Genomic DNA, 72,089 nt, shown 5'->3' on the forward strand with positions numbered 1-72,089 from the left:
GCGGAGAATCTCATCTGGAAGTTCGGTAGGATTGTCTGAAAGAATCACAAAAGAAATCTCGGGAGAAATTACTGCATAAATGCCAGGAGAATTTCGGAGAGAAATCTCTGAAAAAGTCCCGAGAAGAATCTTTCAAGGAATACCAGCAGGAATATCGACAAGTATGCCTGAAAGAATTCCACTGAACATATATATCATCAAAAAAGTATGAAAGAACTTTTGGACGAATCTGTGAATTAATCCCAACAGGAACCCCTGATGGAGCGGACCTGATGTGATGGTTAGAACACTTGACTATCACGCCATGGACCTGGGATCGAATCCCACTCCCGACAATCTCGCAAAATGTGAGCTCTTCCTTCGGAAGGGAAGTAAAGCGTGGGTCCCAAGATGAACTAGCCCAGGGCAAAACATTTCGTTAACACAGATAAAAAAAGGAACCCCTGATGGAATGCCGGCTAGAACTTCAAAAATAATCCTCTAAGGATTGCTTTTCTAGAGCAGGGATTGCTTTATTCCTGATAAAATCCCGATAATACCTGATGGAATTCTTAGAAGAATCATGGCTGGAATCCAGGCTGGAATCTCAGTACACGCCTCCAATGTGGAGCTCCATCGTCGCGTCGATGTCATCAAAAGCCGATAGCGACAGAGATTCGGGAGCCACACTATAGGCAGGGGCGGCAACGAAATCTGCAAGCAAGCGTTGCAGCAGGACACCGCAGCAGAGGCAGACCCAGAGGCTCATGGCGGCGGAGCCTCAACAACGAAATAAAGCAAGTCGACAGAAATTTGACCTGGCCACAGGTCAAGGCGATGACTGGCAATCGCCCAGGATGGAAATCTTTCAGTTCGGCCTTCCGCACCACCGTGGAGGCCCAGGACTGAAAGAATTGAGAGCGATTAAGTGAGGTTTTCAGGGGTTCCAAGGGGCTTCAGTTGGGTCCATGGATATTTCAAAAGCATTTCAAAAAGCATTTCAAAAGCAGCTTTGAAAAAGTTCCATGCCGCGAACGCTTAGTATTTAGACTAAGTGCGATCTTGCGGAAAAAGGACTTACTCGAAATCGGAAGAAAGCAGCTACGATTCGAATTTTGTGGCATACAGTTGTTGACTCAATATTTTCTGTAACGTTTTTGAACTAAATAAATATGCGGCTAGTCCAAGCATCTGACAAGGTGGCCCACATTCAATTCGTCTGACATGGGATTAATGCCAGTCCCCAGAGCATATGTGTCCTTAATTCTGTTAACTCTCGTCACGAATGTCCTAATGACACAATCCTTTATAGCACTTCAAACAATAAAAAAAAATCCCCACTTCAAAACTGACCATTTGCGACTTTGCCTAACAAGGCCATTCCTCTCAATTATTGAAGCAACTGACATCTGTCCATTTTATACCTTTAGACACCACTTCAGTCACTAGTTATAGGTACGGTCAACCTGACATCCAAATGGCACAATGTAGCGTGCCGAGCAGAGCCTCACCACAATCCATCCAAGCATCATCATCAACGTAATTTCCGAACGGCGCGCGGTATACCGGGACGGAAGTGTGCGACAAGAACAGTTACGGACCTAACCACTCCCGAGAGGTCTGGCTGGACCCCTTTATACTTATGTTCCAAATAACCACATCAAATCACACTTGTCCCCTTGTTACAAACTCACTTCATCGTCGAGAGGAACACCGAGCGGAGGCCATCATAATTTCGACAATTAAAATGTTCTACATCTTTTCCGAACTGAAATACAGACTCACACACACTCGGAATCGGACTCGATTGACCGGTCGGATTTCGATCCTGCCCCCTCCCGGTTGCCTGAATGGTCTGTCTGTGGTCCACTCACGCGTGTTCGTCTTTTTGTGGTAACAATTGTGGTTTTACATTGAGTCATTGGAATCACAGCAGCTGGGTCGAGAATGATTGCCATTTTGCACAGTGGTTGGTGCGCTTACAAAAAATACACCAAAAGGATTGCGGATATTGTGTTAAAGTTTTTCTTTCAACGCGTGACTTTCGCGCTGCACAGTTACGCGCAACTTCATTCTAGTTTAGCGCAGCCAATTAGAAGCAAGGAAGCAATATATGTAGAAGCGCACTACTTCCGAAATGATTCAGAAAACATCGCGAGTTGGGTTGCCCCACGACTTAGTTGTGCGACAGCCAGTTTAGTGGCGAAGCGACAATATATGATGGAATTGCCCATGATTCTATTGAAACTGCTCGTAGTAGCTTTTAGTTATGGCGCGCAGTCTTTGCCGATCGTACGCAATATTTTCCGTCTGTGTCGATAACATAAGATCCACCCTGTCGCACAACTGAACTGACGGATGGGTAAAATGTTTCAGTCCTGAGCGTCCGTAGTGGTGCAGAGGGCCGAATTGAAAGATCTACATCCTGGGCAATTGCCCACCATCGCCTTGACCTGCGGCTAGATCAAATTTCTGCCGATTTCCTTGAGGCTGAGCCGCTATGAGTCTCTGGGTCTGCCTCCATAGGTGTAGCCGGAGGTAGGTAGGGAGGTGTGACCCGCGCCTGACCTCCAGATATTTTTTAATTCGAGCCATTATCAATAAATCAGAGTTCTAGAAAAAAATATCTCAAGAAATAATCTATTCAAATAATTAAGGTTTTTTTCCCATAATTTTCAAACCTTTTTTACTCGATAATCACAAGAAATTTCGCCAAGTATTTCTCCAAGAAAACCGCAGAATTTCTCCTTTGTGAATTCTTCCATGGGCATTCTGCAGGGTTCCGATAGTGATTGTATCAGGGTTTGTTCCAAGAAATGCTTCAGGAATGCCTCCTACAATTCCTTCGGTTTTTATTTTCAGATACTTCTGCAAGGATGCATCAACGGATTCCTCCAGGATTTTTTACATGACTTCCTTGAGCAATTCCATCATGGATTGCTCCAGAGATTTTTTCAAGAATTCCTCTAGATGTTTCACCAAACATCCCTCCGGGAATTTCTCTTGGGATATCTTTAAAGGTTCCTCCAGTGATTGTTCTAGTGCTTTTTTCGAGGATTCCCCCAGGAATTTCTCCAGGGATTCCCAAAGAATGTCAACAGAGGTTTCTGCAAGTGTTCCTTCAGAGATTTCTTCGGGATTTATCCATTCCATCAAGAATTGCACAAGAGATTGCTCCAATAACTTAATCTGGAATAATTCGAAGTATGTCAGCAGGAATATCTTCCAGAAACCCTTTCTGAAAATTTTACCACAGATTATCTAAAATTTGATCCACGAGTTCATTAAGAAATATTGTACAAAACATAGTTTTGGTAGTCCATCCAAATATTCCTACAATCATTCGTCCTAAAATTATTGCAGACATGGATTTTTTTCTAGGCATTCCTACAGAAATTCTTTCAAGAATTTGTTAAGAAATCTTTCTTGGGATTTCCGGAAGAATTCCTCATGGGATTTCTTCAGGAATTCCTTCAGGTTTTCCTCCTAGAATTCCTCCAGGGATCCCTGGATTCTTTCAGGAACAATTCCAGGGATTTTTTTTAGAAATTCCTCCAAGGATTCCTTATGGAACTCTTTTTAGAATTCCTACAGGAATTCTTTAAGGAACACCTCCAGGAATTAATCCAGTACTTCCTGCACGAAATGTTGAGGGATTCCCTTAGGAATTCCTTTTAGTATTGCTTCCGGGATTCCTTCTGGGGTTTCTACAGGAATTCCTCCAGGGATTCCTTCAAGAACTGCTACAGGGATTCTTCAAAGAGTTCCTCCACGAACTCTTATTAAAATTCCTTCAAGATTTCTCCAAGAATTCCATCTGTGATTTCTTCGGGAATTTATCCTGGAACTCCTCTAAGAAATCCTTCAGAGATACGGGAATTTCTTCAGTTTTTTTTATCAGGAACAGCTCCAGGGAATATTTTATAATTCCTTCAAGGATTCCCCCAGAAAATCGTTTTAGAATTCCTTCAGGAGTTACCCTTGGGGTTCTTTCAGGAACTCATCCAGAAAATAATCCATACTTCCTCCAGAGACTATTTAGGAATTCCCTTAGGAATGTCTCTTGGTATTGCTTCCGGGGTTCCTTCTGGGGTTTCTCTACGAACTCCTGCAGGGATTCCTTCAGGAATTGCTACAGGGATTCCTCAAGGAGTTCCTTCGCGATTTCTTCAGAAACTCTTCCTGGGATTCCACCACGAATTCTTCCTGGAATTCCTCCAGGGATTCCTCCAAAAAATTCTTCAGGGCTTCGCTCGAGAATTCCTCCTGTGATTTTTTCATGAACAACTTATTTTATAAATTCCTCCGAAGATTCTCGCAGGAACTCTTTTTAGGGTTCCGTCAGGAATTCCTCCTTGTATTCTTTAAGGAACTCTTCCAGGAATTAATCCAGTAATTCTTCCAGGAGCTGTTTAGGGATTCCCTTAGGAATTCCTCTTGAAATTGCTTCCGCGATTCCTTCTGGAGTTTCTTCAGAAATTCCTCTAGGGATTTCTTCAGGAACTGCTACAGGGATTTCTCCACAAATACTTCTAAGGATTCCTTCAGGATTTCTCCAAAAAATCCATCTACGATTTCCTTAGGAATTATTCCTCTGTGAATTTAAGAGATTCCTCCAGAAATTTCTTCAGGAAGACTACCACGAATTCTTCCAAGGATTCCTCTGGGAATTCCTGCAGCGATTTCTCTAAAAATTGCCTCAGGAATTCCACTGGAGATTCCTCTAGAAATTCCGCCAGAAATTTCTCTAGGAATTCCTCTAGAGATATCTCCAGGAGTTCCTCTGGCTATTTCTTTAGGAGTTCCTACAGGAGCTCCTGTAGTTCCTACAGGCATTCCTCTAGGATATCCTTTAGGGATTCTTCCAAGAAATCCACCAGGAATTCTTTCAGGGATTCCTCCAGAGATTCTTCCAGGAATTACTGCAGGGATTTCTTTAAGAATTCAACCAGGAATTGCTTCAGGGAGTTCTCCAGGAATTCCCCAGGATTTCATCTAGAAATTTTTGTCTCCTCGTGCAATTCCTTCAAAAATGACCCCAGGACCTTATTGAAGGAATCCTCCGGGAATTTCGCTAGGAATTTATCTTTCCTTCAGAAATTCTTCCAGGATTTTCTCTAGGAATATCTTCTGAAATTTTTGCAGGGATTCCTCCAGAAATTCTTACAGATTTTCCTCTAGGAATTATTGCAGGGATTCCTCCTGGAATTCCACCAAGAATTCCGCTAAGAATTTCACCAGGAACTTCTTCAGGGATTTCTCGACAAATTTCTTCAAGAATTCTCTCAGGGATTCTTTCAGGAATTCCTTCGAGGATTTTTCCAGGAACTCCTCCATAAATTCCTATAGAAAATCCGCCACAAATTACACAAGGGATTTTTTTCATAAATTTCTCCCAGAGTTCCTCTAAAGATTCCTTCAAAAAATCATCCAGTTATTCTTTCAAGGATTCCTCTAGAGATTCCTCCAGGAATTCCTGCAGAGATTCCTCCAGCAATCCCACAGGAATACATCCAGGAATTCCTCCAGGCATTCCTCTAGGAGTTTCTCCAGAAACTCCTTCAGTATTTTATCCAGGAATTCCTCCAATAATTGCTCCTGGACATTCTTCAGAAATTATGTCAGCAATTCCTCAAGGAATTAAGCCATGAAACCCTCTACGGATTTCTTCAGATTTTTTTTTTAATACCTTCAGAAAATTTTCGGGAATTTTTCCACGAATTTCTCCAGAGACTTCTACAGGATATCCTTCGAAGATTCCTCCAGGAAGTCCTTCAGAAATGTCTCCAAAGATTTTTCCAGGTATTCCTCCAGAGATTTCTCCAGGAATTGCTTCAGGGATTCCTCCAGAGATTTCTCCACAAATTTCTCCAAGGATTGCCCCTGCGATTCCTGCAGGAGTTCCTTCGAGGATATATCTAGAAATTCGTCCAGAAATTTCTCTAGAAATTCTTTTAGAAATTCCTCTCTCAAGAGTTTTTTGCAGAAATAGAAGAATAATATAAATAAAAATAGAAAGCTCTCAGAATTCCTCTAGAGATTCCTCCAAAAATTTATCCAGTAATTCTTTCAAGAATTACTCTGACGATTCCCCCAGAAATACCTCTAGAAATTCATCCTGACATTCCTCCAGGATTTTATCTGGGAGTTTGTCAAGGAACTCTTCCAGGAATTCCTCCAGGAATTACCCCAGGAATTTCGTCAGGAATCCCTCCAGGAATTGCCCCTGGACATCCTTCATAAATTTTGTCAGCAATTCTTCCAGGATTTTCTACAGGAAAACCTCTATGCATTTCCTCAGAGATTCTTCCAGGAATACCTTCAGCATTTTTTTGGGATTTCTCCAGGTATTCCTATACAGATTCCTCCAGGAATTACTTCATGGATTTCTCCACGAATTTCTCTCGGGATTTTCCCAGAGAATCCTCCTGGAAATCCTCCATATATTCCTCCAAGGATTCTTCCAGGAAACTGCAATTTCTCAAGAGTTTTTTTTAGAATTTCCCCAGGAAATCCTACCTGGAAATTTCACCAGGAATTCCTTCTGGGATTTCTCCAGGAGTTCCTGATGGGTCTCATCCCAGAATTCCTGCAGGGATCACGCCAGGAATTTGTCCAGAAGTTCCTCCAGGATTCTTTCTGGTGATTTTTCCACGAATTGCTTCAGGGTTTCTTCCAGGAATTCCTGCAGGGATTTTTTCATAATTCCTCCAAGGATTATTTCAGAAATTTCTTTAAGATTTGCTCTACAAATTCCTCAAGAGATTTCTTCAGAAATTTTCCTAGGGATTCCTCCCAGAATTTCTCCAGGAATTCCTCCAATTATTCTTTCAGAAATTCCTCCAGGGATACCTCCAGGAATTTTACAGAATTTCCTCCAGGCATTCCTGTAGCAATGCCTCCAGAGATTCGTCTAGGTGTTTCTTCAGGAATTTATCCAGGAAGTCTACCAGCGATTTCTGCGTCTAGGTATTTCTTCAGGAATTTATCCTGCTGATTTTTTCAGAAATTTCTCTCAGGTTCTCTTCAAAAATTCATTCAGGAGTTCCATCAGATATTTCAGAAATCCTTCAATCATCTTTTCCGGGGATGTGTCCAAGAGTTTCCTCAGGATTACCTGATGATTTTTTCGAATAACTTCAAGAATTTCTGGATGAACTCCTCCAGCGAATGGTATTGGAAAATTTAAAAAGGATGCAAACAGGAACAAGAAATTATCCAGATATTCTTTCAGGAATCCTCCCAGCAGTTTCTTCGGAAGTTTACTCAGAGATTCCATTAGAAATTCTTACAATAGGCGAGACAATAAGTCCTCCATTTTCAAAAAATCTTCAGACGGGTTTCCATTATGTTCTACTGGAAAAAAAAATGTTGCAGGGAATCATGAAGAAAATTCTGGGTTAGTCCTCAAAAGAGTTCATAATTTCCAAAAGAGTTCAGCTATGATTTCTTACGAATGTTTTGAAAAATCTGAGCTCCAGAAGAAATAAAGCACGAGTAAATGAAAATCCTAAATCTTCCAGAAATTGTCACCGCTTCCAGCACCACGTCGATTTATGTAGAACAGGCGATTTTTTTTCAACGTATTGTACTAAATACAACAGCGTGAGTTCTGAAGGATTAAATGTTATTATATTCAACTTCATCGTGTTGCGTTTAGCTAGCAGGTACAAATTTTCTAAGGGTACTTTCCGAAAAGCTGGCTACACCCTTGTCTACACCGGCGACCCACCTCTACTTTCGCTCCCGAATTGCTGTCGCTATCGGTTATCGATGACATCGAAGATGGAGATCCACGTAAGAGATCCAACTGTGAGGCCACATGCACGAATTATAGACTGCAGGCATCTTCTATTGATGAAGACTTGCAGCCGTTGAGTGATCTCCACTGATACACACCAAGTTTCACTGGCAGCTGTACAGATTTCACGTTGGTGTTGAAAATTCGGATTTTGAAGCGTCGAATTCGATTGTTTTTCTATACATTTCTTAAACTATAGGTAAAAGTATGAAACTACACTTTTTTCATGCAAAGCGCATGTTTTCCCTGGTTTTGAACCACTGTGAAGCTAGTGTGCCCCAATATTCATTGTCGTTCAACCATGTTCGGGGTTCGGGTTGAATTTTATTGCTCCTTCCTGTTGGTACCAATACGGGACTCATATTCATACACACACACACACACACACACACACACAATCATTTCATTAGGTTCCGGTAAATGACCATTTGGCATGCATCACTGGAAGCGAAATGGTTTCCCGGACTCTGTTTAGAATGAAGAATATCAATCCTGGTGAAATCCATTTGGACAGGACAGACAAGCACAGGGCCTCTCTAGCAGGGGCATCATATGTTTCCAATTAGTTTCCTTTTTCTCTCATTGCATATGTGACTCCATCCTATATTTGGTCATCATCATCAACAGGGCGCACTATTCCCAACGAGCCAATAAAACTTGGATTGTATAGAAACGACTTTTCGTTCATTGGAACGCTCCCACATGTCAACCAGACCATATCGTGTACCAGCTGGGCTTGTTGCTGGAAACCCATGGAATCTGAAGAAAAGGTAGGAGTAAAGTAGTTCGAACGATGTCGAATAGAAAATTTACATGCCAAAACATGGAATATGAGGTGGCTCAAAACAGATGAAGGTCAAGGTATCACATGGGAGACATTTGGGTTCTTCTGAGGAATCTTGGTGCGATTGAAATGGATAGGACGTATGCCACGCAACTAGTAGATTCATCACATGCAACAACACACTGAAGAAAAATTTCACGACCATCATCAACTTGTATTAACAATATTTCTAAGTTATGAGTACAAAGGTCATGCTCTTACAGCCCCCAACCATCTGTGTTCCATCATGCGGTGAGTTCAATGACTGTTAAGGTTCGCTGTTTAATATGAGTTCATGAATCTACCAGCGTAACAAGTGATTTCTCGCCGTATTATGAACTCCCTAAATTCCAACTATTTCTCTCAAACATCCCTGCCTGAGATCCCCAGAAACCCCTCTAACCCCTGCAAAACTTACTGAAACCCCTTTGAAACACATATGGATCTAGCCATTTCACCCACCCCCTCGCTGTCGCTCGAAGTCTGTCTAAAGTTTCCTGAAACCGTTTGCAGCATCACTAAACCCCGAAATCCTCAGAAATATCCTGAAAATCAAGTAACAAATTGATTATGCAAGCTTTCCCTAGGTTGAAAATTAAAAAATATTAAAATTAGTATTATAATGTCCACTCACGGTAGAGTATTAAACGCATGTGAGTGTAAAAGTGAATAATCATTCGAGGATAATCCCAATTCAACAAATGAGTTAGAACCATTAACAATGAACTAAGTGTTTTAGACTGATGATTTTGATAGGAAATATTTCTAATTTTGCTTGAAAAAAATGTACTCAAATTACATATAATAAGTAGACTTGTCGAACACCGAGAAGCTAAATTAAATTATATATTTCTGATAGGACCCTCGAAGAAGCATTCCACGAGCTTCCTGAAGTTGCACAACTTTCTGGTTAAATTAGTGGAAATATTTCCTCGATTTTTGAAAGAATATCTTGCGGAGGGTTACGTACAAAAGGCTGAATTACGAAAGGCTGAAATAACTAAAGGCTAAAGGCATCCATCGAAAGGCTGAAATAACCTGAGGCTGAAATAGTGGTTCAAGTAGTGGTTTGACTAGTTTTCAAACGCATTTGCTTGTTGGTCGATTACCCAGCCGCGGCACTCGCATTGGTTTTGCTTGAGCTTGACGATTGACTGTTTTTTAGTTCATGGTTGGCCAAACTAAGTCATTTTGGGGGAACATTAGTTACGATGTTCTGAATCAGAAAGTTTTACGACTAGCCATAATGCTATGGATTATTGAACGCCTACATTGCTGAGATAGTATCTTCCAAAAGAATAGCATATACATATTTCAAAGAATCATCTCTGATGATATTGTTAGTAACCTTAATGACAACAATCTTCAAAACAACTTGACTCGAAAGAATAGCTCATGTTTAAAGAAGGAAAAATTAACGAAATGAGTATTATCTGTTCCTTTTTGTGTTCGTTTGTATGCACCACTAGAGCCTCATCACTAAGCTCAGTTTCGACACTAATACCCATGCTGAGGGTTACGCGTTCGATTCGCGTTCGGACTAAGAACTTTATGAAAATTTTGTTGACGTCCTTTGGCATTGAGTATCTTTGTACCTGTTGCACGATATGCCAAAAGCTGAGAAGCAGGCTTGATCTCAATTCGGACGTTACTCCAAGAAAAGGAAGAAGTGTATAACTTATATACGCATTTTCGTATTTTCAGCCTTATGTTACACTTTCTTGATTTCAGCCTTTCGTATTCAGCCTTTTGTGCATTCAGCCTTTCGAAATTCAGCCTTATGTTACCTTCCCCTTACGGAGAAAATTGTATCTCTTAGCAGCTCTTGAACCAATTTTGCACGGAGACAAATTTCGTTCGTTTGAAACAAAAATATTCATGTTTATTCGGTAAACTGATAAAATATTTAAAACTGAAATATTAATTTTTAAAACAAACTTAATTACATATTGATTTCTACAATACCCATTGAAGAGCTCCCCGTTCCGCCGTCGAGAACATAAACAAAACTCTCAAGTTCCAGCTGCATCACCAAACAAGATTTCCTCTTGCAAAAAAGGCAAGTTTCACCAAAAGTTTCCACGAAATCCCATTGATTTCGGGAGCGTATTTTATCTACATGATGTTGGCATTGAAAGTGCCACGCGGGAAGTGGATTTTCCTAGAGAAGGAAATAATTTTGTAAATTTAATTGGAAAACAAATATTTCCGTAGGGCCGACCTGCCACAAAAAACAAAAATTTTTACATTTGTTTCTAACATAACCAGTCAGAAGATACATGTTTGTTTCAAAAATGGATTGAATTTACTTCAAATGTGACGTTCGATTTGCTCCAAACAGTTTTATTTTTGTTGCCAGAACAAATTGACAATTTATTTGAGTTTACCTGAAATATTTTTTGATTTTACCATGCTTTTTTCTGCGTGTGAAATGCAGATGTATTTTTTATAAATGTCGAACAGAATTCATATTACACTGGAACCTCTTTTTATACACATGGCTTGGACTGCATAAATTAAAAATGTGCATAAATTAAAAATAGGGAAATTTATGCATAAATTAAGTTCGGGCTTCAACAAGAGAATCTAGTTCGCGAGAACAGGTCTTGCTCCTGTGCAGTTGAGGTGGGGCTAAGGGGGTTTCCAGAAAGACCCAAGAGGGCTCAAAAAGGGGGTTCCAAGGGGCTTCAGGGGCGTTTTAAGGGGTTGTTTCGGGGGATTTGAGGAGCCTTTAAAGCGTGTTCTGACAAGATTTTTTGGTGTTTTCATGGGAATACGGGGAATTCTGGGGTATTTCAAAAGTATTAAGTGGGTTTCAGGGGCGTTCCAAAGGGCTTTAGGGGTAATTCAAGGGATCACAGGAGCCTTTAAAGGGCGTAGCAAAAGGTTTGAGGAGCATTTTAAGGTTTTTCAGAGTCTGCTCTGAAACGTCCTGAAATGCCTCAAATATCCCCCTTAAACCCCCCGGGGGCCCCATGTAACGCACCTGAGAGGCTTCGCAAACCCTAAGAACTCCTCCGTAACGCTTCTGTAATGCCTCTGAATTCCACCGAAGAGACTCTGAAACGTCCTGAAATGTATCCAAAATCCCCCTTAGACCCCCTCAGATCCCATGTAACGCACCTCAGAAGCTCCAAACCCCTTGAAAACTCCTACGTATCGCTTTCGTAACGCCTCTGAATCCCACCGAAAATGCTCTGAAACGTCCTGCAATGCCTCCAAAATCCCCCGTAGACCCCCTTGGACTCCATGTAACACACCTGAGAGGCTCCAAACCCCCTAAAACTGCTCCGTAACGCTTTCGTAACGCCTCTTAATCACGCCGAAAATGGTCTGAAACATTCTGAAATGTCTCCAAAATCCCCCTTAAACCCCCTCGGACTCCATGTAACGCACTCGAGAGGTTCCAAAACCCCCGAAACTTCTCCGTAACGCTTCCATAACGCCTCTTAATTCCGCAGAAAATGCTCTAAAACGTCCTGAAACGCCTTCAAAATTCCCCTTAAACCCCCTCGGACCCCGTGTAACGCACCTGAGGAATTCCGAACCCCCCGAAAACTCCTCGGAACGCTTAAGTAACGCCTCTGAATCCCGCCGAAAATGCTCTGAAACGTCTTGAAATGCCTCCAAAATCCCCATTAAACCCCCTCGGACCACATGTAACGCACCTGAGAAGCTCCGAACACCCCGAAAACTCCTCCGTAACACTTTCATAACGCCTCTTGATTTCGCAGAAAATGCTCTAAAACGTCCTGAAACGCCTTCAAAATCCCCCTTAAACCCCCTCGGATCCCATGTAACGAACCTGAGAGGCTCCGAACCCCCCGAAAACTCCTCGTAACGCTTAAGTAACGCCACTGAATCCCGCCGTAACTGCTCTGAAACGTCTTGAAATGCCTCCAAAATCACCCTTAAACCCCCTCGGCAGGGATTGGCGGCATGCACCGTGCGGTGCGAAAAAAGGGTGTGCTTCACACAATCGCAAGTGCTCGTCTCCCGTTTTGCCGAGAGACAAGAGACGTATGAGTGAGAGCTTTCGTAATTGTGCGAGAGACAATCGCAGCACTAGCTCTACGGCGCAGGGAGTAATGCACGGTGCTTGGGACTGCGCTTGTCTCCAAACAGAAAAAATCAATTAATAAATTAATTGAAGAGTTTGTGTTTTCGGCAAAGTTGTTAAGCTTGTCAAGGGTTGACAAGTGATGGGTCGTTTGATTCGAAATTTTTGCAATCATGCGTAGTATCAAGCCAAGTGCAAAGTACGGAGACAAGCACCGAGAGAGTGCAGCGTGAGAGACAGGAGAGCTCCAGCGCGCGGCAAAGCAAGCGAGCAACACACAACCGATTGCGCGTACTCGTCTCCTTCTAGTTTGTTGTGCTGTCTCGTAGCAGAGTGTGCAGCACGCAAAGAGTTTTGAGTCGCACCCTATCCCTGCCCCTCGGACCCCATGTAACGCACCTGAGAAGCTCCGAACACCCCGAAAACTCCTCCGTAACACTTTCATAACGCCTCTGAATCACGCTGAAAATGGTCTGAAACATCCTGAAATGCCACAAAAAATCCTGCTAAACCAAAACCTCTAAAAACGGCTCCGTAATGCCTCTGAAACCAGCCTAAAATGCTTTGAGACTTCCTGAAATGATTCAGAAACTCCCTTAAGACCCACTCGGGCCCCATGTAACGCACATGAGACGTTCGGAAACACCCAAAAACGAACCAGTAACCTACCTTTGCTCTCCTCTGTAAACACCCCTTCGCCGCCGTTGCAATAGTTCCCATCATAATTAAATATTCCTATGTACAATATTGGTTCTGAGTAGCTTTCTCTCTTTTTATGCAGGGCATAAAAAAGGTGCATAAATTAAATGTGCATAAAAATAGCATGCATAAAAAGAGGTTTCAGTGTATGTGTAGAATTAGAATTTAATTGGAATACTTCCAGCACAGAGAATGTTTCATGATAATTAACGACTCCTGTAAACTATTTCGTTTTACAGAATCGAATTCGATAGTTTTAAGCGATTTATGTTAGGTACGATATTTCGCATACAAGTCACCCTCCAGAAGTTGCCTGCACATTTACATACCAACATAAAATGTTTAAATCTATTAAATTTGATTTGGTAAAATGAAATATTTTGTATGAGTCATCAATTTTGATGTTAATTGACTAATTTACCCTTTGATTGCCTAAAAAAATATTTCCATGTTTAATTATGTGCAATCAAAAAAATCCCTTATTTTGCCCTATAAATTGAGGTGTATTTCGAAATTGTGAGATGCTGGAGCAAAGTCCGGATTCGGATTCAGCGGCCCAAAATCTGTCACATAAATTTGAGACAAAAAAAATGTTCTGCTGTGATTTTTTTTTTTTTCAAGTTCCACATGTTTGCACTATACATTTCTCTGTAGTTTTTTTCATCAGATAATTTTCCTAAATTTTCACTACCAGTTCGCATACATTTTATGTTAGTCCTTATGAAAAAGATGCCTGAATTCCAAGTAACCCTGTTCGAAATGCTGCCAGACAATTCTTCAAGAAATTCCTCTGGACTACAAAACAATATGGTAAGAGATCCAACAGTTAGAATTCAGAGAGTTCCACTAAGAAAGTCGCCTCATTCCTCCCACCAACTGTTACAAATGTCTGCTTGAATTCCAGTTATAAGAAATTCTTCATTTTCCTACACTTTCACGCACAAGTAAATGTAGGCCAATACGCCACAGTTTCGTGTGGTTATGTTGCAATACATAGATTCCAATGTAGATGAAGGCTGAAATTTTGCTAATAAAATAGGGTAATTCGTAAATTGTTGAACACCCACTACCCAAATGTTGAACAGTTTTTGAAAATGTTATTGTAAATTTAACATAAGTTATTTTCCATCAACGTAAACGTATGATGTAGATGCGTATACATGTGTGTCATGATATTGCTCCAATAAAGTTACAAAATTATATATATTTTACGTAAAAAATATCGATTGCAAATTTTGTACCGCTGATGACACGAAAACTGCACAATTGCTGTTATGAAATAATCTTTGCTGGCAAATCGACCACAAATATCAAAGTCACACCATAGTTACAAGAACTGGAAGGATGTCCTTAACAGTTTAACATTGTTTGAAATCACATTTTCATTGTAATTTTGTTCGATAAAAATATTTTTCTTATCACACTATCATTATGCATCTAAGATCCAATTGTTGAACACTGACATAACCTACGATGTTAGCATGACTGCCAGATTTTTTTTTCACTTTACTTTTTTGAGGTGCGATCCACGGGTTTTCAAAGCATTTCACGGTCACTCCAGGGGTGTTCTAGGGGATAGAGTGGGTCCCATGGGTTTCCAGGAGTGTTTCAGGGGCTTTCAAAGGCGGTTTTTTCTTCAGTCGTTTTTGCTTCTAGTCTAATCTTTTCAGCTATTTTTGCACTTAGTCATGCTTAAAACGATTTCAGTCCACTAGAGCTCTCTTCAAATGGGAAGCGATTCCTTGGGAACGTCAATAAATTACGTCACGGTTTGAGGAGGGAGGAGAGGGGGTTCAGCAAAATGTGACGACCCATACAAAAACTTCAGAGGTCTCATGCAAAAAGTGTGACCTAGGGGGGAGGAGGGTTTAAAATTGACAATTTTTGCATGACGTAATTTATGGACGCTCCCTCATTTGAATGAATTGTCACTCAAATGACTAAATGGGCACAAAATTCGAAAAACCTGGAAAAACTCCGCCAGAGTGAAAAATTATTGGATGTCGGGTCAAATTTTATCAAATGTTGGACCACTGTTGGACCCACATCGAATAACTGTTGGGTCTATGTTGGGTTTGGTGGCGAAAATAAAAACTGGTCAATGATAGGTTTATGTCGGGTTATACGTCATCAATTTGGGTTACAGACTTCCCATACAAATGTTCCATTTTCTCTTAGAAAATGGAATTTAAGGAAATATAAATTAAATGGGAAGTATATGGAATGAGTGGATCTAGACGTTCACTGGATATTTTCCAACTAAAGTGGAATTATGCACGGAAAAACGAACGAAATAAAAAATGCCAGTACTATCCGTTCAACAATTGGCGAATTACCCTACAGCTAAAGTAAATACTAATAAATAAATTACACTAGTTTACAAAATTAAACGAAAGTCGTGAACTTCTGTCAACGACCAAAATTTAAGCATAATTTAGCGCTGATTTCGAAACCGTGCTTCAAAAAATTTAAAGTAGAACAGTTTTTGAGTTTTAGCTCAATATCGAGTTTAACAACTTTTTAAAATATAGAATTTAATTAAATTCAAATATTTTGCGTTTTGGTCAACCAATTTTGAATCTTTTTCCATAAATTAAAAGCTGAATATAATACCATTCGATCATCTGAATACAGGTTTTGCGTCAGATTGATGAAATTCAAGATATTGGCGAGTTTTGGGGACGATCTCCTTAAATTTTAGCAAAATTTCCAAAATTATATAAAGAAATGTATTTTTTTCAATAACAAAAAAATAATTTAAAAATTCTTTCTCAACGTTTATTTGACATATAATATGTAGGCGAGTTACAGTTAGCTCAATCGGAGCATTGATTGCGGAGAATGAGATGTGTGAAGTGGGCGACTTTGCTTAAAAATACAACAAAAATCGATTTCAAATCATCAACCTTGTATGGAAAGTCGAAAAAAAATCCGCTCTATTGTATTTTTTTTTCCTTCGCGTTTTCAAACTCAGGGCATGATTCTACACCAAAAACAATCATCAGCTTACCGAGTTCAAAAATGCTGTAAACTAGTGTTACCAGTAGATTCCTGGAAACTGTTCAAGATGTTCAAAGTAGACGTAAAAACGGGAGATTGGCATCTAAGAGCCGAAAGAGAGATAAAGTTGTGAAAGACGGACCCGGTTTGGGTGGTGCTTCGAATCCAGTTTGACTTTCTATTCTGCAGAGTTGTAACTTGTTCTGTAGCTTAGTTGGTTAAAGCGCCGGACTAGCGATAACGGAGTCGTGGGTTCGAATCCCACCAAAACAAGTGGTAATTTTTTCACAAATTTATCTCTCAATATGCCAATTAAACGTATTTTGCCTAAAAATACTTCAAGTTTTTACGTCTATTTCAGACAAACTAGCTGACTGGTATAGCCGGAAAAGGGCAATAAAATCTTTGTCATGTTCAAAGTAGTCTCACAAGAATTTTCTCAAAATGATTTGCCTTAAATTACCTTGATATTTTTTTGCTTTCAACCGTATTATATAAAAAAATCTTATCGAAATTTCGATATGACTACATGAGAATAGTTTTCAATTCAATAGCACTTTCACATATATTTTCTTCAGACACCTATTTTTTAAAGTACCTACAGGGGATAGACAAAATGATCGCGACAGACAAAATTTTCATTTTTGAAAAAATGGTCAACTAGCTGTAACCTGTAACTTTTCGAAAAGTGCATCAAAAAATCTAAAATTTTCACTGTGAGTTGGTCAACTAGTTGTCTTTTTATGTTGTATATATAGAAAAGATAAAGCTATTCTACAGGAAATTAGAATGATTTTAGAAAAAGGCGTAATTATCCAAAAGCCAAATTTGAGCTATTAGTCACCGGATTTAATGAACCAAATGTAATGAAATTTTGAGCTTTTACGACTTATATAATGAACTTCGAAACACTTTTGACTTTTTCTGATAAAACGCCAAATTAGCCAAAACTTCAGCATCGCTTCAAAATTCGAGATAGTAATTATAGTTCAGTTATATTCTTTCAAATTGACTTGGATATAGATATGTTTTGAAAGTAAGTAACACAATATCCGATAATAAAGACTGCCCCAGAAAGCATGGACGCAGTTGTCTGGGCTTGATCGATGGTTCTTATTTCGGGCTCCGTTTTATTTGTTTCTGCTTACTATAGGATCAAAAATTCAAACGTTCGTTGCCACGATTAACATTGGAATTCAAAATGGTAACTTTTTTGGTAATACCCCGCTCTGTGTTAGTTAGAAGGTTTTTTGTTGTGCTCAAACACCTTCATTATTTGTTTATCCAAACGAGGGAAAGCAGGATCTGTATTTTTTACCCAATTTTTGCCTATGCTTTAACGTGTTATTCCCATCGTGGTTGCTAATTGCTGGTTGCACAATTTTCTAACTTACTCCCACCATATTTTGTTCTTTTCCTAAGTGATCTTTCAAACTCTGTACATCGTTTGTGCACATTTTTTCCATGGTGTTCCGTTGAAAGTTCATGTATTTAGAAATACACTGTTGGAACCGCAAAAACCGTCATACAAATGCTGAGAAAATAGGTTGACCAACAGGATTCTTCAAAAAGAACTAGTCATCAATAGTTATTAAATGCCAGTATTTTCTTACTGCGTCCATACTTTCTGGACCGGTCTTTAAATTGAAACAAGTTACAGGATGCATGTAATACCAATTTACTAAAAAAAACATTTAATAAATTAAAGCGCTATAACTTTTTTTCTTATAAACCATTTTCTGTTAAGTCAATCGTTTTTCAAAGCTCTTTATATAAGTCTTACAATTTTTTAGGTGACCCATCGTGCCCCGCTCCAGCCTATATAAAATATCTTGAGATTCAAAAGACGACTTCCATTTATATTCATGTTCATATTTTAATCCGACCCCTATGCAACCTTTAAACCATACCGATAAAGGCCCCCCTGGGATCCCGAATATCGATGAATGTTAAGCGTCTCCAAGAACTCCCTTAAATATGGGTTATTGTATCTATAAACGTACCTAGTGATCTGGTTGTATTACGAATACCCTCTGAATCTCTAAAATAATTCCTGAAATACCTTGAAACCTCTCTAAAAACCTTCACAAAATTCCCTAAAACCTTTCTGAAACTCCTGGGGAATCCTCAATAAGCCCTATTTGTGAGTTCGATGAATATCTAATAATCACCAATAATTCCCTTGAATATATACACTATGTTTTATAACTATAGATCCAAACAATATTTTTAGATACTCGGATATGTAGAATGAATTCGAATCAGAGTAGACATAAGAAAAACAATAGATCGATATTACATGTGTTCTCTGAATCTGATAAATAATCTTATATAAATTCCATTGTTTCATAACAATAAATCCAAGCGAGAATTCATTCTAGTTAATTTAAAACATTCAACATATCAACATTGAGTAGTCTCTCTTTTGTTCTGAATAAGCTCAAACAGCCTATCCAGGATACTTTTAATTAACTTTTAATGGATTTTATTCCACGTTCAAACAACTACACGGTTTAGGTTAGAAAACATCTGTACGGCTTATTTTATTTACACACTGCATGCTTTTATAATCAACCCTACAAATTCTCAATTGGGTTCTGTTCAGGGTAAGAAGCTGACCATTCTTTAACTTTAACTCCCAAAGTGTCAAATATGTCTTGAGAAGCCAATCAAATAAATATTTAAAAAAAATAACAATCCTATCTCGATATATCGAGATGGGTAGAATGAACTGTAATTTTTTGAAGAACCAATTTTTAAACTTTCGCAACTAGGAAACACCTTCATCAAACAGATATAATTTGCACCTTGGAAACCAAGAACAGTAACCTGTAAAAATAGTATATTGACAAATCGAGAGAAAATCTAGAACAAAAACCATCGGGATTGAAGATCGAAGACAGGGAGATAAAGTGATATTTACCTTCAAAGAACTGTAATCCGTTTTGTACCTTTTAATTCCGCCCTATAGAGGGCAGAATTAAAAGATATAAAAATTGAATACACTCATTCGAAGAGGGTATTCTGCATAGAGCGTTAGAAAAGTCTTGATGAGTTCTTATTTCAACTTCAGATAGGGTGGGGCGGGGCAAGATGGGTCACCTAAGGATGGATCACCATAACTTTGTAAATTCAAATCGTATTGGTTTGCATTCGTCCGCTACTCTTTAATACACTAGTTAGCTATGCTAAAAGTCGATAAAAAGTTCATTAAATACAAAATATGATGTTAAACAAGCAGTTTTAAAAAGTGATCGATTTTACGCCGTGAAAAAAGTGCGGGGCAAGATGGGTCACCTTTTAAGTAATTCACATTTTCTCAACGAAAAACGTTAAGGTTGAAGAATTCGTCATTGATATAATCGTCATCATTGAAAATGCAAAAGCAGTTTTCTCGTTCAAAACTGAAATTTTCGCAGTGAAAATGTATTCAATGTGTTGCCGGTGGAGAACAGAGTACAGTGAATACATTTTCGATGCAAACGGTTCAGTTTTGAGCGAGAAAACTGCTTTCGCATTTTCAATGATGACGATTATATCAATGACGAATCCTTCAACCTTAAAATATGAGATTTGTTCCGCATTCATATATGCTCCATATCCATACTGAGTAAACAAGAGCTACTAGTAAACATTTTATAAATTTATTTGAAATATAAAAAACTTTACGATTTGAGTGATCCTAAGACGACTTGAAAATCGATGTTTTCACTAAAAAATTATCATAATTTTATGTTATAATTTTAGGCGTTCATTCCGCCTGATTGAAGTGAGTTATGAGATAGTCTTGTAATAAAAAATAAATAACTTTTAAATGATCCAAGAATACGCTCAATATTGGAGGTGACCCATCTTGCCCCGCGGTGGTTTATATGGAGAATATATGGGATGTATCGCATAAGAAAAATGGCTAAAAACCATTTTATTTTTTATTTCCAATGAGAGTGAATAATTTTTCAATCAATACCCTAATCTTTTGTATATTCATGCTGGTCACCTAACAAAATTATTAACATAATCAAAACATGAGTAATTCGCTCGAAAATGGCACTGACCCATCTTGCCCCGCGACCCATCTTGCCCCGCCCCACCCTATATATTTTGCACATGGCATATTATAAATTGAAGTTTACACGTAACAATACGTCAAACGCCGAAATAAACCTGAGTACAGAACCTAAAACAACGCGTTAATTAGGCACAACAAAGGGATTTCAGTTGTTTTTGCTTATCTGTATACACACATGTGCATGAATAAAATTACATGGTAGTATGTGTAAGGCGTAGTGCATGAAATAATCAGTTGCACTTTAAATAAAAAGTAAATAAATATTAGATGGATCTATAGTTATGGAACAGAGTGTATATCATCAAACCTATCGGGGAAACTAGTGTTTTTTTTTATTTTTTGTGTAAAATAACTTATCACTTTAACCATTCACCTGGTGTTACTTTGGAGAAGGTCTCATGCAACTATGATCTCACGAGTCAAAGAGTCAAGCTGTTCGAGGTATACAATAACTACCCTAGCTATACTACCCCCATTCGCACAACAGTCCCAGGTGAATAGGAAACCCAGCAAACATGGGACTGTTATGTGAATAGGGGCAGTATAGGTCATAGAAATCACCATTGCGATTTACTAGTGACCTCTCGCTGTCTTATGGATAACCTCCTGAATTCTCCCCAAACCTCTCAAACTCCCTGAAATGCACCTGGCACACCCTGATTGAAGACCTTTGGGACCTCCCTGACATCACCCCTCAAATCTCTATGAGCCACTTTGGAATACTCCCTCGTTAAATGCAGTGTTTACGGAATCTTCGGATTGGGAACATAACCATATTTTTATAATTTTTTTTATAACAACATATTTGCTCAGAACAATCCTACATTGAATATTACACTATATTTATTTACATTATTGTATGGAACATATCCAAATATGAATCACATTGTCGTAAAATTCCCTAACTTGGGTATACTAGCTACTAGCTGCACCTACATACGTTACGTTTATCAATAAAATCAACGATTATTTTTATTGTCCTAGCTGCTCGAACAAATGCATTTTCACTGACATGTCTGATGACTGAATGTTTATTGAGTAGGACTTTCCCCAAGTAGAAAATCATATTAGCCAAACTAATCAATTCTATAAAAGCATTGACAATTTGTGACATATTTTTTGCATACGCTTTTTGGTCGCTTTCTTTTTTAAGCAAGATAATAACGAATATAAATGGAGTTAAATACCGTTCCGTTGAATTCCAATTATGTGTTTGCATTCTATAACAGATACGTATTTCAACATCAACTGTAACAAGATTGTGTTTAGGACTCGTACTTGACTGAACTATAGTTAAATACAAAGTTGAAATTAAGCGGAAAGTATTTAACTCGATTTTTTTATTACTTACAGTTATTCCACTAACACGCCCAGAGCTACCATTCTCAAACTTCTCTGCTGTAATATGAAATTCCTACATCTATTTGATATTAATTTTCCGTTTTAATAGGAGCACACGAAAAAAGGTTTGGATTTGGAATAGCATTTGCAACCATTCGTAATTATATGTGAGAACGAGAACCACGAGAGAGTCAATAAATTACGATGAAGAACCGACTAATTACACTACCGGTGAAATCTTAAGGTCAACATTATCTCTTCTCGTAGCGCATAGATATATGCCCCATACATTTGACTTCACAGGCAATAATGCTAGCTATAATCCACCTTCTCCCCTTTTTCGGTACTCCCATCGAAACGGGTGAGCCGTGCTGAAACCGAGCTCATCCGGCAGCTTTTATTATCATTGCAAATGATGCTTCTCAAAACTGATTCTAGTACAAACTCAATTAGCATTTCGACATGCAAATCAGAATTCTCGAGAAGAAGCATCATTTGCAATGTGGAACGATGAATCCTTACTTGCGAAGGCCACACAACTGGTAGGGTTATTCCCCACTGGTTCCTGGTTACACCAAGTTAAGCCTATATCTCTTGAGGATATAGTCCTCCAGACCCTAGGAATCTTTCTGTTTACTGGCTATCCTCTGTTCGTAGATTTCTCTCCGTAGTCGATCAATTTGTGCCCGTTTCAGTGTTCCCGGCAGTTTGAAGATACTTTTCACGAACTTATGGCAATCCATGAGAATGGGGTTCTTCTCCAGCGCTCGAAACAGGCCTATCAACGTGGAAATATCATCCGTTGCCAATATTTCCTGTCGAAGTTGCATCACGATGCTGACACCCGCCCGCAGCAGGATTTTATTGCCCTCGAGAAACACACAGTCCCATATCCGGAGGGCAGTCTCCGTCGGCACCACTTCCGCGTAAAGGCAAATCAGCCACTTGGTGGCTATCACAGGCCATGGCAGTCCTGAAAACAAATGAGTTAACGGGGAAAATAAGCGCGTTTCAAACGAAGCATAGTGGATCTCTGTCTCTCTCACCTAAATCGGCTATATGTTTGTGCACATCGGGTACCCGTAATCGAACCAATTCGCTGAGAACATCGATATCCGTGATGAGGTTTTCCATCTTTTTGGTGTGGTACAGGGGAACGACGTTTTCCACTAACACTTTGAGCAGCCAGAACGTCGATTCTTCATTCTTCGTCACAATCAAGATCAGGCCTGGGAAAGAGAGGGGGAGAAATCAATGTTAATATAGTTATTCATGTAACGAGTTGCAAAAAGTTGATTTTTTCAACACGAGTCGTACATTTATCCAACGAGGCTTGTCGAGTTCCATATAAAATTTTATGCAATGATTTTTTCATTATACAACTCATTTCAGTTGCATAATGTTCATAGTGCAACTCAAATGAGTTGCATAATGAACATTACGCAACTATTTTTCATTATGTAACTCATTTCAGATGCATCCCAACTAACAATCGCCAGCCGCAAACAGGCATGCATGCTGAACAGTTACTCTATAATAGTAATTATAGCTGAACTAAAATTATGCTGTACACATTACTGTACAAATGCTATTTCAATTGAAAAAGTAGCCAATGTTCAAATTTTCGTATTGGTATTAATAATGATAATTTAAAACACTTATTTAGCGTTTAATAAGATTTTCATTCGACTCGCAGTAATTCCTTTACAACATAGTTTAAAAAGATTTTTTTCTGCTTCTTGTTAAGTTCATGTAAAAATTAGGACATGTATCTGTATAATGTGTTTTTCACAAGTCAAATAAGCGCTTTCGTTTCATCATGCTTCGACTCAGAGTACATGATGAAAAACAAGTGTTTTGTACTGAACAACAGCTGAATTAATCTGTTGTTCAGTCGTTAACCATAATGTTGTGCTTGTATAGGAGTCAAAATCTGATCATTATTGAACCACGGAAAGTTTATGTTTTGATTTGAGCGCTGCAATTCATCATCTCTAGGATGGCGCAGATAGGAAGGCATGCGGCTGGCAAACGACGGGTCTCGAGTTCGAATCTGGATTTAGGTAAATTTATTTGTAGTTATTACTTCACAATACTTGTTCACATCATTAAGTTCCAATCATAAACTGTCGTGGAAATTGAAAAATTTTGCAATTTTTTATTTTTGATCTTTTTTGCAAAAGCTGAATAACAGCATTACTTTATATTTGTAAAACGATCTAACAACAACCATTTCACTTGGTACACAACACTATGCTTTAAAGTTTCTCCAAATGTGTGTGAACAAAACCCGAACAAAGGTTGTACCTGAAAATTTACCAAATGTTATTCAGCATCATGCTGAATCAATTCGTCGTAAAGGTGCTTGTAAAATGAGTGATTGTTAGTTGGGTAATGAACTGGTATGGAAAAGTTGGTAATTATGATACTCAAATGAGTAGTATAAAATAGAAATTATGATACTGAGTTGCATAAAGGTCATTTAGGCACTTAATTACAATTCGTAGCTAAGCAGAAGTAGTTGTCTTTACTCACCGGCAATGTAATTCAGCCCCTGGCAGTAGCCGACCGCTTTGTTGTGATGTGCATACGTTATGAGCACGTTGTACAGGCCGAGCTTGTACTGATCGAAGTGGATGTTGTCCGGGAAGGTTCGAGGAAGATCGATTTTGATTTGGTCCGCTGGCCAACATAATTAAACACAAATGAGTCTCAATCACTCCCAAGCTATACATATTCTATGAAGTAATTACTTACAGATTTCCTGATCATACTCGTACCGCAGCAGTGTCTGGTATAGACTTGGTTCTTTCTGCTGCATCCGATACGCGCCGGAGGATTTCATCCATACTTCCTCCCGTAGCGGTCCGGGTACACCTTTGCGGACGAAGCGTTTCAACTTTCGAGGCTTGGACAAGATGTCTGCATCTTTCGAAAAATGTTGCCACTTGATACTCCGCGTCGTTAGGACCGTGTAGTAGCTGGACATGATGTTCTCGTACGATTGGTAATCGAAGTCTGGCTCCCGCTTGAAGCCATACTCATCGACGTCGCTGAAATTTGAAACGAGCCTTTTTTTTTATTGTTTTTATAGAGTAGTGTTGGTACAAACAAAACTTGTAAGAATTGAATTAATGGCCAAATTTTCACACACCTCCCATTTCCTCACTAGGGGAAAGAGGGGCATAACGCCCCGGCTAAGCATATGTGGTCATAAACCTCAAATGATGCTTATTTTAAGGTCGTATTCTGCCTTGGAGAGCAGTTTACTCCTTTACCTAAGAGACTTCAACTTTTGGCCCGCGTTCCCACAAAATTTCCCATTCAAATAAACAATTCAAAAAAGTGTTATTTTTTAGGTGCCGGAAAACTGCAAGAGGCAAAACGCCTTTTTGGGTGAGGCAAAACGCCCGCTGGCATTTCCCGCTTTGACTTGTTGTGAAATACCAAGGGGCTCCATCGAACTCTTCCCAGTAGCAAATGGAGGAGTAGGAGGCGCGTGGTAGTTTCATGGGTTGATTCTATATAATCAGCGCGCAATGTCTTAATTTCTGTGCGCTGCAAATCAGGGAATCTTTCCAAATGTGGAAAATCGTCGCTTCTCACGCTTTTCTTTCGACAATAAATGGCACACTCATTTTCTGTTTTCTGCATCACAAAAGTACTTAATGCGGTACGCCAAAATGTAGGCAATTTCTTTCAAAATCGTCTCACCTTCGTGAAACACATGATTTTTTATACAAAAACAGTATGTTTATCTTCAAGTTTTACTTATAGTCATGTTCAATATGCTTAAGACCCAGCTTAGGACAAAAAAATCTACTTCTTGCGTGCCTTAAAAACTTTTACAATCGCATAGAAATTAGAGTCAAACTTGAAAATATTTTGGAGGCCTTGAAAAAGTTTTACACTACTTACATACTTCTTAACCCTCTGGCCTGACGTAATATACAATAATGCATGGAACTACCCACTTTTCAGATGAATTCATTTGAATTCCAACTAATGGGGCCTTGCTAAAAGCAAGGTTATGCAATTTGTACCCATCCTGACCCAAACGTCCACCGGAATAAAACTGTCCTCGGGACTCCAATTTTTTATTTGAAACTACAACTAATAATGAAGTGAACCTCAAAATTTCATTGAAAAATATTGATGTTTGCGTCTTTGGCAGCGGTTTGAAATTTTGTTGTAAGCCCCGTAGCCTACGTAGCCAATTTAAATCAATAGCATGACCATTACCCAGAATCAGCTAAATATAAATTTTGTGTCAATATAAGTACAATACTTAGGAAAATTTAACAAATATTTAGTGAATATAATTTATATTTATATAATAAAGCATCCCGGGTAGAGCGAAATGGTAAATGAAGGGCAAGTTTTGCCATTAAAATAGAATGTTTGAATGACAACATTATCCATTAGTTTGTTTGAAATAAGAGTTAAAATAACAAAAATAATAACTAAATTTCTATGGTATAACAAATGATTTTGCCATTGCAATAACAAAATAATAGCAAAAATAATGTCAAAATAATAACAAATTTTAGTATGATGGTAAATTATGTTACTGTTCTGATATTATGGCTGATAGTATGATAGTTATATGTATTTGTTATTATTATGTTATTATAATATTCAATATAATTCGCCAATGACAAGTTTTACAATGATAGCATGTTTTGTTATTTATGTGCCCTTTTGAGCTTGTTTATGTGTCCTTTTGAGCTAGTTTGTTGTTCACCTCTACCCGGGATGTTAAACCTATTTTGGATTTTTGAAATCAAATCTTGCTATTATGGAGTTTTTGAAATGATAACAAAATGATATTTAACAAAAGAACAATTTGATATTACATAAATAAAAACAATTCGGAACGGAAACTTGTTTTGATTTCATTTTGTTATCAATAACAAAATGAGTTATCAATTTATTATAGATTTGTTCTCATTCCCTGTTCGGGTAGGGCACATTTATGTTTATGTCAAAGCTTATTCCGTCAGTTTTGTCAGTTGTGTCACTATTAAAATTGAGAATTTCTTAGTTGGATGATTTAAAAAAACTGTGTTTATAGTTCAGATATGTTTTGCCCTTGGTTTGATCTTATAATAACAAAATCAGTTATTATTCACTTATTTTCTGGAACAAACTATAGTTCATCTCGAGACCCATTGCTTCTCTAAACTTAGCTTGGGGAAATGAAATCAGAGGAATGGATAATGCATAGAACTTTAAATTGTATCCTATCTAGTGTTCCTAAAATTGCAAAAATAACGTACTTTTGATACACTCTATAACAAAAAAAACTACAGTAGTCTAAAACAACACCATTAGGTCTGCTGATATTCGATAGGAAGCCTTTCCTATTCAGATAACGCAATGAAAAAAAAACTATGAAATAGCAACGCGCAGCCTTGTTGATAACAGTCAATGGGTAATCTTCAATTGCATCGTATTGATCATTTATTGATGATGAAAATAAAGAATGTGTTTCTATCAACAATTACCTATTTTCAAATTTACCAGTATGAATTATTGGTTAAGATGTTAACCTTTCAAACGATATCATGGTATCATAATTCAAATATAGTCTACAACAATCGATCACGTTTGAACTTTTTACGAACATGTGTTCATGAATAAATCGTCTAGCCATCAAAATGCTGATCAATTTCTATCAAGGTTCAAAACGATCAAATTAATCATTCTCATGCCTTACCAATTATTCACTCCCTATGCTTATCAGTGATATTCATTGCTCCATATCTTGTTTTTATCATTCAGCTGCAAATACCTAGCTGCCTCGCCCTAGAGGTTCCAGCAAACTGCAAGCATCATATGGCCCACAACAAAATTTTATAAGGTACCATTCACACTCATTACCATTCTAGTACATTATGATTTGCAAAATAAAACTTTTACTATCCATGCGTATCAAACCAATTGCCATAATCGCCATGATTCAAAAGCATCACTGTTGCTCGTGGACATTTTTGCACCGTGATTGTCCCATCTTCCCCAAAACACCAAACCGCAATTTCGTAATTTATAAAATGACTTTCCAACGAAAGCAAGTTCAAAAACAACAGAGTGACTCACCTGAATTTCGAAACTGCCATGCTGCTAGCTCCCTCACGGATGGTGTCTGTTTGCTTTAGTAATGACGCGACGATTCTTCCACCACGCTGACGACGGTCGACCTATGATAGCACTACTAGTGGCTGGTGCCTGGAGAGAAAAGAACACAATGAATAAAATGTGCGCTACCGGTTGGTTGATTTTGCAACTTTCACACGATAATTCCTGACGTGGACGGCGACGCCAATCGAACGCACTGCGCGCTCACATCATTGTCAGTCACACCGGCTGACTGCACTAACAACACTGAAGTGTGATTACCGTGAACCGAGGTGGTATTGAGCACTGGAAATGTGAAATATGTAAACGACGTTTAATTATCTTATTTTTCTTCTTCGTGACGTATCGTCGCCACTGGTACTGCTTCTCAGCTTAGTGTTTTATTATCACCAACCTAGAATACCAAAACCACCAGGAATCACACAAAAAGCAATACAATTTTATGAGAATTTACAGTATTGCACAATTTTCGAGTAGCTTACCCGGGCAGAAAAGAATTACAAAACAATTGCAAGTTTTACCATCCAAAAAGAATTACTGAATGGTAAAATTTGCCATTGGTTTGTTTGAAATAAGTGACAAAAAGGCAAAAATAACAACTGACATTGTTCTATGAAATAACTGAAGAATGTCAAATTTTGACATTACAATGGCAAACCAAGAACAAAAAAAATTAAGGTTGAGTATTGCAAAATGTACCATTATTGAGTTCACCTCTACCCGGGTAGTATAAAAAATATATGACTCCAAAGATTTTTAAGTACAAGATAATAACCCACTTTTGCTTTTCCCATACAGTTCATCAGCGACATGGCTCGCACCCGTTTGTTTTGTTGCATTGCTTTATGCTGCTGTTTTATGGTTTTATGAGTCAGCGGCATAATTCGGCATGATTCTAGCAATGTTGAACAGCAAGCACGAAATACCATCACCTTTTCTTCTTTTATCTGGCCAACTAGCACCGTTCGGCGCCAGTTGTGTTTTACCGTCGGCTGCACAGATAAAAATAATGAGGTTTACACGTCATGTAAACTTCATTTTTGACATGAAAACTTAGTGTTATGATGGTTTACAATATATATCATGTAAATTTATGTTATATGTCATGTAAACTCTCAGAGTCATGTTGAATTACATGACATATAATGGAAGTTTACATGATATTTCATGAACTTTACATGATATGTCATGTAAACTTCTGCGATATCCCACGCTCCAATTATGTGCATCATATGTCACAGAATTTTACACTCTTGTTTCGATCTGTGTGGGTCTAGGAGCTAAGCCTTAAATTCCGACGCCCCAGGGAGACAGCCACCACACCTGAGGACCTACATATCGAGCCCATCTACACATGGGCCGGGACCTACGGCTTTACTTCCTATCCGAGGGAAGGCGTGATCACGGATTTTATATCTCAGAAAATCCCATCGGCATTGACGGGAATTGAACCCGACTGGGTTGAGAGGCAACCACGCTTGACACTACACCACCGACGCCGACGACCATCACCTTGCCATAACGCTCTGCGAGATTCGAAAGGACTCGAGAGTGTCCCTGATACTCGAACTACGCACACCACTCGACCCATCGTCTCCTTGATCAATCTTATCAGTTTTTTCGGGAATCCGTATTCGTGCATAATCTGCCATAGCTGGTCTCGATCGATTATTTCATACGCCGATTTAAAATCGATGAACAAGTGATGTGTGGACACATTGTATTCGCGGCTTTTATGTAATACCTGGCGGATGGCGATCATCTTATCTGTCGTAGCGCGCTCACCCATGAATCCAGCCTGATATTGCCCCCACGAACTCTCTTGCAATCGGTGATAGCCGGCGGCATAAAATTTGAGAGAGTATCTTGTAGGCAGCGCTCAGTAGTGTGATCGATCGCGCGATAGTTCCCGCAATCCAACTTGTCGCCCTTTTCATAGATGGGACACACGATACCTTCCATCCATTCCTCCGGTAATACTTACATACATACATTTATTTGTTCAACATCACATTTAAGACAAGACATAATCAACAATAGTACGCCATATTACTTGGTTTGTGACTGCCGCTCTCCATCCTCGGCCGTGCCCAATGCTCGCCAGGTCACGCTCCACCTGGTCCGGCCATCGTGCTCGCTGCGCTCCACGCCTTCTTGTGCCTACCGGATCAGTAGCATCCTTCATCCTTCCTGGTTCATCCTTCTCCGCCACACACCGTTCTCCTGCACGCCGCCGAAGATCGTCCTTAGCACCCATCGCTCGAAAACTCCAAGTGCTTGCAGGTCCTCCTCGAGCATGGTCCATGTCTCGTGTCCGTAGAGAACCACCGGTCTTATTAGCGTTTTGTACATGGTGCATTTGGTACGTGGGTGAATCTTTTTCGACCGTAGTTTCTTCTGGAGCCCGTAGTAGGCCCGACTTCCACTGATGATGCGCCTCCGAATTTCACGGCTCACGTTGTCGTCAGCCAAGGATCCGAGGTAGACGAATTCCTCCACCACCTCGAAAGTATCCCCGTCTATCGTAACATTACTAATCAGACGGATCCGGTCGTGTTCGGTTCCGCCTACCAGCATGTACTTGGTTTTGAGGCATTCACCACCAGTCCGATCTTTGCTGCTTCGCGTTTAAGGCGGGTGCACAGCTCTGCCACCGTTCCAAATGTTCTGGCAATAATGTCCATGTCGTCCGCAAAGCACACAAATTGACCGGATTTTGTGAAAATCGTTCCCCGGCTGTTGAGCCTGGCTCGTCGCATCACACCTTCCAGAGCGATGTTGATCACTCAAATAAAACAAATCAGAACTTAGGTGGAAGTAGTGGTGGGATCAACCCCTTCGCAAGAAGCGGGTTGATGAGGTCTCCGACAAGGAGAAGTGAGGAGATAGGCGCTGGGAGTTGCGTACGCAGCTCGAGCGTGGGTGCTCCAGTCCACTTCCCGGCAAGCCAGCCGGTGGAGGTTGTGGACGGAGCGTGCTTGTTGAGGGCCGTCAACCAAGAAACCAAAGGACGGTCCGCAATAGAGGTGGCTGAGCTGCAGCTTGGCAAAATCATCGACTTTGCGTCCACTAAGTCGAACATAAGCATGGGCCTGAAAACGGCCTTGCTTCGACTTAGGGTGTCGATCGACGATGCCAAGCAGGAGCACGTGGCACTCGCGTTGCTGACTGCTGCAGCAGCGGAGCCTGCAAATGAGAAAGTGCCGAAGTTTACCCAAACGGAGGCCTTCTCCTTCGCAGGAAGCCCGAAACAGGCAGAAGCGACAGCTCGCGACAAACGGGGCAAGCAATCGCAGAAGCGGGCGAGGCAGCCGTCAGGCGAGGAGCTGTCTGGCGGTGCCCGCAAAGCCAGGCGAATCATTACCCCGAAAGTCGGTAATAATGCCGGAAGGTCGGACCCCAGCCAGGGTTCCCCAGGGAAAGCTGGGAAAGGTGGGCCTGAAAAGGCTGGCCCGTCCCGGAACGATGGGAACAAGGGGTTGCGACCGCTGGTGGGCCCTCAACAGCCACAGAGCAGGGGGATCCAAGGAGAGGACCCCGCTTGAACGAAGGTAGAGCGGAAGAAAAAGAAAAAGGCGAATCCGCAGGTAGTAGCGCAGGACGCCAAGCCAAGGCGTAGGAGGGCAGGTGCCAAGCGCGAGAAAAGCGACGCGATCGTCATTAAGACGGAACAGTCCAAGTACTCGGACGTCTTGAAGACGATGCGAAGCGACGCCAAGCTTGAGGGTCTTGGAGCCGACGTACGCAGTATTAGACGTACTCGTACGGGCGAGATGATCCTGGAGCTGAAGCGCCAGAAGGAACACAAGGCCACCGCCTATAAGAGGCTAGCAGAAGAGGTCCTTGGTGAGGGTGTGCAGGTGAAGGCTCTGACACATGAGGCGACTCTGAAGGTCAAGGACATTGATGAGATCACCGAAGTGGAAGAGCTCGTCACGGCACTGCGGCAACAGTGCAATGTGCAGGTGGCCGCCGCAGCCGTTAAGCTACGGAGAGGGCCAGCAGGGACACAGATAGCTTTGGTTCAGCTACCTGTGGCGGATGTTAAAAAGTCCGTTAAAGTAGGGAGTATAAAGGTGGGCTGGTGTGTATGTCACCTGACATTCCACGAGCCAGCAGAGGTTTGCTTCAGGTGTCTGAAACCAGGACACAAGTCGGGGGACTGCAAAGGCCCCGACAGGCGCAAACTCTGTAGGCGATGCGGCGCTGAAGGTCATAAGGCCCAAAGCTGCACGAGTCCGCCCATCTGCATGATCTGTACCGGGAAATCCTCGAACAACAGAAATCCGATGGGTGGTCCAAGGTCCCGGCCTGCAAGAAAACCGCAGTGAACAACAAATCACAGTGCAGGTAACGCAGCTGAACCTGAACCACTGTAATGCGGCTCAGCAACTGCTTTGTCGGGCGGTTTCTGAGTGGGAGACGGATATCGCCATCATATCGGACCCATACCGAGTACCCGCCGGCAACGGCAACTGGGTCGCGGATGGGACCAGAAAAATGGCGGCGATATGGACGACGGGTAAATACCCCGTTCAGGAGTTGGTGTCTACTACCTATGAGGGCTTCGTGGTCGCCAAAGTAAACGGTGTGTTCTTCTGTAGCTGTTATGCGCCTCCGCGATGGCCGATCGAGCGGTTCACGCAAATGCTGGACCGCTTAACGACCATGCTAACAGGGCGAAGGCCGGTGGTAATAGCGGGTGACTTTAATGTATGGGCCGTGGAATGGGGAAGCCGTTTCACGAACCAGCGGGGTCAGATCCTGCTAGAAACACTGGCCATCTTAGATGTCGACTTGGCTAATGTCGGTACCAAGAGTACCTAAAGTCGAAACGGAGCGGAGTCAATTATTGACGTGACCTTTTGTAGTCCTGGTTTAACAAGTAGTTCGAACTGGAGAGTAGATGATGGCTACACTCACAGCGACCACCTGGCAGTTCGCTACAGTATCGACTACAACAACAGCAGACAGCTATCAGAAGGCCGGCTCCAGAGGCACGTTATCCTCCATTTGGGACATTTGTGCCATCGCCATACATATAAGCCTATTTCATCATTTACCTGAGGGAATGGGACAAGGGATGGAATGGGATTAGGAAAGGGAAAGGTGATGAAATAGGAAGGGGTGCCCTAGAAGAGGGAATGAATGCATAAGCGCAACGAGAGCTCATAGCCCATACCACAGCGGGTTTAATCAGTGCCCTGAAAAGGACATTGTAAAACGCATAAGCGTAAAGAGAGCCTATAGCTCATTGGAGGTAGCTTGTGACGTCATGCAACTTTCAATATGACATTGAAAGGCACATCATCGAAAGCATCCTCAATATTCAAGAAATCACTCAAGCAAAAACTACGTTTGAGTGAGTACTTTCTTGAAAACGTATACAACTTTGTGTAAAAGAGTCACTGTGGACATCCCAAATTGGGACGCATGTGAGTTCACATGAAAAGGCATGTCAGCCAGACGAACATCACAGATGTGATAATCGATAATGCGTTTCAAGCATTTCAGAAAGAACGAGGTAACCAGATGAATCTAGAACTCATTCCTTCTTTATACAACGCACGCACCCTTTCGGGATAAAACTATGGAGTAATTTCACGCCATGAAAATATCCAATAGCAAACTACAAGAGTTCCAAACATGTTTGAAATACTCAAATCCTTTTGGAGAAAAATAGGACAAACCCCCATTTGCACCTGGAGATTTGAAGTAAGCAGAGCTTTTTAGGGCCCACTAAGTCGATTATATAGCTACAATTCTCAAGCGAAAACTAGAGATTCGTAACTATACAAAAGAATGGGTTATCCGAAGATATTTTGAACTTGAACAGATCAGAGTTCCATTCAGGAATACCTCTTGCGGTCCGCACAGACCGCAGAGGACAAGCTTCTTTTAAAGCAATAGTTATGGTATACCATAATGGAGGGCATTTTAGGTACAAAATCACAGTGAAACTCTCTTAGAGTAGCAATGGAAGCGAGTTATCGATAAAATGTAGTTGCAACCAATAAGTACAGGTTTCCTAGTTTGTTGAGCAGGGTCGCCTGAATACGCACATTTTGCGAAAGAACACTCAAAAGTGCAAAGAAGGTCACATGGAGACTCCTCATCTGACACATGCCAATCAGTCAACACATGACAAATTCTGCTCATGCAGAGTTGGGTTAGGTGAAATTCTATGTTAAGTTATCCATGAACTGTACTACCTAAGTAATCCATCCAACTGAAGCATCTCAAATTAATGTTTGAGCTACTTCAGATGATGTAATCATCGTAGCAATACTGCCAAATACCAGCGAAAAGATGCTGAATACAAGAGCTTGCTTGAAGTCATCAATAAGGAAATGTTGAAACATACTGTTTACGTTATTCTAAGATATAGCATGCTCGAGGCACGGCACTTCATTTATAATGAAAAAAGCAAACTGGGTTCACAAGGTAACCTATATAGAAGTTACCCTATGAAAATGAACTTTTTGAAGTAGAGCCACTTGGGCTACGCACAATTTTTACGCTGAAAATTGATCTGAGGTTTCCTAGCCGTAGCCACTACCCAAACTAGACAGGATTACACTCTTCACAATCACAGCACAAAAAGGAAAAATCAACAGCAAACCAAATCGGTGTCAATTGAAAAACGCCAATGGCGAAAACGCCTTAAGCGAAACCATATAGGTGGTAATGTAAGCTAATTTACAACATTTGAATAATCCCACCCTTATTTAGCCTCAAATTTGAGACTTAAGAAGGACAACTGATTATCTCGGAGAAACGCAAGGTCAACGGCACTATTGCTCCGGTTAGTGCAGTAAGGGCGTAATACTGTGGAGGACGCCCTAATTCTCCACAGGCTCCGTTTGTGGTTAGGTTTTTATTAGACCCCCCTAACCATTCATTCTTTGGCACGGTAAGCATAAAGCCGCATAACACCATGAATTAGGGGTCACCTGTTTAGTGGACTCTTACCACTGGATCAGGCGATCCGTAGTGTTATTCTTAGCCAATTGAGACAACCGCTACCGACACTACACAGCTATCTAGGCTGATCGGGAAAAGAAGCTAACATTGATGGTTAACTTCCAAACGAACCCGAACAGCCGAACAGTCGCGGATGGGACCAGAAAAATGGCGGCGATATGGACGACGGGTAAATACCCCGTTCAGGAGTTGGTGTCTACTACCTATGAGGGCTTCGTGGTCGCCAAAGTAAACGGTGTGTTCTTCTGTAGCTGTTATGCGCCTCCGCGATGGCCGATCGAGCGGTTCACGCAAATGCTGGACCGCTTAACGACCATGCTAACAGGGCGAAGGCCGGTGGTAATAGCGGGTGACTTTAATGTATGGGCCGTGGAATGGGGAAGCCGTTTCACGAACCAGCGGGGTCAGATCCTGCTAGAAACACTGGCCATCTTAGATGTCGACTTGGCTAATGTCGGTACCAAGAGTACCTAAAGTCGAAACGGAGCGGAGTCAATTATTGACGTGACCTTTTGTAGTCCTGGTTTAACAAGTAGTTCGAACTGGAGAGTAGATGATGGCTACACTCACAGCGACCACCTGGCAGTTCGCTACAGTATCGACTACAACAACAGCAGACAGCTAGGCCAAGGCCAAGCCCTCGCAGGTGGAAGACATCATACTTCGACGAAGGGGCATTTAGGGAGGCGCTCCGCCGTGAGCGAAGCTTAATCGGTTTGGACGGCGACGAGCTGGTAGCGGTGCTCTCACGTGCGTGTGATGCGACCATGCCTAGGCGAGTCCACCCTAGAAATGGGAGGCCACCGACTTACTGGTGGACCGACGATATTGCGGACCTGCGCCGCGCCTGCCTACGGGCTAGGCGGCGGATGCAGCGAGCACGATCAGAGGAAGAGCGAAACGAACGTCGGGTGGTGTTCACCGCTGCAAAAGCCGCGCTCAAGACCAAGATAAGAGCAAGCAAAAAGGCCTGCTTTGAGGGTCTCTGTCAGAGTGCCAATACGAACCCGTGGGGTGACGCCTACAGGATCGTTATGGCCAAGACGAGAGGTGTGATGGCTCCTACAAAGCAATCTCCAGAGATGTTGGAGGGGATCATTGGAGGACTTTTTCCGCGTCATGATCCTAGTCCTTGGCCTCCTTTCGTAGGACAGCCGGGGACAGGTGCTGGCGATGAGGAGGGGGTCACCGATGTGGAACTTACGGGGATGGCTAAGTCCCTTAGCGTAGGTAAGGCCCCAGGTCCGGACGAAGTTCCGAACCTGGCCTTAAAAGTAGCTATTGAAGAGGCTCCCGAGATGTTCAGGTCTGCTATGCAGAAATGCCTGGACGAGGGAGTTTTCCCAGAAGTTTGGAAGAGGCAGAGCCTGGTACTATTGCCAAAGGCGGGGAAACCACCCGGAGACCCGTCGGCATATAGACCAATATGCTTGATTGACACGGCGGGGAAGGTGCTCGAAGAGATCATCCTCAATAGAATGTCGAGGGCGAAAATGGCCTTTCGAGCAACCAGTACGGCTTCCGGAAGGGGAGGTCCACCGTAGACGCTATCTTGTCGGTTACAAAAACCACCGAGAAAGCACTCGAGCCTAAGAGGAGGGGAATTCGCTTCTGCGCCGTAGTGACTCTGGATGTAAGGAATGCGTTTAATAGCACCAGCTGGTCTGCTACTGCCGATGCGCTCTTGCGTCCGGGGATACCGGAGTACCTGTACAAGATTCTCGAAAGTTACTTTCAGAATTGTGTACTAGTCTACGACACGGAGGTGGGTCGGAAGTGCTTTCACATAACCTCAGGAGTCCCGCAAGGTTCCATCACGGATCCGGTGTTATGGAATGTCATGTACGACGAGGTGTTGAGGTTAGAGTACCCAGTGGGAGTGGAGATTGTCGGATTTGCCGACGACATTACGCTCGAAGTCTACGGTGAAACGATCGAGGAGGTGAAGTTGACTACCGACCACTCGATCAAGGTTGTGGAGGCGTGAATGCGGTCCAGGAAACTGGAGCTGGCTCACCACAAGACAGAGGTGACGGTTGTTAACAACCGGAAGTCGGAACAGCAGACGGAGATCAGTGTAGGAGAGTGCACTATCCTGTCATAGCGCTCCATCAAACACTTGGACGTGATGATCGACGATAGCTTACCTTCGGTAACCACGTCGATTATGCCTGTAAAAGAGCCTCCACAGCTATTGCGGCACTGTCCCGGATGATGTCCAATAGCTCTGCGGTGTACGCCAGTAAGCGCAAGCTTCTGGCTAGTATTGCTACGTCCATACTTAGGTATGGCGGCCCGGCATGGGGCACCGCCCTAAGTACTAAATGCTACCGACGGAAGCTGGAAAGTACTTACAGGCTTATGTGCCTGAGGGTTGCGAGCGCGTACCGTACCGTGTCATATGATGCTCTCTGCGTCATTACTGGTATGGTGCCTATCAGCATCAGTGAGGACATGAAGTGCTTCGAAATGCGCGGCACAAGAGGCATACGCAGGACTGCCAGGATGGACTCTATGGTCAAATGGCAGCGCGCGTGGGACAGTTCCACCAAAGGAAGGTGGACCCATAGGTTGATACCGAGGGTAGATAGTTGGATTAATAGGCGCCATGGGGAAGTTACATTCCACCTGACACAGGTCCTTACAGGTCATGATTGCTTCCGACAGTATCTACACCGTTTCGGGCATGCGGATTCTCCCGAATGCCCAGTGTGGAAACGCGTTTTCGCACAATGCGTGACCGCATGCTTGCCACATGCGGGGAGGACACAACTCCGGACAATTTGGTTCAGAGGATGTGTAGGGATGAGGTTAGCTGGAACGCCATTTCAATGGCTATCACCCATATCGTCTGGGAGCTACAGAGGAGGTGGCGCGTGGACTCGGAGAATGGCTAGTCCAGATGCAGTACAAGAGGTGGTCCAGGAGTTCGAAGTCGGCTTCGTAGGTCATACCGGTGCCCTACGGTCGAGATAGCTCCTTACAGCGATTAAGTGGCCGCGGAGAGGAAGTCCCGGTAGCGGTGCTGTCGTAGCGTCGGTCTACTGGGTTGGATACGAACCCGCGGTTGGAAAGGGGTCCTCGACAAGGGTCGGGGTAGGTGAGACCCTGCTGTCTGCAACCTTCGGGTGCATCTGATAGGGCCTGAAGGGTAGTGATACCCTTCCTTACGGGCAGGTCAGATCGGGTTGCACGTGGGCATCAGTTCTTGACGTCTGCCAAGCAGTTGGGCGCGGACGGGGTTGACCCTGCCCGTCTGCCGAGGACAAAGGGAGTGGCGAGGACTACTCGGGAAATTGGCTAAACGTCAGCATGCTACCGTGATGGACTCTCCAGAGCGAGTCATCGATGTTCGTTGCTGCTAGGCTACGCAGCTAACCTTGAGGGTGCGATGTGCACTAGCCCCTCTCTGAAGCAATACCTTCTTGGTGGTTCCGGAGTGACGAAGGGTTTGGCGACCATACGAATGTGTTTTAGTGGGTCGAGGAGAGAGTAGTCCTGGCTTTTACTAGTATTGTAGAAGACGGCCTTAACCCCACACTACCCCAACCTTCCTGTTAGGGTGTCTGTTGAGCAGATTTTTTCCCCTATGGTTAAGAAGAAAAAAAAAAAAGAGCGATGTTGAAGAGTAGGCATGAGAGTCCATCACCTTGCCGCAGTCCCCGGCGAGATTCGAATGAACTGGATAGTTCACCCGAAACCCTTACTCAGTTTTGAACACCGTCCATCGTTGCTTTAATCAGTCTAGTCAGCTTCCCAGGAAAGCCGTTTTCGTCCATGATTCTCCATAGCTCTGCGCGGTCGATACTGTCGTATGCCGCTTTGAAGTCGATGAACAGGTGATGCGTTGAGACCTGGTATTCACGGCATTTCTGGAGGATTTGCCGTACGGTAAAGATCTGGTTCGTTGTCGACCGGCCGTCGATGAAGTCGGCTTGATAACTTCCCACGAACTCATTCGTTTTAGGTGACAGACGACGGAAGATGATCTGGGATAGCACTTTGTAGGCAGCATTCAAATTAATGATCGCCCTGAAGTTCTCACATTCCAAATGGTCGCCTTTCTTGTGAATGGGGCAGATTACCCCTTCCTTCCACTCCTCCGGTAGCTGTTCGGTTTCCCAGATCCTGACTATCAGCCGATGCAGACAGGTGGCCAACTTTTCTGGGCCCATCTTGATGAGTTCAGCTGCGATACCATCCTTACCAGCTGCTTTGTTGGTTTTGAGCTGGTGAATGGCATCCTTAACTTCCCTCAGCGTGGGAGTTGGTTCATTTCCGTCCTCCGCTGCACTGACGTCGTCGTTTCCTCCGTTGCCGTGGGCTCCCGTGCCTACGTTCTCCACGCCGTTCAGGTGCTGATCGAAGTGCTGCTTCCACCTTTCGATCACCTCACGTCCGTCCGTCAAGAGGCCTCCGTCTTTATTCCTGCATATTTCGGCTCGCGGCACGAAGCCGTTGCGGGATGCGTTGAGCTTCTGATAGAACTTCCGTGTTTCTTGGGAACGGCACAGCAGTTCCATTTCTTCACACTCCGCTTCTTCCAGGCTGCGCTTTTTCTCCCGAAAGAGGCGGGTCTGCCATATACGTACCTGCTTCCATTTAACCGCGTGTAAAATGTGCGTATATCGCCTCCAGTTTTGCATCCTGTCCAACATCATATACGATCGTGTGTTGACTGGGCTGGATGTGTGGATAATTACATCTTCGGATGAACCTGATGTCTTTTCTTGTAGTTATTTGTAGTTATGATTCCCTGGCCTCGGCTCGGAGTATTGTAACTATAGAATCGATTGAGCGGGCACTTAAGGCGAAACTGGAAGCATTTCCTCATTTTTTTTTGTTTTGATTTTTAATTAAATAACGAAGCAATATTTTCAAAATCGGTTTTCGTACGCATGTAGAGTATGGATCAAGGTATCTTCTATTTTTGTTTTTTTTTTTAGATGGAAAATGTTTTCCATTTTTTCAGAAACCATTTTTTTTTTGTGAAATTTTATTCAAAAATGGTTTCTGCAAAAACGAAAAAAAAAATTCCACTACAAAAAAATCAGAAGATACCTTGATCCATACTCTACATGTGCACGAAAACTGATTTTGAAAATATTGCTTCGTTATTTAATAAAAAATCAAAAAAGGGAGGAAATGCTTCCAGTTTTGCTCCTTTCAAATCTCCTGGGGCAGATGGGATTTATCCTATTTTGCTTCAGAAGGGATTTGATTATTTCAAACATGTTTTGAAAAAAATACTTGTTTGCAGTTTTGCTACAGGGTATATTCCCAAATCTTGGCGGGATATTACTGTGAAGTTCATTCCGAAACTGGGTCGTGCGTCGCATGAAGAAGCAAAAAGCTTCAGACCTATCAGTTTGACCTCTTTTCTTCTGAAATGCTTAGAACGCATTGTGGATCATCACATCCGTGATGTTCATCTGGCCAACGTGCCACTTCATGTGAACCAACATGCCTACCAATCTGGTAAGTCCACTGTGACTCTTTTACACAAGGTTGTTTACGATATCGAGAAGGCATTCGCTCAAAAGTAATCTTGCTTAGGTGTTTTCTTAGATATCGAGGGTGCCTATGACAACGTGCCTTTCGATGCCATATTGGAAGCCACACGGGGTCATGGTATATCTCCAATGATTTCCAATTGGATTCACCAAATGCTCAAAAACCGACATGTCTTCTCGACATTGCGTCAAACGGCGATTAGGAAATTGAGTGTTTGTGGATGCCCCCAAGGAAGAGTCTTATCACCACTTTTGTGGAATCTAGTAGCAGATACGCTATTGAGGCAACTCAATAATAGCGGTTTTCCTACTTATGGTTTTGCCGACGACTACCTAGCATTGTTAGTCGGTATGTGCATCAGTACCCTTTTCGACCTGATGCAAAGTGCCCTTCAGGTAGTTGAGGGTTGGTGTCGCCAATATGGCCTTTCGGTAAATCCGAGTAAAACATCTATTGTTCTCTTCACGGAAAAGCGAAACCGTAATGGTGTTCAATCTTTACGTCTCTTTGATTCTGAAATCAATGTGACTGAACAGGTAAAGTACGTTCGTTGGAGTCATTCTTGATTCCAAGCTTTCCTGGACACCTCATGTTGAGTTCAGAATCAAGAAAGCTTGTATGGTCTTCGGGCAATGCCGACGTACTTTTGGTACAACTTGGGTCTAAAACCCAAAGTATATCAAATGGATTTACGCAACTGTTGCTCGTCCAATATTGGCTTATGGATGTCTTGTGTGGTGGCAAATGGGCGGAGTGAGAACGGTCCAATCAAAATTAGGCCATCTCCAAAGGATGTGCTTAATGGCGATGTCTGGAGCGCAAGGATGGGAACACTCACTTGCAAAGAGTTACATTCACTTGCAGTTTTCTCAGCTCAGAAACGTGCAATAAAAAAAACGATGTATGGACGATTTTTGCTCTGTGGTTTTGTCTAAAAGTTTGCCAAATAGAGTAGGGGTCGCCCACGCATACTGAAGTCGTTAGGGAGCTGCGAAGGTAACTCTCCACGAGGTGAATGTAATTTACACTCACCTCGTGGAGAGTTGCCTTCACAGATCTGTCACGACTTTGGGATTCGTGTGCGACCCCTACTCTATTCGACAAAGTTTTAGACAAAACCTCAAGGCCAAGGTCTTCCATACATCGTTTCTTGATTACACGCTTCTGAGCTGAGAAAATACCAAGTGAGTGTAACTCTTTGCAAGTGAGTGTTCCCATCCCTGCTGGAGCGTTCTCTTCAACTCCCACGGCAGCGCTTGAAGTTCTCTTTGACGTTGCCCCACTACACATTCATCTCAAACAAGAAGCACTTTCTTGCACTTACCGGTTACGGGTACTCGGTCTACTAGAGGAAACTCCTGTGAACCGCACATCAACACACACCTCGTTGTTTTCACTTTTGGTGAGTTGGGACAAAATTGTTCTTGCTCCAAGTGATCTTACAATTGCTTGTAATTTTCCATATAGGACATTTTCCACGAAATTCCCTTCCCGGGAGGAGTGGACATCTGGATATCTGGAAAGAAGTATTCCAGACGGCATCGTATGTTACACTGATGGCTCCCTTCTCGAAGGTCGAGCAGGTGCTGGTGTTTATTCTCGTGAGCTAAGGCTGTATCAGTCTTACTCACTTAGACACTGCACCGTTTTTCAGGCCGAAATCTTTGCTCTTATGTGCGGAGTGCAATCAGCACTTCAGCAGCACGTAATGGGCAAAGTAATTTACTTCTGTTCAGATAGCCAGGCTGCTATTAAAGCACTTGCTTCGGCCAACTCTAGGTCGAAGGTAGTTATCGCTTGTCGAACTCAAATCGAGGAGCTGAATTCAGCAAACGCTGTTCACCTTGTATGGGTACCTGGCCATTCTTCCATCGTTGAAAATGAATTGGCTGATGAGTTAGCTCGCACTGGAGCATCACATGACTTCGTTGGCCCTCAGTAAGTTTTCCGATATCGAAGTGTTGGGTAAAGCTTCAGATTCACACCTGGGCTACCACTCAACACAGACAATACTGGAATAGAGTTATGTCGTCAAACCAAATTGTATTGTACTGAGCCATCTCCAAGGGTGGCGAAGTATCTTACAAATCTGTCAAAGCAGAATTGCATCATTCTGGTCAAAGCATTGACTAGCCACTGCCGACTCAGCTATCACATGGCGAATATTCAGCAAGCTGATTCATTTGCAAGTGATAGCTGTGAATCCGATTATGGAACTTCGTATCATTTGATATGTAACTGTCCAGTTTTTGCGCAACTGCGTTTCCGAGTATTCGGTAAACACTTATTAACTGAAACTGACTTCAGAAACCTGGATCTTCAGGATATTCTGTTGTTCTTAACTCGCTGTGGTAAAGAGCTATAGGCTCTCTTTCACTTTATGCGTTATTACAGTGCCCTTTTCAGGGCGCTGTTTGAACCCATTGTGGTACGCTTATGTCATAGTATCCTCTTACAGTTTTTTTCCTATTTCCCTACCTTATCCTTATTTCCTTCCTTTTCCCTCAGGTAAATGATGAAAGAGGCTTTTATTATGGCGTTGGCACAAATGTCACAAATGGAGGATAACGTGCCTCTGGAGCCGGCCTTCTGATACCGGCCTTCTGATACCTGATAACCATTTGCATTAATGATTGTAGATCATGTAATATAGTATGGAAAAAAGGAAATCATTGATATCACTCACAAGTACTTTTCGAAAGATACCTCGGTAACCACATGTCCAATCCAAATAAGAATCTAGCGTTCTACTAGGATGTTGTAGCTTTCATTTGCTGTCAAGGGAACCCAAATCGGTTGACGGACGGCTGAGAAACGTGAGTGAATTTTTTTGTAACGCACATACACACTAGGTTCAAAAAATCGTTTTTGCAACACACCGCGTATTCGATTCGTAACCAGATTCTGAGCCTTCTTCCAGAAATTGAGCTGATTGGTGTCAAATTGAGAGTGTACAAGCCCTTCAAAGTTTGTATGGGAATTACTATGGGAAAAGGACGTTTTTCATTCAATTGACCGTGGCATTTCCCCAGGTGCCCTAGAGTGTTAGTTGACCCTTGGTACTCCTCTGCTAGTCTACCACTTACAACTTTGCCGAAGACCGCATTCAAATCGGACGTCTGATTAATTAATTATCGATTTATATCCAACTGGAGAAACTTTAACAGTGATCGTTCAGCTTCCCAGCAGGCAACATTGCTGCACATGGCGCGAAAGATAGCACACAGAAATCATGGCTACTATGTTTCAAGGCAAATTGCAGTGATGCCTATCGAATAGTATAACCAATAACCATCATGATCAACGATTTTCATTCTGGACAATAATCAATAACTAATTAATGAGGCGGCCGATTTGAATGTGGTCTTCGGCAAAGTTGTAGCTGATAGAGTAGCCTAGAAGAATCAAGGGTCAACTAACACTCTAGGGCACTTGGAGAAATGCTACGGTCAATTGAATTGAAAACGTCCTTTTCCCATAGTAATTCCCATATAAACTTTGAAGGGCTTGTGCACTCTCAATTTTCCACCAAATCAACTCAATTTTTGGGGAGAAGGCTTAAAATCTGATTACGAATCAAATAACCGGTGTGGAGCAAAAACGATTTTATGAACCACGCTAATACACACACACATACAAACATTTGCTCAGTTCGGCGAGGTCATCCGGACCTCAGATCGAAAGTCGGGTTTTTCGAGCGATTTATACCCTTCTTATGGGTGTAAGAAGTGTAAAAAATATGCATTGAGAGTAATATTCAACACGGATCTACACACCGAAATATCGATTTGAGGTTTTAGCAAAATTTTGCTAAATTTTGCCGAGCAAAAATTATACTGAAATTCAGCAAAATTTTCTGATTTGTTCAGTAAACTCTGCTGACCACCATTTTGCAGAAATTCAGCAAACTTTGCTGAAAGTTCAGCACAAAATTTTGCTGGATCCTTCAGCTCATTTGATATGGCGGGAATTGGCTTCTTTAACGGTGTTGAGATAATTCCATATTCTGAATCTGCATGCCAAACTAAGCCGAAATCCAAATTTTCATGAATTTTGGTGCCCGGGAACCTATTTAAAAATCACTTTGAAGTTTGTACGGGAGCCATTTGATGAATCACCCCTCGTCGGATTTTGTACTGAGCGGAGCTGTCAAGCAGTTGCCCCTGTCAAAAGGCGATTTGAAAAAATCTCTTTGAAATTGATTTGTGGTACAGGTATTCTTCGATATAACGTACCCTCGATATAGCGTACCCTCGATATAGCGAATTCGATATAACGTACATTTTGCTTCGATATAACGTACAACATTGAAAATTTTAATTTTTCCCAGGAATAACCCTCAGATAAGCTACGAAACCACTCAAATCAATGTTTTCTTGCAGTATTAACCTTGTATTCTAGAATTAGGGCAATTTGGGGAAAAATTTAGTGTACGTTATATCGAAGCAAAATGTACGTTATATCGAAGCACAAAAAACGAAATTACCTTTTCGTGAAAACTAATGTTTTTCATTATTGGTTTTGTGAATTTCACCGAAATCATTATTTGGGGTTAATTTAACGTCGAAATAATCAATATAAGCATAAAAAAGATTATTTTTTTCTCTGCTTCGATATAACGTACACTTCGATATAACGTACAAAGAGAAAAATTTTTTGTACGTTATATCGAAGAGTACCTGTACTACCCATGATCGCATATCAGTCCCATATTTGCTGGGTTTCCTATTCATATGGGACAGTTATACGATCATAGGCAGTGTATCAAAATAAAATTCTAAAAATATGAAAAAATCATAGTGGCTTAGAAAAACGTGCTCTTTCGGTTAAAAATAAAAAATCATAATCTTTTTCTAAATTTAAAAACCTAATTGGGTTGTTTAGTGAATAAAATATTGCTATTTTCTACAGCCTAATCGAAAGAGCTCATTTTTCTGAGTATAACGTGATTTTATTGGATTCCAACGCCTTTGTTTTGATGGTTAAATTAACAAAACAGTTTTAATTTTCGTGGATAGAATGACAGTTCAATCGTTAAAGTGACAGTTCGACCCGAACAAAAAATTTTCCCCATACAAACTTTAAATGCATTTTAAAAATAGTTCCCGGGCTCCAAAAAATATGAAATTTTGGATTTCGACTAATTTTTGGGCGAAGAATCCGATTATGAAATAATCCGGATACCCCTAAAGAACCCAATTACGCATATGGCGAAGTAAATTTGAACTCTAATTTGAAAAAGTTTTTTTTTTGTTTTTATTAATGTGTATTTTAACTTAAATGCTAATTCTACACTTTTTTTGAAAAAGTCTTCTGTGTTGGATAATTATAACGAATGCAATGTTCATCTTCATGAACATTGTTTAGCTGTTTTTCATAATGCAAGTCAATGCAGTTGCATAATGAATCAGTGAGGAAAATTAAATCATTATGATGCTAAAACGGGTTGTATAAAATCAAGGATGGTTAGAAGAAAACCTTCCAATCACCTTTGATAAAATAGAAACTATAACACTGAATTCCATATATAAATTTCTTGTTCATAAAATTCTTAAATTTTAATGTGCTCAATACCACCTCAGTTGACGGTACACCATGTGCTCTGATGTGCGCCACCCTTATCCACCTCTCACAGTACCGAAAGCATTACGTTCGTCGGCGCCGTCACAGTCATTCTTTATTCACTTTTTGTGCATCTCTCGTGTTTAAATTTAAATCTGGAGAGATGTTCTTCATTCGTACACATTGCACTGCCTACTATGTATATAGAGAACTACTGACCTACTGAAGTGGATTGTTTCGCCCACTTAGCATTGGTGGTGGCCCAACAAACCCCGCAGCAAGTTCACTGCACTGAGCAGCACTGCGAGAGTGGTTTCAATTTGGGGATTTTTCTATGCCATCCCCGCGGTGCTTTGTTGTGGATGAACACACTTGCGGAACACCTTACTGCGGTTTACTTCGCAACATTCCTGGATGAGACTACAACTTATTTTGCATACGGCACGATAAAAACGGGCTTCTTCACTACTCTTCCCACCTTATCACTTCACTGAACGCTTCAAGAAGGCACACTCTGGCTGGGTGCTTCACTTCATTCCAATCGTTCCTCCCTCCTCGAACCGACGACGACGCGACGAAGGTGTTTATAATATCTTCACCGAGCTGCTCCGGCTGATGCACGTAATAACTGCTGTTTTACTACCAGCCTCGCGACCCGAGATTAGAATAGCGGAATCACAACTGTTTGACCATTTGTGCGATTGGCAATAAACGCGCGACGAAGAGCACCACTTTCCAGCTAATGATGAAACCCGGCGGCGCCGCGGCTATGAGTAAGTCGTCGCGGAGAACGATTAGCGAGGTAGGTACCTACTGCTTTGCACACGGTCGGTGACTATGGCTTTAGCATAGTCGTCATCGTCGCATACCGTCCCAAGACCAAGACGACGATTTTCAATGAAAATGGGTGGGTGTATTGTTCTTCTTTCTTGCCATTTTTTCCAACCACTTAGCTAGTCTAGTAGACCATAAGACCGCACCGTAACTAGTAGTAAACACATGATCAACTCAATCAATGGTCTCTGTCTAATGGCACTGCAGATACGTATAATGTTCCTTGTATCGTATACCGTATCGCACTGCGGGTCCAGACACTTTGTAGATATATGAGTGGGCGAACAACGAGATGGGCTGCATGGTAGTAGGGGAGTTGGTATGACTGTATGATTTTTGTTTTGATTTTCGATCTCTGCTGTCTGTCAGAGAGGGTTACCTTGATAAAACAGCTGAAACTGTTCGCATGTGCTAGTACTGATAGTTTTATATGAGTTATTAGACTGATGCGAATTTAACGATTTCTTTAAATATTGTCTGAATAGGTCGAATCTGTAGAAATGAGGTCTTTCTTTATTGCCATGCATATTTCCTTGAATGGTGCATAAATTACGAAACGCAAAATTTGGTAATTTTGGAATTTTAGGCTGTTTAATTTACTATGTAAATTAAATTTATTAATTGTGTACAGCTAATAATATATTATATTCACCTTTGCAGAAAACAAAGACCAAAACAAGTGGGATTATCAGATAAATAACTAAGAAGATTTATTTTGGTATCCGCGAGAGTTCTTTTTAATGTATACTTTAATTAACATTTAACAAAAATTAAAATACTTATCAAGATGTTTCATAAATACTTTTCTATTGTCTGAAGGAACAGATAAGAGAAATGAGAGTGATTCCTCATTCCTCTTATCTGTTGATCAATTCGCTCCCATACAACCGTTGCATAAAAATGTTTGTAGATTTTTAAGATGTTTAAGCTACCATAAAAATCTAACGCATGGAAGAAGCTCTATTAAGATTTGCACCAGTCTAATGTATTTATATATGTGTGAGGCACCTCTTTATTGCCTTTATTGATGTGGAATGAACAGTCATGCGCAAAACGTTTCTGAAGGGATATTGAAAACTAGAAGCTTCACAGCATGAAAAAAAATCGGAAAGGTTTGGTGGACAAATGCCCGTAAAGATGCCGTTTTAAAATTAGTTGCCGTCTGTGTACCACGTGGCCACATAATTTCGATCCTTTATCCATCCTTTCCCTAGTCATACTACGGCAGAAATTCTGGCAAAATATTGGTATTAGCATCAGCATTGACCCCTTAAGGCTGTGGACAATTTTTTTTTCTTACTTTTATTCATACCTTTTGATGAAGATGATGGATGTTCAAAATCAAAACGGTTTTATTAAGGCGATTAGTTGCGCTTTCATATACATACATGGAGGTTATGTTATGATAGAACATTTTGGAGATATTGCTGTTTTTAACTCGATTTCGGGTAATCTTTCTATGTACATGTAATATATTTTAATGAAAATTGCTCAAAACTCCTTGTTTGGGTTGTAGCTGTTAGATAGAAATGATTTAGGGTGGATGTACCAATTATGGCACTACTAAGGAAAACTATTTGTACAAAAATAACGAAAAGACCAACGAATGTCATCAATATGTTAAAAGATAGCTAAGTTTCCACACTTTACAAGAAAAATACAGAAACGGAGCCAAAACTACTTTTAGTATTTATTACAGCGTGTGCCAATGATAGGAACCCTGTACCAATTATGGTTACATTTTTTTAACTTCGGTTCCTTTTCGCACTATTTGCATGCAATCCTTATGGGATTAGCCATAACTGGTACACTATGGCGAAATAGGGTGCAAGGAAGCCGAAATTTTAAGGAAAATGATTTATTTATACAGTGGCGTAGCAAGGGGGGGCGGAGGGTGCGGTCCGCACCGGGCTCCCGAACCTAGGGGACCTCCAAATCAGGGCAGGTCTAGTGTTATAAACCTTCCCTGATTTGGAGGCCCCCTGAATTCGGGGGCCCAGTTTGAATAAAGTTCTGTGATTAGCGAAAGATTCCTACATATAAGTATAAGCTAAATACTTGCCGATCTGCTGATAGATATGTAGGGGCCTCTTCGTGATTATCAAGAGATTTTGGAATGGGGAACACAGATGGCTATTTTGATGTTCTATTATTATCAATTATACATGTACACACTTTATTCATGTAGTTTCGTTAGTTTTGTTTATATTAATTTGATGACTACTCTTTGCACCTGCAGGAGCCCCAAAATACAATAAAAAATGTGTTCGAAATCAAAATTGAATTTTACGATATTCAGTACCGATATGGAAGTATAATTCATGAGCATTATGAAAATGTCCCTGATATCCTAACCACAGAATCAAACATAGGTGTTGATTTAGCATAAGATAGCAGCTGAAATTCAGGGGCCCCATTTATCAAAATTAAGAACTGAACGCATATTACGTTCTTGAAGAGTTTCTGCGGGAATTCCTTCGGGCAAGAATATATTTTTCGATTTATCAGGCAGTTACTTCAAAGACTTCTACAAAAATTCCTCTATGATTTACTTCAGAACTTTTTTCAGGGATTGGTTGAGAAAACTTTCTAAGCATTGGTTTATGAATACTTACAATGATTGCTTCAGGAACTCCTCCTGACATTTCTTCAAGAATTTCTTCAAACAATTATCAAGAAATCCTTCAGGAATTCCTTTGGGATTTTTTTTGTAAGCATTTCTTCAAACAGTCGTTCAGAAATACCATTTCGGAACCGTTCATAAAGCCATTCAAGGATTATATCATGAAACTCTTCAAGAAATCCTTCAGATGGACCTCAAGGAATTTCTCCAAGAATGATTTTAGAGATTTCTTCAAGAAGGAATCTTGCAGTAGTCTCTCATGGAAAATATATTTGATGATTTTTTGAGATTTTTGAAGCCTTACCCGAATGGATCCTTGGGAGATTTTCCAAAGAAATTTGAATGTATTCCCGAAGGAACTTTTTTTTAAATTTCTTTGTATTTGTGAATTTTAACTTAATGCTAATTTTTTACACCCCGAAGGAACTCTTGTAGAAATGTCTGTAGGATTTTTTGTAGAAATTTCTAAACAAAATCTTTAAGAATCGCCTAGATGAATTCTAAGATGTATTAGGAAAGAATCATTGGGTTGATTTTGGAGGTATATTTGATGATGTTCTGGAAGGATTACTACAGTACTATGAAGTAGTACTACAAGTACTAGGAGTACTATGAGTAATTACTTAAAGGATTCCTGAAAAAATCTGTAAGCAATTTTTGGAAGAACTAATTATGAAATGCCTAGATAATTTCTCAAGAAATCAATGACGGAAACCCCTAAGAATTAGAAATTCTTTGGTGCAAATAAAAAAAAACAATCTTCAAAAGAATTTCCGCAGGAGGCCTTGGGTGAATTTCTGTAAGACCCCCTGAGGAAATTTGTGCAGGAATTCTTTAGGGATGAATGTGTCCATCCTTGTAGGATTATCTGAAGAAAAACTTCGAGAAATCCATGAACGAATCTTTATACGTAACTTGAAAAACAAAATCCTTGTTGAAAAGATTAAATTTTTACTGGAATTTCTTAAAAGATTCTTGAACGAATTGTGAAAAAGGACTTAACCCTCTAATACCCAATCCCGCCTTTAGACGGGGTATAGTTTGAGCATTTTTGTAATTTTTGTTTCGTGGAAAATCATTTTTTTTTTATATTTTTGGCTATTATATTTATATTTAGGACTGTTCTGTATATTTCAAAATGGTTTTTGGTGTATTTTAAAGCAAATTTACATTTTTTTTAAATCATTGAAAAATTGATGTTTTAGTCACCTTTTAGAAGTCATTGTTTATTTTGTATTGAATTGCTACAATTAACATATTTTAAATTTTTCCCAAATAATTCTATCCTTGTTTAATAGTTTAAGGGAATCAAATACACACTAAAATTATTTTCCTTAAAAATACACGGAAAATAAATTTTTCTGTGAAAAAAAATAAAATAATTATATTTCAAAAATAATCATAACATCTCAAAATGTTTTCATCTCAAAAAATCCGTTCCCCAAATTGGCTTCCTGGAAAAATATAAAAGTGTGGGGATGTTCAAAAATAAAAATTAGAAAAATCAAAAACTGAAATTCACGAAATCGAGAATTGAGAAGAATCATCTTCCAAAACATGTTTAAATCGATTTTAGATAACGAAAAATGATATTTAGATCAAAATCAAAAATTTGGGTATTAGAGGGTTAAAAACATTGCCTAAGGAATCTTTGAATGATTTTCTACAGAAATTATTAGAGGAATTTATGAGGAAATCCCTGCAGGTATGATTACTAAAGAAATGTTTGAACAAATTCTTAAGAAATCCTTGAAAGGACTTCCAAGAAAAATCGTATGAGGCAGTGCAAAAAGAACCCTTGAAGAAGTTTCTGAAAAAATCTTGAAAGAACTCCAAAGTATTCCTCTGAAAAAATGCTGAAGAGAACATGAACGAATCGTTTGTGGATATCTTTAAGAAACTCTTTATAGAGTTCTTGGGATTACATAATACTGAAGAAAATCCTTCAAGGAATTGAAGAAGAAGTTTCCTAAGGAATCGCTGTTGCAACTTTCGCAGAAAATCTTCGACGAATTTGTAAAGAAGTCCTTGAAGTATTTCCCAGATGAATCGTAAAAGATATCCAAGAAAGAGTTCTTAGAGCTCCGCACTTGAGAAAAAAATATTGATGAAATCGTTAGAAACATTTCGTTAGAAGTTTCGTGAAAGAAATCCGGACGAAACTGGTGTAATCGCTAAAGAAACCGTTAAAGGTATCAATAGAAAAAAAAAGCTTATAAAAACCATGGAAGAATTCCTAAAGGATTCATTGAGGAATTGCAGTAGAATCTCTTGGAGCAAATCCTGTGAGAATTTTTACATCATTTATTACAATTTTTGAAGTATTTTTTCGGATTTTTTTTTATCTTTTTCAGTAATTAATTCGGAAACCCGTTACAGATTCGTTAAGGAATATGTTTAAACATTAATTTGAGAATCCATTCGGCTATTGCTCTGAAAATTTCCTTTGACGATATATTTGATTAATTGTTAGGCATTTCCTTTGGAAACTTCTTCAACTAATTCTCAGAAATGCTACAAATGGCTTCTGATTCTTATTTCTACGAACTTCTTTAGATTTCTATTTCTACGAAAATTCTGTTGGGAATTCCGTCTGCAACTTTTCACTGACTTTTTTTTGACAATTCGTTTGAGAAAACCTCTGGTAATAACTTTCGGAATAACTTTAACATTTTTCTGGAAACTTCTATGCCAATCCCTACGGGAATTGATTGGGTAATTCATTTGGCATTTTTTTTTTGGTTATTTATTCGGCGAGTTTACTGTGAGTTACCTGAAAAAAAAACTTTCAAATATCTTTTGGCGGTTTTTTTAACAAATTCTTGGGAAATGCTTTGATTGGATTTGATCCGAAAGTTTTCTGGAAACTTCTGGAAACTTTCTGGAAACTTCTATGCCAATCCCTACGGGAATTGATTGGGTAATTCATATGGCATTTTTTTTGGTTATTTATTCGGCGAGTTTACTGTGAGTTACCTGAAAAAAACTTTCAAATATCTTTTGGCGGTTTTTTTTTTTAACAAATTCTTGGGAAATGCTTTGATTGGATTTGATCCGAAAGTTCCTATAAGAGTATTGCGCTTAGCAAGAAAAATTTTTCTTTCACACCTTTACCGATCTGTCAGTCAGTTGTGCGCAAGGGTGAATCTCATATCATGGGCAGTATCCATATTTGCATTACTTAAAACATACCCAAACGGTATTGACCGCGTGCGATCAGTACAAGACTGAATGCAACAAATAATGGCACAACCAATCGAATCAGCAACAATTCCAGAAAATATTGTTTTATTTCCGTTTCATTAAAACAACCTCGAAAGGGACCATAATGAGCTAACTTACCTTTCCACGCAAGTTATCAACAACAACGATCAGCCGGTGGGCGAGCGTCGATGTTTGTTTTGGTCGCAGACAATGGAAACGTGTAGAGTGTAGCTTTGGCGCGCAACGACGTCGTCTGAGGTCGTCTGCTTTCTTGCTCCTGATTGGCTGCGCGCAACTACCCGGCGCGCAAATTGCGCAACGACAGAAAAACTATACAAAATATTCGCAATATTCTTGGAATTTTCTCTGCAAATGTTTTTGAAAACTATTTCGGCATAACTCTTTTGGAATTTCTCGGCAATAATATTCAAAGTTGAATTAGGTTATTATTTTTGAAAATATCTTCGACAGAACTTTTTTAAATTCTTTGGGTTTGGAAATTTATTACGGGATTCAGCAATTTCTCTAAAAGTTCTACCAGCAGTCCCTTTGCTCATATACCTGACAATTACTATTGTAATTCTTTCAATAGCACAGCGTAACAAAAATTAACTTTTGGTCTGTGTCAAGAGCAAACTAATGTGTCTCTGACAGATTTTGGGCCGCGGTTATGTTAGGTACGATACAAACCACCCTCCAAAAATTGCATGCAATTTTACATATTAACATAAAATGCTTAAATCTTTCAAATTTGATTTGGTAAAACGAAATATTTTGCTTGAGTCGTAAATTTAGATGTCAATTGACCATTTTACCTTTTAATTGCTTAAAAAAAATATTTCCATGTTTAACGGCTTGCAGTCAAAAAAGCCCAAAATTGCATATTTTGCCCTAGAAATTGAGGTATAGCTCAAACTTGTGGCGTCCTGAAACAAATCTGAGCCCGGATTCGGATTCAGCGGCCCAAAACCTGTCAGAGACACATACAGGTACTTTGAAAATTAATTAGTCGATTCGTTTGTAAATTTAAGTGGCAACTTTTAAAAGCTTCTTCGGTAATTCCTCTGTAAATTTCTTCTGATAATTCTTTATTAAATTTCGTCTGTTATTACTTTTCATGTTCTATGAGATACATCTTTGCAAATTAAAAATAAATCCACGAATTTACAACGGAACGACCGAGAAAAATCTCAAGAGAATTACCAAAAAATTAAGATGATTACCAGAAGAGATCACAAACAATTTCCTAAAAATGTATGAAGAAATTTCTATAGAATTTCTAGGAGGAATTTCTGTGAGAATTGAAAGAATTCTTTTGTTTTTTGAGTTTCTAAAGTATTCATTGGAGGAATTTATGAATCCTTGAATAAGCTTATTAGAGGAATTTCTAAAAAAAATCTAGCAAAAACACTCATTAATGCATCCCCTGGAGGAATTCCTATGGAATTTCTTGCAGGAATTTGTGTAAGAATCTCCGGAAAACCCTTGCAATAGTAAATAAATAAATACATGAAGAAATCCTTGCATAAAAAGACCCCAAAAGATTTCTTGTACAAAATTATTTGTAAAATACCTGGAAAAATCAGTTTAGGAATGAATGAATGAAATCAATTGAAGAAACTCTAAGAGAAAACTTGAATAAAATCTGAACGAATCTTCGGGCAAATCGCAAGAGAATTACTAAAGAAATCTCCTCTGGAAAAAATCCTGAAGGAATTTCGGGAGCAATTTCTAAAGGCTGCCTTAAAGGAAATCCTTTAGAATTTTGAATAACCTTAGAACATTTCCTAATTCCTTGGAGAGACTTCTGGAGAAGTTATTTGTTTTGATAAGATAGGATATCTGTTTCTTTACTATTTAGCCATTTACGCTGCCATTTTTATCCCACCCAAAACAATGTAATGAAGCGTTTTTGTTCTGTTTCTTATTTTTGTATATTTGTTAGAAGTGATCACGGATTATATAAAAAATAACGTAATAATTCTGGAGGAATCAATCATAAATTCTGGAGAAATAGAATTTTTTGAAGAGTGCTCAGAGGAATACTAGCAAAAATTCCTGCAGGAACTCTTGAGAAAACTCCTAGAGTTGATGGATATTGAAAAATTCGTTAGAGGAAATTCAGAAGGATTTTTCGAAAGAATTCCTACAGAACTCCTACAGAAGTCCATCTATAAATTTAATTTAATTAATTTAATTTAATTAATTCAATTTCTTCAGTAGGAATCCTTGGAGATTTTGTTTATTTAATGGAGAAATCCTATGATGAATCTCTTAGTAAAACCTTAGAGAAACTTCTTGAAGAATCCTTGAAGATTTTTTTTGGAAAAGGGAATTTTTGGTGGGATTTCTGAAGTAATCTTAGAAAGTAATTCTTAAGAAATCTTTAAAAGGACACTAAGACAAGTGATGAATGCTTGAGGAAATTCCAAGTTTAATTATTGGAGAAATATCTAAAAGAGTTATTTGAGGGAAGAATTGAGAAATACTTGAAGAATCTATGGAAAATCACCAAAGGAATATTAAGAGGATTCTCTGAAAGAAACGGAAGAATGTTGAAAGAAACCCTAGAAGGGCTTCTCTTCCTCTGAGGGAATCTCGATGTAATTTCTTGGAAGAACATCTGGTTCTTAATGAATCATTGATGATTTTTTGTAGTATTTTTTTCTGGAATTTTGAAAGAATTCTTTAGATGATCTTCTAGATGAATCCTCAGAATATAATTGATAGATTCTTGAACTATTATTTCCAGAAATACTCGATGAAGCCTTTGCAAGAATCTTTTGAATTACTTTGTAGTATTTTGAAAACATTCCTGCATGTCTGAGGTGAACCAGCCAAGGGACTGAAAGCCTCATTAATAAGGCTAATTATAATAATATCATTCCTGAAGGAGTGCTTTTAGAGGAGTACTGAATGATATCCTTGCATTTACAACTTAAAAGTTTCTTGAATACAAATTATTCTTCAAGAAAAATTTCTTAAAGAAAAAAGTAAAGCAATCTTTCAAAGCGTTTATAAATGATTATTTGGTGCAATTTCTAAATAAATTGTTAAAACATTTTCAGCATAATTCTTATAAAAAAAATCTCGCGCTCCCGAAAAAAATCATAAAGGAAAACAGAAAATAAGATAAGATAGATAATTTTTAACCCTCCTTTGGCCATCACTGCCAGCATCACTAGAATACTGAGTACAAAAAGCGAGATTTTTGTACAAAATATAACAGTGAGATTATTCGACAGTTAAATGTATAGATTTATCATTGTAAAATATGAACATATTATGTAATTTTCATGGGGGCCTACCAATTTGCTTCCGCACCGGGCCCCCAAATTCCTAGCTACGCCACTGTATTTATACCATAATTTGAGGAAAATGTGGAGTTTAAATGAGTACAACCATCTTTTGTGATCGTGCTCTGTTGTTCACCTTTTTTTTTTCTTGTTGGTTCACACCATTAAAGGGTGAAAATCTACTATGACGAATGATTGGTACAATAACCATAATTGGAACACTTACCCTATGTCCTTTTATAGCTGTACCTAACTCTATCTCCAGGTTATCCAAAACAACCAGTAGTTTCGAACTTAGTCTACTGAATACAAATAAATTTGTTTTATTTTTAAATCACTTGAACTTTATTCATTACATTCAAAGATATATTTTAAAACATGAAATGATGGTGATCATGTCCTGGTGATATTCTAGGTAACATAAAACGTTCTGGAGTTCTGATTGTGAGGCCTTTACCTGTAATAGGATACTAAACTAATGTATGCATGCCAGAACTAATTTGATTGGATCCATACTTGTAAATTTGAGTATGCGAGATGCGACTCCACATCAATGACGGATGCTTAGGCCATCCAAATCATTCTGGAGTTAAGGTCTTTACATCTACACTCGTAACAGTACATCGGGTACATTTCAAACTATGATACTTGTATATACATCTTAGGGGCATTCTGGATCATCCAAACTACTCTGAAGTGGAGATGATCCTGGCTTGTTCGGGCTCGTTTGGAAGTTAACCATCAATGTTAACTTCTTTTCCCGATCAGCCTAGATAGCTGTGTAGTGTCGGTAGCGGTTGTCTCAATTGGCTAAGAATAACACTACGGACCGCCTGATCCAGTGGTAAGAGTCCACTAAACAGGTGACCCCTAATTCATGGTGTTATGCGGCTTTATGCTTACCGTGCCAAGGAATGAATGGTTAGGGGGGTCTAACAAAAACCTAATCACAAACGGAGCCTGTGGAGAATTAGGGCGTCTTCCACAGTATTTCGTCCTTACTGCGCCAACCGGAGCTATAGTGCAGTGGACCTTTCGTTTCTCCGAGATAATCAGTTGCCCTCCTTAAGACTCAAATTTGAGGCTAAATAAGGGCGGAATTATTCAAATGTTGTAAATTAGCTTACATTAGTACCTATATGGGTTCGCTTAATGCGTTTTCGCCATTGGCGTTTTTCAATTGACACCGATTTGGTTTGTCGTTGATGTTTTCTTTTTATGCTGTGATTGTGAAGAGTGTAATCCTGTCTAGTTTGGGTAGTGGCGTTTGACGTTTTACACTAGTGCCTTCTGTTGACGATATTGCACAACACAGTGATTCGTGCAACTTTTCCACCAGGTGATGGTAGTGTGAACTGGGCGATGAATTTCCATGAAAATCGTTCAAGGTGTTACGTCTGTTTGTCTGTGCCATAACTATTGCTTTGAAAGAAGCTTGTCCTCTGCGGTCTGTGCAGATCACAAGAGGTATTCCAGAATGGAACTGTGACCTGTTCAAGTTCAAAATATCTTCGGACAAACCATTCTGTTGTATAGTTACGAATCTCTAGCTTCCGCCCGAGAATTATAGCTATATAATCGACTTAAAGGGCCCTAAAAAGCTCTGCTTACTTCAAATCTCCAGGGCAAATGGGGTTTTGTCCTATTTTTCTCCAGAGGGATTTAAGTATTTAAAACATGTTTTGAACTCTTGTAGTTTTCTATTGGGTATTTTCATGGCGTGAAATTACTTGATAGTTTTATCCCGAAAGGGTGCGTGCGTTGTTAGAAAGAAGGAATAAGTTCCAGATTAATCTGGTTACCTCGTTCTTTCTGAAATGCTTGAAACGCATTGTCGATTATCACATCTGTGATGTTCGTGTGGCTGACATGCCTATTCATGTGAACTCACATGTCTTCCAATGTGGGATGTTCACAGTGACTCTTTTTGTATACGTTTTCAAGAAAGTACTTGCTTAAACGTAGTTTTTGCTTGGGTGATTTCTTGAATATTGAGGATGCTTTCGATGACGTGCCTTTCAATGTCATATTTAAAGTTGCATGACGTCACAAGCTTCCTCCAATGAGCTATGGGCTCTCTTTACGCTCATGCGCTTTGCAGTGTCCTTTTCAGGGCACTGATCAAGGTGAATATATAACGAAGCCACACCTCGAAGAGCACAAATCTAAGGAACCAAAAGACGGATTGCGCTGAAAAGTTGATCGATTGGTGACCCGCCGGTAGTGACCAATCGATCAACTTTTCAGCTTCAGATTTGTGCTTTTGAAAATTCGGAAGTGTGGCTTCGTTATATGTATATTCACCTTAAACCCGTTGTGGTATGGGCTATGAGCTCTCGTTGCTCTTATGCGTTCATTCCCTCTTCTAGGGCACCCCTTCCTATTTCATCACCTTTCCCTTTCCTAATCCCATTCCATCCCTTGTCCCATTCTCCCTCAGGTCTGTTTTTTCCATTTTGACTTGATTCACAGAGCAATAAACTGCAATAGATATTCGCTATAACTTCGAAATATATGAAAGATTTTTTAAGACCAATTTTAAGCCGATTTTCATATGAACTGATCCACTTTGAAATGCTTCAATTTTGTTCTCCTATGCAAATCAAAGCAAAGATAACCGTACACATTGTAGTTGCTACTCCGCGATTGACCAGAACAATCGAAGTTGCACAGGGTACCAATGAATAGTGCTTGGGACTAGCTAACCATTCTCAATGTGCACAATTCGAGAGTTCAATATTTTAAAAGTCAATAATGGTGCCGGCCACGTATTTTCGGTCATCAGGATAGGGAAGGAATGTTAGTTCGACAACCTTTGCTACTAGAAACCGTGGAATCCACAACTAACATCCCACAGTTGTCTCGGGAAGGAATATCTGTAAGTAGGGTAAGGTAGGGTGCGAATCTGGGAGTCACCTATGGTAGGTGATATGATCCACACAACTGGTTATATGGATATTAGCGTGGTTCAAAAAATCGTTTTTGCTCTACACCGCTTATTTGATTCTATACCTTCTCCCAAAATATGAGCTCATTTGGTTGAAAATTGAGACTGCACAAGCCCTTCAAAGTTTGTATGGGAATTACTATGGGAAAGCAATGTTTTTCATTTAATCGAGCGTAGTATTTTCCCAAGTGCCCTGGAGTGTTAGTTGGCCCTTGGTACTTCTAGGTTACTCTATCAGCTACAACTTTGCCAAAGACCACTTTCAAATCGCATGCCTCATTAATTAGTTACCGATTTTATCCAGAATCGAAATCTTTACCCATGATGGTTAAACTAATCGGTGGGCATCACTGCATTGTGCAGTGAAACATAGTAGCCATGATTTCAGTGTGCTATCTTTGGCGCCATATGCAGCAATGTTGCCTGCTGGAAAGCTGGAGGATCATTGCTAAAGTTCGTCCAGTTGGATACAAATCGATAACTAATTATTGAGGCGAGCGATTTGAAAGCGGTTTTCGGCAAAGTTGTAGCTGATAGAGTAACCTAGAAGTACCAAGGGTCAACTAACGCTCTAGGGCACTTGGGAAAATACTACCCCAACTAACATTTTCAACGCTATAAGCTTCAATCATTTGCTTTCTGTTGTGTAACCAACGAATTAAAGCAGTCAACGATGAATAAAAGCGATGTTAGTTAAATATAAACCATAAGCTAATACACGACTGCAAAACAAGCACCATACGCGTACGCTCGATTGAATGAAAATCATCGTTTTCCCATACTAATTCCCTTACAAACTTTGAAGGGCTTGTGCAGTCTCAATTTTCAACCAAATGAGCTCAAATTTTGGGAGAAGGTACAGAATCTGGTTACGAATCGAATAAGCGGTGTGGAGCAAACACGATTTTTTGAACCACGCTAATGGATATACGCGTCGTAATAATCGTAGAACAAGCACAATTCCGATTTTATCGATCAATCGCATGATAAAAACACGATTTATTTTCACAATACTTAATCTACATGGCAATGCACTCGCGACAAAGAATCCTTTAAAACGAAGACGGCTAATAACAAGACAGACAGCTCTCACCCTCTTGCAGGCGACATGGTTGAAACGCCCTCAACGATTCACAGGAACATTAAAACATGATAGTGTGCGTGTGCATGCTAATAGACGAGTGCACCGATGAACTGAATTCATCGCAGTCCGAGAATTTTGACACTAGAGCGGGGTCGCTTCCAATCAGAAGTGAAGAATTTCCAATCAGAATTGAACAATTCTGATTGGGAACGGCCCCGCTCTAGTGTCAAAATTCTCGGACTGCGATGAATTCAGTTCATCGGTGCACTCGTCTATACGTAAACGGGAATTGTAGCATCGCACGCACACTCATTCATGATGTTGTTCCCTGAAGGCGTTCGCGGCGCTAGAGTGCTTGTAGCTCCCAAAGTATATGGAGCAAGAGGGTAGATGTCTGTCTTGTTATTAGCCGTCTTCGGTTAAAACCATCCGTGCAAACACCTCACTTTACCCGCGCACAACGGGACAACATGAACTAGTAACTTGTTTTTTCACGCAAATCACCTAACTTAGCCGCCTGAAAGTCGACTGAAGATGCTTGAAAACAACGTTGAATCTTCCGTACACTGTAGTGCCATAACGATCATGATAATATTGAACTGCTTACTGAGTCATACTTGCCATTACTGTAGTTAAATTGTGTTTATACTACGAGAAAAGATTTTTTGAAAAAAGTGTGTTTTTGCGTCGATTCCAAAGTATTGGGGAGATATAAGCATCCTATTTTCAATTAAGTATTCTATCACAAAATTTAACAAACTTTATATGCGTCGCTGTGAGTTCTATACATTCAACTTGACGTACTGTCATCCGGGGAAACATTGGTCGAAATTTTCGATCTTTCTTGAATTATTCCCTTGTTTAACCCTTTATAAGGCCGAGAAAACTAGAAGAGTTGTCAACGCATACTATTATGGAAATTATTATATACATGATTACATGTACAAAACAATTTTTGTTTGAAAGATTCTCTCAAAAATCTAGGTGGCAATATAGTTGCCACTGCCCGTTAAGCCCAAAAACGCTGGTGGCAATATAGTTGCCGCTGCCCGTTTACCCCAAAATTGAGCTTTTGAGGTGGCAATATAGTTGCCACTGCCCGTTTAGGCCACCAGCGCTGGTGGCAATATTCTTGCCACTGCCCGTTTAGGGTAGTTTTCTTCTTTTGACTTCGACAAAAAGCCGGAAAAGAGATTTTAGAGTGGATTAGGGCTTAACCCATAATATAAACCGTGTAGTTAAGCTCATGTCAACCCATAATTTGATTATTTCTTAAAATATTTACCAAATCTATAATTTTACAATAAGTTTGAGCTAATTTTCTTCACGCGTTCAAATTAAGCCATTTTTGAGACTGCAAATGGCTCCCAAATTGTTGTTAAAGCTTTGTTTAGTACCAAAAAAATACCAGGCGTTGTTAGTAATCCCAACTTTGCGTAAACAAAAAAAAGTTCGAAATAAGTTGTTATAAAACAGAAAAAAAAATACAAACAGAAGGTGGCAATATAGTTGCCACTGCCTTATAAAGGGTTAAGCAAACAATACATGTTTTATATTTTTAAAACAAGTACTGACCTAGGTACTGACCCTCTGCGGTAGGCTACTTCAAAAAGTATTGTGAAACTTTTAAACATGTCTAAATAGGCTTTTTCGATTTTTTTATGTTTTTGATTTAACATTGCTCGTTTGTGTTGAAAATACTCTTAGTTACTAAATTTGGTGGCCCTAATTTCGAATATGTTGTCCAAATTCTTACATGACTTAAGGTATTGAAAGCACACTTTCAATAGATCGCATATTTTAATGAAAAGAAGCATTTTCATAAAGGTTTTGTTAATGACATTCAACTCTGCGATTTTATATTGAGCTTATACAGTGGTTTTGATCTTAATATTACATATATAGTATTGTAGGCAAATGATTGGACAACGGTGTGTTCTTTACAGTGGTTTATTACAGAATAATCCTAACATGTCATTTTGTCAGAGTCATAGCCTACTTAATTTTAGATTCATTCACCTTAACCTACTATGAATGTTTGAGAATGTATCTAAACGCTAAAAACTGTGAAAAGTGATCATTACACCCGAAAGTGCAATCGTGTTCTATTGTGGCATCGTAACATCCCCCACCCGTGAGCCTCTATGACATTCCAGAGTTCCTCCATGGAGCCACCATCATGATCGATAGGTTCACCACTCTCTACGATGTCTCTATGCGGGTCCCCGAAATACTCCTGATCCTGTGCGTACATGTGCTTGACGTAGTCGGCCGTCTCTCCCGGAGATAAGCTTTTCTACGCGTCCGCGAACCCACTGCACTGATGAAATGCCGTTTCACCAACAACTAGTACGAGATCATCAGCTTTCATTTCCCGTATTTCCGAAAATCATTTTGTCCGGCGTGTGACGGTGCGAGGTTTTCACGCCTTTTGGAAACAGGCAATCACATGATTACTTTATTATAGAGATTTTCAGCCCTAGGCTGGTTAGCTGGCAATCACATTTGGATGAACTTTATTTTAAGTTGTTTAAACAAAACTCGTTATAAAAGTAGTAAAACAGAGGGGTGCTTGTCTTGTCCCGTCATACCCTGCATTCAACGATTCTGTCTTAAATTTCGTCAAAAATAAATTACTGTCATTAAGGGGATTCACTAAACAGTTTAAACTGATTAAACTGATGAAACGTCGCGATCACCAAGGCAATCTTTGATTATTTCATTCGCAAAATCATGAAACATTTCAAATAAGCAGAAAATCATGGCTTACGCAGCAATTTAATCTGTTTAGTGAGTCCCCCTATTGATTTTGAAAAAAAGTTTTTATGGAATCCATCGTTCATCATGCAGTAAAACAAGTAAAGCAAAATACGGTTCATTTTTCATTTATTAAATGCTTTAACATGCCTATGACTAACAGTGCTGAATTTGTTGCGTCCTATGAAATATGAAGAGAGTACATTCTAATTATTAGTCACTAAAAATAACCCTAGAAATAGTTGATAATAGGTAAAACTTAATCCTAAAACAGAAAACAAAACGTACCGTACAATTAATTCACTGATTGTGGGGCCGCACGCGTAGAATTCAAATTAACCCTATCGATATGTAGCTTGAGCAATCTAATTCAATTGAAAACAACGCTTCTAGTAAAATATTGCTTCAAGGCACTTTTATTAAAATATAAAGGCATCTATCAAATATACTTATCAGAAAATGAGCATGTGCGACTTGTGTGCAATCTACTTGCGTTCCTTGTCCCGTCCATTGTCATACCGTTCCACATCCAGCCGCACGTTCGGCACCGTCAACTTGTTCTCCCCTCCCGATGACGAGGAACTCATTCGGACGGACGAAATCCGTGACTCGGCGGAAAAGAGCCCATTGGTGATGTTGTTCAGGCTGCCGTCATCTTTGTTGGCCTCCCGCGGGGTTGTCCCGGAGGATGATTTCGTGGCCACTGGGGTGGAGGTTCGCTGGATGTTACGGTCTGTCGTCTGGGTTAGCAGTTCCGGCGTCGTCGAGGCGTTGATATGGCTTATGTCGAGTAGGGAACGTAACAGCAAGCTGCACGGACTGGACGATTCGGAGAGAGAACTCGGGTCGGAATGGGTGCGAATCATCAGTTCCCGAGCAATGAACTCTTTCAGGTTGAGGGGTTTCCCAGCGACGGCGTTCTGGGAGTCGTTCGGATCGTCTCGAAGCGATGGCAGTGGTTGCGGGTTTCTTCCCGATTGACGACGGATATCTTCGGCCGGCGAGAGGGACGAACTGCTCGAGTGGTCCTGAAGCAGGGCTTGTTGGTTCTTTTTGAGCATGGTCGAAGCCCAGCGAAGACCCAGTTGGTTGAGATCTCGTTCGAGGGACGCCGTTGTTTCGGAGACAGATTGTTCGGGGGTTTTGTGGCCGTCGTTCTGATTCTGGTGTGCCTTGATGGGAGATTTTTCCGGTAGAGGATGGAGAGCCAGTAGTGATCCGGATTCCGGTGTCGACAGATTCGAGTCGTCCAGAGAGTTGTCGAAAGATTTGTCAATGATCTTCCTGAGCTTCAGCTCGGCAACCACATCGGGGAGTGTCGTACTGGAGCTGGAGTTACTGTCCAGTTCCGCTTTTTTATTGTTCTGCTTGTTACTCTCTTCCGTGATGTTCATTTCCGGAGCCGGCACGGGGAAGTTCTGGTATCGAAGATCACTCCGGTCGGTGACTTCAAGCAGATCGTGGAGACGCGAATAGCTGGTCTTCTCGGGATCGTAACGGGTTCCTTCCAGATTCTGCTCCCGAACGTACTGCTGGTAGTTGGGGAAATCTTCGTAGCCCAGGGCACGAGCATGTTCCAGAAGTTTGTCGCGGACTTCTACGAGAAGTTGTTCGGCAGGGTCGAGTTTCTCACTTGGTACCACTGAAATGTTGGCCTTGGAGGCAAGCGGAGTTTCCACTTCTGGAATGGTGGACAGTTCATGCGCTGCAATGGGTTCCTCGAGCTGTGGACTGTACCTAGTTATGGCCACAGGCGGTTTTGTACGCTTCGCCAGAGGGATGTCCTTCGGTTCGGGAGACATGGCTTGATCATTTGTTTCCACGTGAGGCAACCGCGGGGAAACCTGTAAAGTATTTGAAGTTTGGATTTAGGAAATGTTCCTGAATGGGTAGTTAGGACTTCGATAATAATTTGCAAACTAAGATCTCTTGTACTCACCTTAGGAATATCCTTCAACAATGGTTCGAATGCAACCGAGACGGCAGGAGTCACCATTTCCCGCGAGCTTAAATCCTCGGACGACTCGAACTGCGGCGCACCGGCATTCGCCGGCCTAGTATCTGGACTGTCCCGATAGTCGGATGACGTTACCGGTCGGGACATTGCAATGCCACTGTCCTTGCTCAGTCCGATCTGCCGCGAGTTGGTAAATATGTTGTTAATCTCTTCGCTGACGGGATCGTCCTTGGCGGATTGCGGACTGATTCCAGCAGCTTCAGGTGCCTGCGGAATCTTCTGCTGCGTTCGGGGTAAATCCAGATACTTCGTGGACGATTCCGGCTGATCACTTGAGGATAAACTGTTTTCAATAAGCTTCTTTTTCTCCTCCCTGACCTTCTGGATCATATCCGAGAGTTCGGATATTCGTTTGCTGCAGTTTTCCGCGAGGTGGGAATACTTCTCCAGTGCTTCCTGTTCGGCACGATCCGTCAGATCGATCACTTCCACGTTCCCTTGGGGAGTCATAATTGTGGCAACCTTGGCTGGGGTCTTCTTCGGCGATTTCAGAATCGACTTGAGGGAGCTGTCTCTGACCGGAGGAGATTGTCCCGTGGGAGGTGCCGCCATTTTCGGCTTTTCCCGTCGTATTTCTTTCTCTTTCCGACTGAGCGTTTTCATCCAGACGTCTTCCACTCGACTAATGTTCTCGTCGGCCGTTCCGCTCAGCTCTTGCTCTTTGAGGGTCTCGTCGATTTCCTGGAGGAAGTTGTAGTTCTCGTCAATAAACCGTCGCAGCTTGTCCATCCGTGACTGATCTCGACTGGTTACTTCCTCGGCGCTACTGGACTGATTGGCGCTAACGTTTACCACGGATTCGTGCGGTGTGGAAACTGTGGTGGAAGAACTAACTCCAAGCTGCTCAATGGATTGTCGGGACATACCTAGTAGACGGACGATATACTGCATAAGGTTTGGGTTGAGGTTTTGACCTCTCTGCTGCACTCGAGTCGAAGGTACCGGTGGAGGAAGAGCGGTCTTTTTGAGCAGATGCTTGGGAGCGGAATCAGGCCGTTGAGGTTTGGCTTGTTTTTGTGGTGGAGCTTGTAGTTGGGCCAGCTGCTTTAAGAGCTGACCTGCACGATTGTCAATTTTAGCTGGCAGTTGTCGGTAGACCGTTGAGGTTGTTGAGCTTATTGGAGATGCCTCCGTTTGTTCTGGAATTACCATTGGAGGTTCCGGAATGACTTTTTGTGTAATAATGGGCGATTGTGGAATTTCCTTTACCTTCTGTGGCGACTTGACTGGAATATTCGGCGGCTCAACAGGTTGATCAACAACATCCTTGACTTCCTTAGCCTTCTTTCTTTTTCTTACTTCCGGGACCGCCTTTTTCGGGGTTTTCTTAACTTTCTTTTTCGATTTATCGTTAACAGTTATAACAATCTTCACCGGAATCTCCGAACCCGATTGGATGCTATCATTCGATACCGTCGAGGAGTTATCATGAATCGTTTGAACTTCAGCATTCCCACTTCCTTTCGTCTCAATCTGAATCGGGATCTTCGGTTTGGGTTTCTCTTTCTCCAATCGATTCAACTTCTCCTTCAACTGTTTCTCCAACTCGTGAATTTCCTTCTCCTTCTCGTGCAACTGTTTCTGCTGCACTTCCAGCTCCCGCTGACGTTGCTGCAGCTTCTTGATTCCGTTGTCCGTCTGGGTCTTCGTCGACTTAAAACCCACAACGGGGACCTTCAGTTCCCGATCGATTTCTTCCTCCTTCTTCAGTTCCTCCGTCAGCAATCTTTTCTGTTCGTTCACCTTCTCCAGCAGGTCCTTTAGCTTGGCAACCTTGTCAGCTTCCGGCAGAGGAATTCCCGCTCTCTCATTTCCCCGATCGTACCCCAGCATGATGGTGCTGCAACTATCCGAGCTGTCCCGAACGACGGAATCGTCCCCCGGTACATGAACAGCGTTCCCCATTCCCGCAGCGACATTTATCTGCGAGGGTCGATTGGCCAGCTGAACTCCCTTCGGTGGATCCCGAACTACAGGGCACGTGATAAGAACCCGCTTCTTTAGTAAATCTTCCACGGCTTGATTCATTCGTTTCTGGCGGGCTTCCGTTTGCTGCCGCTGTCTGGTCTCCGTCATGAGAGGTTTGCTTGTCTGGAAAGTGCAAGATTAGTACGAAAGGGAACATGAGAAACAAAGTATTTGTAGTAATGTACTAACAATTTATACTACCCTAATAGATAATCCCAAATCTTGGCAGAACACTGTTGCCCAAAGTTTTGCTCAAACAGCATCAAATTATGCAAGGGATCATAATACCCACTAGCGTGGTTCAAAAAATCGTTTTTGCTCCACACCGCTCATTCGATTCGTAACCAGATTCTAAGCCTTCTCCCAAAAAATGAGCTGATTTGGTTGAAAATTGAGAGTGCACAAGCCCTTCAAAGTTTGTATGGGAATTACTATGGGAAAAGGACGTTTTTCATTCAATGGGCCGTAGCTTTTCCTTAAGTGCCCTAGAGTGTTAGTTGACCCTTGGTACTCCTAGGCTACTCTATCAGCTACAACTTTGCCGAAGACCACATTCAAATCGGACGCCTCATTAATTAGTTATCGATTTTTATCCAGAATGAAAATCTTTGATCATGATGATTATACCAGTGTCGAAAAAATTCAGCACAATGATGTTCAATTTGTGTGAAAACGAGCACAAATAAACAAACACAGTTACCCATAGACACGAGGCCGAGAATGAACATGACAAAGAGAGACGAGACAATGAAAGCGGCGTCTTGTGGTGTCATCCACTGTAATTGAAGTTCAGTTCAGCTGAACTTCAGCTCGATGAATTCGAATATGAATAGAAATTGATTTATTATGGTTTAGGCATACAAATACCGATATGTTACCTCAATTCAATGCATTATAGTTACTTTTGGTGAGTGATGCAAAACAACTGCATTTTTTGCTTCTGAATCGTGCTTAATTAAAAATAATCAGTTGAAATTGAAAATACTGACTTTGAGTATCAGTAGGTGATTGAAGTTCAGCAGACAGCGGTCAAAAGAATTTCGAAAGCGCTCGGGTTGTCAAGACGACTATCAATACAAAAACAAATCAACGACGCTGGCGCCGCTGGGCGTCGGTGCAGACGACCGTATTTTGACAATTGTCGTCACTGGATTATACTATTCCATGGGCATCACTGCAATTTGCCTTGAAACATAGTAGCCATGATTTATGTGTGCTATCTTTGGCGCCATGTGCAGCACTGTTGCCTGCTGGGAAGCTGAACGATCACTGTTAAAGTTTCTGCAGTTGGATAAAAATTGATAACTAATTAATGAGGCATCCGATTTGAATGTGGTCTTCGGCAAAGTTGTAGCTGATAGAGTAGCCTAGGAGTACCAAGGGTCAACTAACACTCTAGGGCACTTGGGGAAATGCTACGGCCAATTGAATGAAAAACGTCCTTTTCCCATAGTAATTCCCATACAAACTTTGAAGGGCTTGTGCACTCTCAATTTTCAACCAAATCAGCTCATTTTTTGGGAGAAGGCTTAGAATCTGGTTACGAATCGAATGAGCGGTGTGGAGCAAAAACCGATTTTTTGAACCACGCTAATACCCACGCTCTTTGCACCCTATCATTGCAGAAACGGAGAAATGATCTTCTCACCATACAAAAATTCAGCTCATTACTACAACTACAGGTACTCTTCGATATAACGTACAAAAAAGTTTTCTCTTTGTACGTTATATCGAAGTGTACGTTATATCGAAGCAGAGAAAAGTTTAATATTTTTTATGCTAGTATTGATGTATTCGACGTGAAATAATCCAAAATAATGATTTCGGTGAAATTCACAAAACTAATAATGAAAAACTTAAATTTTGACGAAAAAGTCATTTCGTTTTTTGTGCTTCGATATAACGTACATTTTGCTTCGATATAACGTACACTAAATTTTTCCCCAAATTGCGCTAATTCTGGGTAACAAGACTAATGCTGCAACAAAACATTGATTTGAGTGATATCGTAGTTTATCTAAGGGTTATTCGTGGGAAAAATATTTTTTTTCAATGTTGTACGTTATATCGAAGCAAAATGTACGTTATATCGAATTCGCTATATCGAGGGTACGCTATATCGAGGGTACGTTATATCGAAGAATACCTGTAGTACTTCACCGATCTGCTCTATTGCTTATTTCATTTTCATTTTGCAGCATTTGGTGGGGCAATGAGAGCGCAAATCAGTCCAAAGCCGATGATAAGGAGGGGTAATGGCTGAATAGTCTTTGCTGACCACAAAAACGCCATGGGATAGGAAAAGGGTATTTTGGTGTGGGACTAGGGTGTTGGTACAGACTTGACAATATCAATGCTATTCAGATGCAAAATAATTTTAAGGCTCAATAGTGAATCGCATACCTTCCAAAACCAAAAAACAATAATCCACAAAATACCAAGCAAGTCAAAGAAAGAAAAAGCGCCCGATTGTTTATTTTGTCAATTATAACAAACGAAAACTTCTACCCTCTCCGACTCGCCAGTCCCGGAAAAAATGTCCCTTCAGTTCTGGAAAATATATTATCCCCAATTAAGCCTTCAATCGAATTGTCCGCGTGGTCTTGTAGTACCCCTGCTAGGTAAGAACCAGTCATTGCCATACATATTAAATGCTAGACATGACCCCATGGATAGCATTTGCATATGTAAAAGCTTTGCTGATGTGACTTTCCTATTAGGCAATTCTCTCAGCACATGTTTGTCTTCAAAACCTGTCAAGCTTGGAAAATTGGAGTTAATAAACAATACATTACAAGGTTCGAATTCCCATAGAATGAGATCATTCATTCGCACTACAACACCATAGGAGATAATATCACATTGGCTGATTACAGTACATGTGAAAAATCTCCCTTTTCCCCCTATATGCAACCCGGGGACGCGCCCTGTTGGATTTCGAAAGCCTCCGAGAATATTACAAACCTTCAATAGCATTCCCACACACTAACCCACATTGCCCATTCAGGGGTCTGACTGGGCCTATTACCCTCCCTCAGTTTGTAATATTCTCACCAACTTGGAATTATATTTTCCTGGCACATAAATGACTTCGACAAATGTTCGATATACTATGCAGCATCATGATCGTAAAACAATATCAGATGACTTGAAGATCTGATTTTTACAGAATTGTTTGCCATTGATTATACATTCAGCTATTCCAATCATTACTGCAAAGCACATCGACCACATGCCTGAAATCAAAGCTTTCTGGAAGATATAATCCAAGCCCAGGGAGTTCACCGATCTGCTCTATTGCTTATGCGTAGAAAACTTTGATCAGCAATTCCGGCTTCACTACTTCATAATTAATTTGTCTAGATGCAGAGAAATAAATACAAATGTAATAAACACTTACCACATCCAGGCCCTTCACTTGGGATTCAGCTCGCACCAATTTGTCCAGTTCCGCCTGTAGATTTTCGTAGTCCTTGCGCATCTGCAACTTTTCCAGCGCGTTCTGCGAACGATCCGGACCCACCGGAAGTTGTCTGAAATAAATAAAATTAGTTCTGCTACTTAAACGGCTTTGTTAATAGAAGTTACCTCCTCGCATTCAGCATCTCGGCCTGCAGTCGCTCCAGTCGATCGGCCTCCTGCATGGCATTCAGCTCCCCTTCCCTCGGATGATCGTTTCGCGTCACAAACGCGCTCGGCTGGTCGTACTCCTTCCGGTATTTGGTATTGAAGTCGTAGTACTGTACCTTGGACGAAGTGGCACCCACCGCGCTGGTGGTAGAATCCGTCGTGGCCGTTGCCGATCGCTTTGAGGGACTCGATGCTTTCGACTTGATGGGGATGGTCTTCGGATGTTCCACCAACTTTCGCACCGGTTTGCGCGGAGATTCCAGAATCGAGCCGCCCATGGCTGCGCTAGTGGGAAAGGAGAGGGTGTTTTCGCTGAGATCATCGAACTGGACGATTTTCTGCGAGGAATAGGTGGGAAAGTCTTTCATGGGAGGGTCATGTGGGTGGGCGTATTGGTGAGATTTCTCCTGTCGGCGTCTTCTGACGAAATCGGATATCTGTGTGAAAGGTTTTATCGGCTTCTGTTGAGTAGTGGATGCTTGGTGTTGGATTGTTTCCGGTGAGGTGAATGATGTTGGATTGTAGTAAAGTGTGTCGATCCGTTTGCTAGATGCAGAACTCTGAGCTGGAATGTTCTCTTTATTTTTACCTGTTGCAGGAAGCAGTTCTTCATCCGACGACAGGAAATCTGGAGACAACGGACGATCATCCGGTACTCGTAAATCTGGCACCGAATTTGCTTTTGAACCTCTCTTGAACTGTTCGAATGCACTCACAGTATTGGCATACGAACTACTGTCATCCACCTGAACCGGAGCATCCTTCTTCTGTTCCGCGGGAACCGAAACCTGTATCGCAACCGACTTGCTCGGTACGTAATCTCTCTTCTTTTTGACCTTCCTGCTTTCTCGGTCCTGAATGTCTTTCGCTAGCTTTTGCTCCGCTTGTCTTCCCCTCTGCAGAGCCGCTGCCTGCTGGGTGGCCCTTTTCTCCTGAAACCAAATCTCACACTGGTCAGCTGCTTCAGCCGCCTTGTGCGCTTCACCGACATCTTCCAAACAGTGTTGATAATCCGTCTGTAACTTTGCTATGTGCTTCTGCTTCCAGCTCTTCAACTCGGCCTCCCTCAGCTTCTCCACGTTAGCCAACTCTTTTTCCTTGGCCGTTTTGAAGTTCCGGCGAACTTTCGCCGCCAGCTGTTTCGACTGCTGTCGGACCTATGAGAAAAACAGTTATTTCCTCCTACAGAAAACTATTCGATATGACAACACTCACCTGTTCCAACCGAGCTTTGCGCAATTTGTCATTCTCGGCCTTACGAACACTTTCCAAACTGGCAAACGGATTACTACCGGAAGGCGCAGCAGGCTGGGAGCTGTGCACCGTAATGTTGATTGACATCGTCTCCACCGTCTCGCGCTATGCTGCTGGAATCGGGATGATTTTCATCCTTCTTTCCCTCTTTGCGTCCTTCCAATCACATCAAGGACAATCGTTCAAAAAGTAGCTAAATATAAAATTCACTGAAATTCAATCTGAAATTTGGTCACATTCACTGACAAACGCACAAGATCAATCAGCAGTTAGCTTCGTTTCGTAATAACATCGCGATCTTTTTTTGTGAACTAATTCTTCTCTCGCTGCTTTTTGTTGACCTTCTTCACTTGCGGTACTTTATGCTTTTCATGTTTCTTTTATGCTTCTGGGTGGCTCTGCGAGAGAAACGAAACGATCCGCGCGGCACGAGGATGCGGGTTTGTTTGTAACGGAATGTTTCCATGACGATCGCGGCGGCGGCGGTGATGAGAGAAACCAGAGA

The 72,089-nt window shown here is 40.8% G+C and overlaps 2 protein-coding genes across 5 annotated transcripts; both read right to left on the minus strand.

Annotated features, from left to right (window-relative positions):
• Positions 1-21,256: 21,256 nt before the first annotated feature.
• LOC115254178 (growth hormone-regulated TBC protein 1-A) lies at positions 21,257-47,142 on the minus strand. Of its 4 annotated transcripts, none has more exons than XM_062855869.1 (6): positions 46,190-47,142; positions 27,872-27,983; positions 24,530-24,825; positions 24,308-24,454; positions 22,819-23,001; positions 21,257-22,745 (listed from the first exon to the last, which is right to left on the minus strand). In XM_062855869.1, exons 2-6 carry the CDS (start codon positions 27,889-27,891, stop codon positions 22,390-22,392), a joined length of 1,002 nt encoding a protein of 333 aa, XP_062711853.1. In that variant the 5' UTR covers positions 27,892-27,983; positions 46,190-47,142; the 3' UTR covers positions 21,257-22,389. The 4 variants fall into 4 exon arrangements, with proteins under 4 accessions (XP_062711853.1, XP_062711852.1, XP_029728886.2 ...); XM_062855868.1 differs by having other exon boundaries at positions 27,872-27,993; positions 46,190-47,141; XM_029873026.2 differs by having other exon boundaries at positions 27,872-28,000; positions 46,190-47,141.
• A 15,685-nt stretch (positions 47,143-62,827) lies between these two features.
• Positions 62,828-72,060, minus strand: LOC115266597 (uncharacterized). Its single transcript, XM_029873040.2, has 5 exons — positions 71,546-72,060; positions 70,289-71,487; positions 70,101-70,233; positions 64,655-66,823; positions 62,828-64,559 (listed from the first exon to the last, which is right to left on the minus strand). Exons 1-5 carry the CDS (start codon positions 71,669-71,671, stop codon positions 63,201-63,203), a joined length of 4,986 nt encoding a protein of 1,661 aa, XP_029728900.2. The 5' UTR covers positions 71,672-72,060; the 3' UTR covers positions 62,828-63,200.
• Positions 72,061-72,089: the final 29 nt, after the last annotated feature.

The sequence above is a fragment of the Aedes albopictus genome, chromosome 3 (genome assembly GCF_035046485.1).
Source record: "Aedes albopictus strain Foshan chromosome 3, AalbF5, whole genome shotgun sequence".
NCBI lineage: Eukaryota > Metazoa > Arthropoda > Insecta > Diptera > Culicidae > Aedes > Aedes albopictus.

Bases quoted from the DNA above. Each gene is read 5' to 3' on its own strand.
- LOC115254178 (XM_062855869.1), bottom strand. From the start codon at position 27,891: ATGGCAGTTTCGAAATTCAG. The intron at 24,455-24,529 runs GTAAGTAATTAC...TATGTTGGCCAG, and splicing joins CGAGTATGATCAGGAAATCT to CGGACCAAATCAAAATCGAT. The intron at 22,746-22,818 runs GTGAGAGAGACA...ATTTGTTTTCAG, and splicing joins CAAACATATAGCCGATTTAG to GACTGCCATGGCCTGTGATA.
- LOC115266597 (XM_029873040.2), bottom strand. From the start codon at position 71,671: ATGTCAATCAACATTACGGTGCACAGCTCCCAGCCTGCTGCGCCTTCC. The intron at 66,824-70,100 runs GTAAGTGTTTAT...TGCACTTTCCAG, and splicing joins AAGTGAAGGGCCTGGATGTG to ACAAGCAAACCTCTCATGAC. The intron at 64,560-64,654 runs GTGAGTACAAGA...AATACTTTACAG, and splicing joins TGTTGAAGGATATTCCTAAG to GTTTCCCCGCGGTTGCCTCA.